The sequence below is a fragment of the Schistocerca nitens genome, chromosome 1 (genome assembly GCF_023898315.1).
Source record: "Schistocerca nitens isolate TAMUIC-IGC-003100 chromosome 1, iqSchNite1.1, whole genome shotgun sequence".
Taxonomy (NCBI): domain Eukaryota; kingdom Metazoa; phylum Arthropoda; class Insecta; order Orthoptera; family Acrididae; genus Schistocerca; species Schistocerca nitens.
The window spans coordinates 448217722-448289810 of record NC_064614.1 but is presented as its reverse complement, the minus strand read 5'-3'; positions in this window follow the sequence as shown (position 1 = coordinate 448289810).

The following is a 72089-nucleotide window of genomic DNA, read 5'->3' as shown; positions in this document are numbered from 1 at the left end:
TTTCTCGTATCTCATGTTCGCGGTCTTTACGCACTGTGTATGTTGGCGGCAGTAGAGCCATTCGGCAGTGAGCTTCAAATGCCGGTTCTCTAAATTTTCTCAAGAGTTTTTCTCAAAAACAACGTTGCCTTCCCTCCCTAGATTCCCATTTGAGTTCCAGAAGCATCTGTGTAACACTTACGTGTTGTTCGATCCTATCGATAACAAATCTAGCAGCCCGCCTCTGATTTGTTTCAATGTCATCCACTAATCCGACCCAGTGCAGATCTCAAAAACTCGAACAGTACCCAGGAAAAGGTCGCGCCAGCCTCCTATATGCGGTCTCCTTTACAGTTGAACCACACTTTCCTAAAGTTCTCTCAATAAACCGTAGTCTAAGATTCGTCTTCCCTACTACAGTTCTCAAATGCTCGTTCCATTTCATATCGCTTTGCTAGGTTGCCATCTTGTTCGAAACCTATTACTACCAGAAGCCAAAACAAATTCACATAAAATGCCACCAAATTAAGAGAGGGAAGAGAAAAAAGGAAAGCGCTCTACAAGCCCATTCAGACTCTACAATCGAAACTTAAACGTACTTGCAACCCTCTTCTGAATGATGTCGTTGAACTGCTGCTGCTGCTGTTGAATCTGGCGTCGTTTCGTTGTGTTTTTCATGTTATCAACGCCATACAGACAAGATAGCCCCTACCAACTCGCCTGACATCAAATGTAACAGTGCGGATTCTTTAGTTGGTAGGCGAGGACAAATAGAGTCACATTCAGCTTGTTAGTAATTCATTTTTTTGTTAGGTTCAATGTACAATGGAGAACCGATGCACACACCCTGCAGTGGCGCGCAGAATCCTCGGTGGCGATGCAATGTCTTAGACTAGAGTCATCTGTAGCCGCCACACCCAGCGCTGCCCTGGAACAGAGCGTAGTAAGCCAGATGGTAGAGCTGTCTTAGGAGCTCGTGCTACAGACAGGCACGGTTATGCCATTAGTAGATCGTGCTGGAGGCCTGCCCCTGCAGTCGCACGTGATGGAAGCGAAGACATATGTAGAGCGACCCGTGACCTCGACATCTGGCTGGCGGTAACTGCGATGGTGGACACACAACGAGTCAGTGGCTAGAAGGGTGTCCGTGCGATGTTCGGTTCTAGGGCCCTGGGCAGGTGGACGTAGGGACTCGATCCGTTTCCCGGCAGAACAGCCAGTATTCACACTGCCACGGTCGAGTGTGTTACAAAGCAGACTCCCCAGGTGCCACATAACATCCTTTTCTAAATGCTGCAGAAGCATCCTGGATTTCGGGAATACTGCTGGTCAGCAACCGAGTTGTCATGGCTGTATATGAGGCGTACATGGTGGCAAAATGCTTTGCCGTCTGCTAAGTATGTGATAACAGGGCGGTTGCTTGTAGTGGCCAATGCCGCTGTACCCCTGTTTCTACCCAAAAGGCTGCTGTTCCTCGGCAGAAACAAAGCAAAAATCTGACCTCTCCACAAATACTCCTCCGATGATCGTCTACAAAATGGTTCAAATGGCTCCGAGCACTATGGGACAACATCTGAGGTCATCAGTCCCCTAGAACTTAGAACTACTTAAACCTAACTAACCTAAGGACATCACACACATCCATGCCCGAGGCAGGATTAGAACCTGCGACCGTAGCGGTCGCGCAGTTCCAGACTAAAGCGCCTAGAACCGTTCGGCCACACCGGCCGGCCGATAGTCTACATTATAGCTATCTGTATCACTGAGGCACCTAAGACACCCAACCACGGCATGGTCTCCGATCGAATACAGAAGATTTATCTCCTTATCTTCTTCGATTAATTTTTTTCCTGGCCTTAATCACATATATACACGGGATCTGCATGTTAAGCTAGTTTTGGCAATGCTAGTGATATAGGCTGACCGAATGCCTTTCCTGTCCACACCGTTTCTCTCGAGGGACGGAATCAGTGTACACCATCTGTCTGCATGTAATGTTATTCCATCTGAAAGTGTGAGAACATTTTCGAAATGTTTGTGAATCATGTAATTTAGGCGATACGTGGGCAATCAGCCCGATATTCACCTAGTCGTATGAGGGAATCGGCCTAAAAACAACATCGTGGCTGGCTGGCTGGCACAATGGCCCTCGGGTGGATTCGATTAGGGGGCCGGCGCGAGTCTTGTAAACCCGGAAGCGGTGTGCTAGCAAGCGCGGTTATCCGAGCCGACATTTGCCTCCTACATGAATCCTGTGCAGATATAAACTGTTTTCAGCGCCCTGTGTAAGGGGCAGCGTCCAAACGTCATTGTTACTGTGGACATTTCTTCTCACGTGGAAGCTCATACATTTAGCAAAAAATAAAAATAACTGAAAAAAAATACTATGATGACGCTACAGGCACTTACAGATGTTGGGCACGATAATATGAACATCTTACTGCAACAAAATTCCTCGTGGATTGGTTTCTAATTTACACATAAGCAGTGGGAGTGCCCGTTGAATTCAATAATGGCTCAAATGGCTCTGAGCACTATGGGACTCAACTGCTGTGGTCACAAGTCCCCTAGAACTTAGAACTACTTAAACCTAACTAACCTAAGGACAGCACACAACACCCAGCCATCACGAGGGAGAGAAAATCCCTGAACCCGCCGGGAATCGATCCCGGGAACCCGGGCGTGGGAAGCGAGAACGCTACCGCAAGACCACGAGATGCGGGCGCCCGTTGAATTCCCTTGCGTCTTATCACTTTTGAGGCGCCAACACATATGGCATAGTTATGGTACTATGCTGGCCCAGCGACACGTCGAAACTTGCACACGTCCAACGAGATAAATTTTTGCCTTAGGTGGTGGATTTGTTAGAACAGCTAAAAACTACCGCAGCTACATAGAAATACTGTACCTAATTTCGTGGCAGAATACAGGCTTCATGCGAAATTTTCGTCTATTAAAAACAATAGCTTAATGCAAACATACAAAACGACACAACAGCAAAGAGAACTATTACCTCTAATAAAATTTCACTTCCACGAAAGCCACTACTCAGCTTAATAAGCTTCTAGTTAATATCTTGTGACTGTAACTGCAAATTCACGGTAGAGCGACTATTGTAAACTTGCTGTAAAACAGATGGATGTAAAGAAGGGACATGAGCGGCGCGAAGACTATAAAGCGTTCGTTAGTGGAATGAGTTCCAGTGCATTAACGTTTCCGCTCTTGTCTACCAAAGAACAAGTTTTCCCATGAAGATAAAAAGGCAGATTTACAATCCAGATTATTTAATGTTTGCTGTGAAGCATGGTGGAAGTTTTGTACATCTTTTGACGATCATCTCGTAGTTTTTGCTGGTCGCTATTTTTCCAATAAACGTAAGATCTACGAAATCATTTTAGACGGCTTATTTGATTTACTGGTGTGATGTTGTAATGTTAATATGATGTGAATTAGGATGATGATACATATTCCTTGACCTTCACACTTTCTAGCTTTCGATATTATCGAGGGTCTGCGCTCGAACGTAGCTCAAAGATTTGGAACAGTTTCTTTGCGAGTGATAAGCTAACCGAATAAAATACAATAGGTTATCAATCAGTAATGCAATACATTTTTTCTCTGCATCTACATCTACATATATACTCCGCTAGCCACCAAGCGGTGTGTGGCGGAGGGCACAATTTGCGCCAAAGTCATATTTCCTCCCCTCTGTTCCACTCGCGGATCGCACGAGGCAAAAACGACTGTCTGAACGCAGTACGAGTTCTAATTTCCCTTATCTTTGAATGGTGATCATTGCACGATTTGAAAGTTGGTGGTAATAATATATGCTCTACATCCTCGACGAAGATCGGATTTCGGAATTTAGTCAGCAGCCCCTTCCGTCTAGCGCGTCGGCTATCTGCAAGTGTGTCCCACTTCAAACTTTCAATGAGATTCGTAACGCTCTCCGATGGCTAAATGTACCAGTCACGAATCTTGCCGCTTTTCTTTAGACATTTTCAATCTCTTGAATGAGACCAAACTGGTAAGAGTCCCAAACAGACGAACGATACTCTAAGATTGGACGAACTAACGTATTGTAAGCATTTTCCTTTGTTGAAGGTCTGCATCGCTTCAGGATTCTACCAATAAACCGCAATCTAGTGTTCGCCTTGCCCGTTACTTGTGTAATCTGATCATTCAGTTTGAGATCACTTAGAATAGTCACACCCAGATACTTGGCGGATGTTACCGCTTCCAAAGACTCGGCATTTATTTTGTACTCGTACATTAATGGGGATTTTCGCCTTGTTATACGCAATAGGTTACACTTACTAATATTGAGAGATAACTGCCAGTCATTACGCCACGCATTTATTTTTTGCAAATCCTCACTGATTTGTTCACAACTTTCGTGTGATACTACTTACATCGGCAAATAGTCTAAGGCCGCTGTCAATACCATCAACCAGATCGTTTACGTAAATCGTAAAAAGCAGCGGACTTATTACGCTGCCCTGGGGCACACCTGAAGTTACGCTTGCTTCTGTTGAAGTCACCCCATTCAGGACGACATACTGCTCTCTGTCTGTTAGAAAACTTTCTATCCAACCGCATATGTCATCGAATAGACCGTAAGTGCGCACTTTTTGAGCAAGCGACATTGCGGAACTGAGTCGAACGTCTTTCGGAAGTTGAGCAATATGGCATCAATCTGGGAGCCGGTATCTATAACCTGTTGTATATCATGCACAAAGACGGCCAGTTGTGTCTCGCATGACCGCTGTTTCCTAAAACCGTGCTGGTTTCTGTAGATGAGCTTCTCAGAGTCTAGAAAGGTCATTATGTCTTAACACAAAATATGTTGCGTGATTATACAACAAATGGATGTCAGTGAAATTGGCCGGTAATTATGTGCACCCGATTTTCTACCCTTTTTATAGATTGCTATGACCTGGGCCTTCTTCCAGTCCCGTGGAACTTTCCGCTGTTCCAGTGATCTCTGATAGATGATGGATGAGAATGCTGTTATATTTGTAGCACAGTCAACATATAATCTTACGGGGATACCGTCTTGCCCACATGCCTTCCTGGCGTCGAAGGATCTTAACTGTTTTACAAACCCATATACACTGAACACTATCTCAGTCATCCTTGCGTTGGTTACCTAATTGAAAGGGGGACTGGTACTGCAGTCCTCTACCATAAATGGGTTTTTGAAAGCTAGGTTTAGAATTTCGGACTCCTCTTTATCACCATCCGTTACATTACCCGTAATGTCAGCAAAAGAAGGTATTGAATTATTTGTAGCGTTCATAGATTTTACGTACGACCAAAATTTTTTAGGGTTATTTTTAGAATCTGCAGATAAAAAATTGCTTTCAAATTCTTAAAAGAATCTCTCATTGACCTTTTGACAGCTGCTTTCATTTCGCGTAATTTCTGTTTGTCAGCGGGGCAGTGACTACTTTTAAAACGACATTGTAAACTCCTCTGCTTTCTCAGCAACTTCTAATATGTTTGTTGTACCAAGGAGGATCCTTTCCCTCCCCTATATTTTTGCTAGGTACATAATTCCCTAGCACGTGGTGGACAATACCTTTAAATTCTAATCAAAGATGCCAATTTCGGTAGAAAACATATGTTGTGGAACATCGTTAAATATTCCCACTTCAGCCTTTATAGTGTCATGAAGTTCCGATAGGTGGCGGCGCAGTACGTAGCCTTCAAAATGGCGTCTGTAACGGAGGTGCTTTCCAAGCAGACAGCTGTCATTGAGTTTGTTTTGGCGGAAAACTTTAGCATCACAGGTATTTATAGGCGCTTGCAGATGCGGAGACGTGGTGGTGAAAAAAAAAAAAAAAAAAAAAAAAGCACGGTGAATCGTTGGGCAAGGCGTCTGTCATTATCGCAACAACGTAGCACAAACCCGCCCTCATCCACCCTAGAAGCCGTATGTCGCACCTTCCGACTTCCATTCGTTTGGCCAATGAATGTTGCACTCAGCGGGAAGCGGTACGCGGGTGATGGGGAGGTTATTGATGCAACACGGCGTTGGCTCCGACATGGACCAGTAGAGTCGTAGCATGCGGGCACACAGGCCCTCTCGGTAAGGTGGCGTAAGGCTGTCGCGCTGAGCGGAGATGATGTTGAAAAATGGGGTTTTGAGCCAAAAGAGTGGGGAATATTATGATGTACTGGAATCTTGAATAAAGCCAACCTAATTTCAGAAAAAAAAAATGTTGCATTGCTTATTGTACGTCCCTCGTATATTCCTTGGCCTTTACAACCTCTGACTTTGGATGTTATCGAGCGATTGCTTACCAGTATGTGACAAGATTTGGAACAGTTTCTTCGTGAGTAGCAAGCTAACCGGACAAAACAGTTGTTAGTGTCTGAAAAGAGGACGCTGGTCGGTTTGGAGCTCTGTAGCAGGCATGAAACTGGTACCAGGCGGTCATATGACCCTGTATCGCTGGCGTAAGTCATGCTTGTAAAATGGTGTGTGTGCCAGTCGCTTGTATGGAATTAGCACAGTAAATGATCTCCTCCGTACCCGAATGGTTAGAGTCACTGCATTCTTTGAAGACTCTGGTTCAATTCCCGGTATATCCTCGGATTTTTCTAATCGAACGATGTGGCGCAGTGAATAGGACACTGGATTCTCATTCGAGAGGATGACGGCTCAGTCTCCGTGCTGCCATCTAGATTTAGATTTAGATTTTTCCTTGACTGTCCTAAATCGTTTAAATAAATGCCACGATCCTTCCTCTGAAAGGGTACGGTCGGTTTTATTCACCAATCCAAGTTTGGGCTCCGTCTCTAATGACCACGTTGTCGACGGCACGTAAACTCTCATCGCCCTTTGTTCAGATTTTTCTGAGGTTTGGAGGTATGGTACGGAGCTCACTCATCCTTCTGAGGGCAAATGAGGAGCTGCTCGAGCAAACAAACAGCGACGTCACCAGGATTCGTGTACCTCTCTCTAGTAATGGCAGGAGGGACTGGCGGAGTGCAGATCACGTGCCCCACTATCAGAGATCGATGGTCGTACTGGCTTGCAGGCAGTCGGAAGAGGCCGAAGTCCTAATCGGTGAGTGGTGTTTGCGTCTACTTTTAAGTTGTAAGCTGACTCGAGGTGGAGACGTGACAGAATTCCAGAAAAAACCCAACGTGTTTGGATGTGCTCGTGACCATTCTCAAGATTTGTTAGTTTTAAGCAGTAAAAGATACAACAATCAGTCGCAAATGATGTTTGTTGCATATCTAGATTTCTGTCACTGTGTGGCATCTTCAGTGCTAAAACACCTGTGAAGAACCAGTTTCAATATGGTAAAATGCATGCATTATTAGATGTACAGTTGCTTAACCTCAGATGTAAGTCAATCTTGAAATATATACCAGTAAATGTAAATTAAAAAAATTGAAAACACTTGTATATGCGCATAGTCTCAACTGAACTTTTCATGCTATGGCCGCTGTTTAAAATTACAAGACAGCTGACTTCATACCAATCTACAGCGCCCTCTCTATATGTATGATGCATTGACAACATGGATTAACTTTATTTTACAATTTGTGTCGTATACAAAACTTCTGGAGACAAATGTTACGCATTTCCCACATTATTACATGATATAGTTGACAGTTTATTAGTTTCAACATCAAACTGTGTGAATTATAAGCGATTTGTATACGAAAATTATAAGACAGGACATTTCAAAGCAGACATACTGCTGATCGTACAAGGACTTATAGCATCACTCTTGCCCCTTCCAATTCCTTTAACTGTACTTAATATGTAACACGGTTTTAATAAGACTTTCATTTTTATTTGAAAACTATGTTTCGTATGTTTTAAACTGTATTCAGTTGCAAAATGTGTAGCAGTAACTGACGCCAATTGTTAGTTCACACAGTTACAGCCATGTATGGTTGTAAAATATTACCCACTGGTTTTAGCTACAGTCACCTTATTTCTATTATGAACAAAAGTTTTAAGAAGTATAAAGTAAGCCGGCCGGAGTGGCCGTGCGGTTCTAGGCGTTACAGTCTGGAACCGAGCGACCGATACGGTCGCAGCTTCGAATCCTGCCTCGGGCATGGATGTGTGTGATGTCCTTAGGTTAGTTAGGTTTAATTAGTTCTAAATTTTAGGCGACTGATGACCTCAGAAGTTCAGTCGCATAGTGCTCAGAGCCCAAAGTATAAAGTAACAAATAGAATGAGAAAACGTACGAATTGTAAAACGAAGTTAATACATGTTGTCAGTGCAACATGCTTGTCAGAAGGGCGCTAAAGGTTGGTAGGACGCGCACTGAAGCTAGCTGTGCTGTAATTGTAAATAGCGACTCAGCGAACTCAAAGTCTGACATGATAGTCCAGTTCGTGCATATACAAGTGTTCTTAACGTTTCAACTCACATTTACTTGTATCTGTTTTATGACATACTTACATTTAAGGCTTATGCAACTGCAAATCTAGTAACGTATGCGTATTACCGTTTGAAACTGGTTCTTCATGTGTTTTTTAGTACGGAGATGGCCGCACAGTGAGCGCAATCTAGATATGCAATAAACATCATTTGCCACTGATTGCTGTACCCTTTACTACTTGAAATGAATGCAGGCGCTAGTACTGGTGCCTACTAGTAATCACGTGACACGCTTACCAACGATGGTCGTAAAGGGATCCAAACGGACAAGGGCTGGGAACAAGTGTTAGGAATAAAAGTATGAGAGGAATTGCTGCTGTCAATGAATGCAGATTAACCTCAATCAACTATCGAGCAAATGCTGCGAAGGGAACTGCACCGCGCGGGATTAGCCGAGCTGTCTGTGGACGCTGCAGTCATGGATTGCGCGGCTGGTCCCGGCGGAGGTTCGAGTCCTCCCTCGGACATGGGTGTGTGTGTGTGTTTGTCCTTAGGATAATTTATGTTAAGTAGTGTGTAAGCTTAGAGACTGATGACCTTAGCATGTAAGTCCGATAAGATTTCACACACATTTGAACATTTTTTTTGAAGGGAACTGCATGCAGTGGTCGTTTTGTATCGGGTACCTCGCAAAAGGTCACAGCTCACAGAGGCACACAGAGTTGTAACTCAACAGTGAGGGAAGCAATGCAAAACATGGGCAGTAACTGACTAGACATGTGTAGTGTGGTTCAATAACAGCGATTTCGCTTCTTTATAAATGATACGAGGTGTCGACTCCGCCGATCACACGATGAGGTGCTTAACTCGCAGTATGCGAAGAGTATAGTTCGGGCTGCAGGTCGCTCTGTAAAATTTTATAGATATTTGTCGCAATATGACTACAGCCGTCCGCAGATGTTTCTCCAACAGGAGGCAAGCTTCCAGATTTGGCAGTTTTGAAATAACCGATTCAGTGACTCTTAAAACGTGTGGTGCCCAAGTACACAAAACCTACAGTATCTCAAAGGATTCATTGTTATCTACTTACTATTTTAAAGGTAGATTACGTTTGCACCTAAACAGTAAGTTCAAAATAGCTCTGAGCACTATGGGACTTAACATCTGAAGTCATCAGTCCCCTAGAACTTAGAACTACTTAAACCTAACTAACCTATGGACATCACATACATCCATGCCCGAGGCGGGATTCGAACCTGCGACCGTAGCGGTCGCTCGGTTCCAGACTGAAGCCCCTAGAACCGCTCGGCCACACCCTAAACAGTGGGTACTTTTCAATAGCACACCCAAAGTACATCTTTTTATGTTACTGATATGAATTATATTTTCATATAATTAAATCCACAGTATCCAACGAATTATGAAATAAATCTAGAAAATATTATGAAAAATAGTTTACTTATGCTCTCATAATGTTAGGTTGAAAGTGAAAAGTAATTTACTGAATAGGGAGAAAGTTAAGAATGACTGAGGACATCATGTTGGGTACCAATAAAAATGCTGCACCAATACTCCTGAATTGGAGAAACTGGGAACGACCTTTTAAAAATGCGATCTATAATACTTTGTTTGCTAATAAAACTTCACATCTGTTCACATAATGGATGTATTGCATTGCTTTTACGATTTCTGTTCTTTAGTGTCGACTGGCATAACTGAAGTTGCACAAAATGTATTTTGAAAGCTAAATTTCTCTAGATTGATTAGGTAAAGTTTACCCAGAGCCAGTACACGTCGAGACGGATATGGGAAAGCCCCCGAAACCATCCTTAAATTGCCCGGTGGAATCAACTTTCAGCGGCGTAGGTCCACACCAAGGTAATTCTCACTTTTTCCCCTCTTTTCCAGTGCAGAGATTGGTATTCTCTTTTTTTGATTGATGTAATTGGAATAAAGAATAGATCTACAAACCTACTCTATAGCATGGCCATGTTCTCCCGAGTGTACTAAAAAAACTCTGCCGTGAAAAACTGAGTGCAGAGTTAGCAACCAATCACAAATTTTCTTTTTACGCAGAAAAATGGTAAACTACTGTTATGTTTCTGTTGTGTATGAAGCGAAGGAGGCGAACTTACTGGAATCAGGGGACGATGATGGGCGCGCATACTGCTGCTGTGATTACATGCTGCGATTCGGCGACAGAAACCACGCGCCTGGGTGTTAGACCGTCTCCTTTCTGAATCTCAGTAAGGACTGTACGAAGAAGCAAAGGAAAAAGATTGAAGACATAACTTCGTCACGATTCCTTGAAGGTTCGTATGCACCTTGACTGCAGCTCAGCGCAAAAACCGCAGCCGCACGAAGGACTCGACGTAATTATCCGTGGAAACTAAGAAACTAAGAAAACCCAATACGTATACTGAGTTTAAGGCTGCAAAATGTCTCGTCGCGGTCGCCAATATTAAATCTACAGTTTATTAAACTCGCAGATAATGATCGCTGGAAATTCGAGAGAATACTGTAGTGAGTGAAAAGGTTATACCGACATTCCAGGAGGGGCAAATGCCCCATCTTGCTTTCTCTTGCGGATGCCTATGACTATGGCTCAGGCGCACGGATTCAGGTTACCATTAACATGAAACTTGAAGTTTACTTCAGCACTCTCACTGATTATGTGTTGCCCTTTTGAGAAATGCCAGTCAAGCCGAACCTGCCCTCTGGATTGGTTTCGTGTTTTGCATCAGATGCGCTGCTGAGAGGCAGCCATGTGCGCCCAGATTTTCTTACAAGACTTCAGCGTGCACAAGTAATAAAGAACTTTCCATGGAGTTAAGCTCTACACACGACACAGGCCATTTGATTAAAATGAAATTAAATGAGAGCAACACTAGTAAATTAGGCAAAGTTACGTGATAGTGTTTCTACCTGGCATCATGTAGAGGCATAGGCGTGTGTGTGTGTATGTGTGTGTGTGTGTGTGTGTGTATGCATGTATATTACTATAGCTTGCCAGAGGATAACTGCGAAAGCTAACAACTCTTCTCTCTGTTGTGTGCACCTATCGACAACTCAACGCTTTTGCTTTTCTTTGAGTGGTCTCCTTTACTATTAAAGTATTTACATCCTACAAAAACTTTCCTACAACAAAATGAATTTACTGTCACAAAGCCGTGGGTAAATGACACTGATTTCACGATTGTAGCAGAAAGAGGAATGAAATTAGCCTTGGTACTGTGCCTTTGCTTCTGGTCATGGGTGAGCTTACTTGAATTTAATAAAATGGCGAAAAACTCCTAACTCTATTCTGTCCTACACAAGATGATGCCACTAGATATGCTCCCCACACTTGCCGAACATGGGCGAGCAGGCTGCATATGATAAAGAAGAATGGCGGCGGAACTTGTCTACCATTAACGCGACCTCTCAAGCTGCAAGAAGTCGCCAGGTGAAGACTGTTTTCTGCTGCCGAAGATGAAAAGCAGAGAGTCTGCACTCCATCACCGTGTCAGTACGATAAAGTGAAGAGAAAGGCTGCCCAAACAGAATTCTAAGTTTGCTCCGCCCTTAATTTTGGGTCTACATCACCCAGCAATAAGAAAAAGATTGTTAGTCCTTAGCAAATGGCGTAATTGTTTTGTTGTTGTCTATCTCCTACCAAAAGCTGGCAAAAAAGCTCAATCTTCAATTGGATGGTCTTCTGCCTTTCTGTTCTGAGAATTCTGCACTCGAGAACTTACGTCACCATTTCGCTTCTTTATTCCACCAATGAGCGGTCCTTTTTAAGAACTACCAACATGGTTCACTCTCGTCTGTGGGAGGACGAAACATTCTTCCATTCTATCAAAGTTTTGGCTTCTGTTTGTCGCACGCTTTCACCAAGCGTCAAAGAAAGATAGTCTGAAAATGTTCCGTTGTTTTCGGAGAAGCAGGGAGATGGTCATCTCTTCAAAATGGCCCTATCTCCACCTTCCTTCTTAGAACTTCCTGGGCGAGATCCAATGCTTTCGGGAAGAAACATTTCGCTGGAATGTTCTAGCTGTAAACTGTATATTTAGATGCTGAGGCCAATCTCCGTGGGACATCGTTTTGTAAGCTTTCTGCTGAATTCTCATACTGTGGCCCGCATCCTAAAAATCATTAGGAAAGGAATTTTGTCACCTACCACCACACTGTCGTCAGAGCTTAAGCAACACAGTCGTCCAACGGACTTCCAGCCCAGTGTTCGGATGGGATCGGTGAGTGTTGCACCTTGCATGGCGCACTTACATATCCCTTGGTCTGACACAGAGGGAATTCTCATCACACACTACAAGGTCTGTCGAAAGCCAGCTCTCCTAGGATCCCCTGTCCAAAGGCGAATCAAAGAAGAACTACGAAGATCGATTAATAAGTAATGTAACACATTTTTCCTCGGGCAATTTCGGCTGGAAAAAGGGAGAATTTGTTGTGTGACATCGTGAAATATCCCAAGTTGAGTCATATAATTTCGTGAAATTCCGGCAGGGGGCGGCGCTGTACTTAGCCTTCAAAACGCCGTCTGTAATGGAGGTGCGTTCAAGCACAGAACTGTCATTGAGTTTCTTCTGTCAGGAAAACAGAGCACCGCAACCATTCATAGGCGCTTGCAGAATGTCTACGGATATCTGGCAGTGAAAAAAAGCACGTTGAGTCGTTGGGCGAGGCGTCTGAGATCATCGCATCAAGTCCGCGCAAATCTGACCGACAACCGCGTCCGGCTGGCCGCACACAGCTGTGACTCCTGCAGTGTTGGAACGTGCAGACACTCTCATTCAAGGTGATCGACGGATCACAATGAAACAGGTCGTTGCACAACTGAGCGTCTCTGTTGGTTGTGCTTACACGCACGTGCACCAGCTTGGGTATTCAAAGGTGTGACGCCGCTGAGTTCCTCGCCACCTGACAGGAGACCATGAAGGGCGACCTGTGTGGAATTGCTCGCGCGTTACGAGGCCGATCGTGCCAATGTTTCGTCGAACATCGTTGCAGGCGATGAAACATGGGTTTATCACTTCGAACAGGAAACAAAGCAGCAATCCATAGACCGGCGTCACATTACCTCTCCTTCCTCAAGGTGCAGCGATCAACTCGGAAGTGTATCGTGCTACCCTCAGGTAATTAAAGAAACGACTTAAGCGTGTTCGTTGCCACCTAATTACAAACGAATTTCCTCTTCTCCATGACAACGTAAGGCCTCACCCTAGTCTGAGCTCAAAAAACTTCATTGGACTGTTCCTCCTCATCCACCCTACAGCGCGGTTCTCACACCTTCCGACTGCCATCTGTTTGGCCCAATGGAGGAGGCATCCCACGGGATGCAATACGCGGATGATGGGGAGATCATTGATACAGCAAGACGTCGGCTCAGACGTCGACCAGTAGCGTCGTACCATGCGGGCATATAGGCCCATCCAATAAGGTGGTGTAAGACGGTCAAATTAAACGGAGATTATGTTGAAAAACAGGGTTTTCTAATCAGAAGAGTGGAGAATAATATGGCATACTGGAATCCTGAATACAACCTACCTGCTTTCAGAAAAAAAATGTGTTGCACTATTTATTGAACGGCTCTCGTATCCTTACATGCAGGAGACACAATTAGAAGGAAAAGATGGTTTGACCTCTACGGGCAGTGTTATTGAATTGCAACTCAATTAAAATATAAGCTGATTGGTCCAGATGTTTTAGTCGATGACTGATTAGATCTGCATATCAAAATAATGAGAAATGTCAAGTCGAAAATGACTTGATGCTTTTCGCTTTCTTGTACATCTTCACGATCAAGAATTACGAGTATTCGCATCTTCCAAGGTGACAACAGCTGTATTCCCAACACAGGACTGTACGCATACGTCCCTTGTTTGACGAAAAATCAGGCATCATCTCGCACTTCGGCTGGCGTGCTAAATCAACCAATCGTAGTCCCATAGGATATGGTAGAGGCTATTTGGGACAGCGGATGAAACGGATCAATAAACATCTTCACAGTTTCGTAGCTTTATGAGATCTAATTATCAATGCGTGGCTGCAACTTGATATGACGTGCCGGAAGAAACCTGACGACTCCCTATCATTCTGAACTGAGGCATTACCAAGGTTAGAAGTGGTGTTACATGATGTTAGCCTAATGTCTATTCGGAGGGGCGAGAAACCAATGTTGTGTCTCTTGTGTTTAGTGTGCACTGAGGCGTCTAAAATCATAGGACACCTCCTAATATCGAGTCGTAACTGTTTTTGCCCAGCGTAGTGCAGCAAATAAACGAGACATGGACTCGAAAAGCTGTTAAGCTGTTGCAAGTCCCCTGTAGAAGTGTTGAGCCATGCTGCCTCTACAGTCGTTCATTATTCCGAAAGTGTTGCTGGTACAGGATTTTGTGCACGATCTCACCATTCGAATATATCCCAAAAATATTCTAAGCGATTCATGTTGGGCGATCTGAATGACCAAATCTTTCGCTTAAATTGCCCAAAATGTTCTTCAATCCAATCGTGAACAACTGTGGCCCAGTGACATGGTTGGAAACATGAATGGTTGAAAATTGTCTTGAAGTAGGAACACAACTGTTTCCAGTCAATGACACAGTCAGTTGGACCAGAGGACCCACTCCATTCCATGTACACACAGCCCATACCATTATAGAGGCACCACCAGCTTGTGCAATGTCTTGGTGACAACCTGGGTCCATTTCTCCTTGGCGTCTGCACCACATTCGAGCCCTACCATACGTTCTCACCGACTGAATTCGGCACTCATCTGAACAGGCCACTGTTTTCATATTGTGTAGGGTCCACGAGGCCAGGAGAGGCGCTGCAAGCAATGTCGTGCTGTTGGCAAACGAACTCACATCTATCATCTGCTGCCATATCCGATAGACACCAAATTTCGCCACACTATCTTGACAGATACGTCCGTCGCACATCGATTTCTGCGGTTATTTTACGCAGTATTGCTTGTCTGTTGGCGCTGCCAACTCTATGCAAACGCCGCTGCTATCGGTCGTTAAGGCCGTCGGTCACTGTCTGAAATCTGGTATTCTCGGCACACTATTGACACTGTTTATGACAGAATATTGAGTTCCCTAACGATCTCCGAAATGGTATTTCCCACGCGTCTAGCTCCATCGACGACTCCGTGTTCAACGTCTGTTAATTCCCGTCATGAAGTCATCATAACGTCGGACATATTTTGACACAAATTACCTGAATGCAAATGACAGCTCCGCCAATACATTACCCTGTTATACTATGCGTACGGGATACTGCTACCCTGTGTATACAAGTTGCGTTTCATAAGTAATGCGACCAAATTCATAAAAGATCATTTATTGAATATATTCGTACAAATAATCAAACATTTTCCAAATAGCACCCTCTTGCGTCGATACACTTCTCGAGGAGGTGTTTCCATGCCTGGAAGGTTCAAAAATGGTTCAAATGGCTCTGAGCACTATGGGACTCAACTGCTGAGGTCATAAGTCCCCTAGAACTTAGAACTACTTAAACCTAACTAACCTAAGGACAACACACACATCCATGCCCGAGGCAGGATTCGAACCTGCGATCGTAGCGGTCGCGCGGTTCCAGACTGTAGCGCCAGAACCGCTCGGCCACCAGCGGCCGGCCTGCCTGGAAGGCATCCTGGAATGCCTTTTCCGGAATGTCCTTTAGACCTGATGTAACATGCTCCTGGATGCTTTCAATCGTGTCCCAATGTTTTCCTTTCATGACTCCTTTTAACCGAGGAAACAAAAGAAAGTCAGCGGGAGCCAGGTCAGGACTGTAGGGAGGCTGGGCAACCAATGGGGTCTTGGTCCTGGCCAGGAAGTCGTTGACAATGAAGGTGCTGTGAATCGGCGCGTTGTCGTGGCGAGCTTTCCACGTGTCCTCGATGTCGCTTCGGCAGCGCGAGGCACTCATTTTCAGTCTTTTGAGCACTTCCAAGTAGAAAGCTGAGTTCACTGTAGTCCCGGTAGGTACGAATTCGTGGTGGACAATGCCTCTGACGTCAAAGTAGACAATTAGCATGGTTTTGATCCTGGACTTGTTCATGCGTGCCTTCTTGGGACGGGGCGACGATGGGGTGTGCCGCTCGGAACTCTCCCTTTTCGTCTCAGGGTTGTAGTCAAAAATCCCCAGTGATAACTGAGTTTAAAAAAATGAGGATCATTTTCACATATTTCCAACATTTCTTGGCACCGAAGCACTCGCATATGCTTGTGTTCGTCGGTCAATACTTTTGGGACGAATTTGGCACACACCTTTCTCATGTTCAAATCATCGGTCACAATGCGGAAAATGGTTGTTTTTGAGATGTTTAGAGTTTGTTATATCAATTGAAGGCTAAGCCGTCTGTCAGAGTTCAAACAATCGCGCACACGCGTCACATTTTCGTCGACTCGTGCGGTTGATGGCCGTCCACTGCGAGTTTCGTCGGTGATCTCCTGTCAGCCGTCCATGAACGACTTGTGCCATAGGAAAACTTGTGATTTGGACAAAAAATCAGTCCCAAAGGCATGCTGAAGTAATGGAAACGTTTCTGTGGCTGACTTCCCAAGTTTAACGCAAAATTTGATAGCGTACCTTTGCTCTACAGAATGATCCATTGTGCCGTGTTACATAAACTCAAAACGGGGTTGATGGAAACGTACGTCCTGACCCTCCGGCAGCTCGCAGCCGAATGAGACAAAGAGCGTTTTGTAGCTAACAGCCGGCCGCGGTGGTCTCGCGGTTCTAGGCGCGCAGTCCGGAACCGTGCGACTGCTACGGTCGCAGGTTCGAATCCTGCCTCGGCCATGGATGTGTGTGATGTCCTTAGGTTAGTTAGGTTTAAGTAGTTCTAAGTTCTAGGGGACTGATGACCACAGCAGTTGAGTCCCATAGTGCTCAGAGCCATTTGAACCATTTTTTTTTTTTTTTGGTAGCTAACACCCCCCTCCACTTAGCCCAGCCAGTTACAACAAGCTGTGGTGCACCGTTTCGTCAGAAAAAAATTGGTCGCATTACTTATGGAACGCACTCTGTATGTGCATATCGCTATCCCACGAGTTTTGTCTCCTCAGTGTAAACTCAGATTGTCCAAACTCTCCTGCGTGAATAAGGCTGCTCTTAGGGTCCACACGATATTGCGCTGTTCCTTTTTGCGACGTCTGTTGTGCAGCAGGCACTGTGCGGAAGGGCGCTGGGCAGGTGCGAGTCCTCCCCACCCCCCTCGCCCGTGAAGAAGATCTCCTGTGGTGCGGGGCGCGGCAGGCTAGGCGCGCCGTCAATTTGCAGTAACTCACGCGTTTATCGCGCCCTCTCGTCTGCTGATGCCGTGTGTAAATAACGGCACGCATCGACGTTTACTCTCACAATAAAGCGACCTTATCTGGCCGTGACGAGTGTCGCCTAATGAGCGCATCAGCTGCGCCCATCACCCGCCACTGACCCCTGAAACAAACGTCCGCGGCTCACCTCGCTGCACCCTGCATTGGAATTCGACGCACGTGTGCTGCCAGAATGTGTTATTACTGCTGAAGCCCTCAGACGAACGAAAATTACTAAAGAGGGCAGCCATCGCGATTTCTGGTCGACGACATGAAACGCCATATAGAATGTCTGGGAAGGGGAAATGGGAAATCGTCTCCACTCAACCCTTTTTTTGTAGGTACTTTTCGGTGGTCTCATTTAAGTACTCCGTAAATCATTTCAGTAAGATTATTGTCCCTGCAGTCACAGCGGAAAAATGGTTCAAATGGCTCTGAGCACTATGGGACTTAACTTCTGAGGTCATCAGTCCCCTACACTGAGAACTACTTAAACTTAACTAACCTAAGGACATCACACACATCCATGTCCGAGGCAGGAGTCGAACCAGCGACCGTAGCAGCCTCGCGGTTCCGGACTGAAGCGCCTAGAACCGCTCGGTCACAACGGCCGGCCTGTAGCGCCTAGAACCGCTCGGCCACTCCGGCCGGCAACAACGGAAAAGTCGGTAGTTTTACCATACCACGATAGGATCACACACCGGGAAGCATCTTATGGAAACAGACGCCAGACGCAAGAGCCTATGCTCCTAATATGTTTTTGCGGTCTTGAATCCGAAAACTGGTTTAATACAGCTCTCTACAGCAGTGTATGCAGAGCAAGCCTCTTCATATCTATAAAACTTTTGTTAGCTACAACGTTTGAACCTGTTCACACGCCGGCCGGTGTGGCCGAGCGGTTCTAGGCTCTTCAGTCTGGAACCGCGTGACCGCTACGGTCGCAGGTTCGAATCCTGCCTCGGGCATGGATGTGTGTGATGTACTTAGGTTGGTTAGGTTTAATTAGTTCTAAGTTCTAGGGGACTGATGACCTCAGAAGTTAAGTCCCATAGTGCTCAGAGCCATTTGAACCTGTTGACACCGTCTCGGTGTTCTTCTAAAATTTTTACCCCGCTCCTCACCACACACATACATTTACGTAACTGACAATTCCTTGATGTCTCAGGATGTGTGCTATAAAGCGGTCCATGCCTTTAGTCAATATTGCATTAAGTTAGCTCATAATAGATTATATACTTTTACTATTTAGTAAATCGTTTATGATGAACCGATACTGTGTTCGGGACCGGGTTCGAGGATGGACATCCGCCTTTCGTGGACAGTAACCTAAATGGGCCGTTCAAATGTTTCAGACTGCCACCAGTTCCGTTTCCTACATTTCATCAGACTATTAGGAGCAGTTCTGTGAAATTCTACAAGGAACCTTCTCTTGTTTAATGCCGTGCGTTGTACGTGCCTAATATTAAAACATATTCGTTTTGTTATGTTGTTGTTTATGTAGTTAATGCAAAATTGTTAAATAATGTGCTACAGTAACTTCGTATCGTTCTTAGGCGATAAAAGTTGTTATGCCTCGAGCCAAGTTGCACTTATGTCTCGACCACGCTTTGGGCACCAAAATGCAATGTCTGCAATTACGATTTAATCAAATACAGTCTGTGACTTAAATTTAGAAGATAACTGATCTGTATAGGCTTAGTCTATGCTTAAAGTGTTCTGGGCGCTGGGCTGTACACCATAACTCTATGAAAACAAGCTTCAGTGTGCAAACAATCATCAAAGAGGTGTTTGGAACGTGATACAGAAATATGGCATATCAGACAATGAAAAATTTATGTCATCAAATACTTGTACTGCACCAGTGGAAAATAAAGAGCCTGAAAAAATGCTAACTGTGAAAGACTGACTTAGAAAACCAAGTGTTGAGCGGCTGCTCGTAGGGTAAGATTTTCGTAAATGCGACTGAAATGCTTCAGTGGGACGAGGTTTTTGGATAGCAGAGGATTACCTATTCTGGAGCTCCCTTGCAGATGGTGGTCAGAGCTGGAAAGCACGTGCAGCTACGTGCGGTGAATCACAGATCATCCGGATGTAACGACCTGTGATGCTGTCAGCAACAGTGTGTAGGCTGGGAGGCGATGGCGGACAAGTTGAGGCTGCCGTCTCGAAGCAGCTGTTGCTAGTGGCGCTTCCTGACACCTCAAATACTCCATCAGAACAAAACATCCCGGCCGGCCGCAGTGGCCGAGCGGTTCTAGGCGCTTCAGTCTGGAACCGCGCGACCGCTACGGTCACAGGTTCGAATCCTGCCTCGGGCATGGATGTGTGTGATGTCCTTAGGTTAGTTACGTTTAAGTAGTTCTACGTTCTAGGGGACTGATGACCTCAGATGTTAACTCCCATAGTGCTCAGAGCCATTTGAACCATTTTGAACAAAACTTTCGGAGTTTTCTCCAAGCAAACAAAATTGCACCATACAGTGTTCTCCTGCCATCGCTCTCCTTTTCCATGGTTTACTCTCAGTAGTTCATGCTCTGAACGTTCTCTACCCAAGTGAGTGTGCCATTACTGATTCGTAACTTGAATTGAGTCCTCTTCGCGCTCTTTGTATAAGAGCCTTACAAGTTCCACAGAAACACGTTGCGAGAGGATTTTCCAAGTCTGGCTGCCACGTGAGGTGTTCCTCTCCAAAGTCATCTGCCGAGTAACGTAATGTTCTCAGGAATACGTCTGCTTGATATATACGGAGCGTTCAATAAGTATTGCAATTTTTTTTTCTTGGTGAGTCTCGGTTGAAAAATGAGGAATTTGTTGTGAGATATCGTGGAGTATTTCTGCTTCAGCCCCTGCAGTTTCACGAGGTTCCGAAAGGTGGCGGCACTATACGTAACCTTCAAAATGGTGTCTCTAGCGAAGGTGCGTTCCAAGCACAGAGCTGACATTGTGTTTATTTTGGCGGAAAACCAGAACGTCGCCGATATAGGTGCTTGCAGAATGTCTACGGAGACCTGGCAGTGGACATAAACACGGCGAGTCTCTGGGCCATCGCAACGAGGTCGCCAAAACTGACGGCCGGTCGCACGCAGTTCTCCTCCGAAGAAAAAGTTCAAATCTTCACTTTCAATTGGCCAAGATGTGTCGATGGTATTCTGGAACTCTGAAGGGGTTATTCTGTTTGATGTCCTCCCTCATGGTGCACCGATTAATTTTGAAGTGTACTGTGCTACCCTCAGGAAATGGAAGCGTGTTCGTCGTCACAAACTACTTCTCCTTCTCCATGACAATGCAAGGTCTCAGACAAGCCTGTGCACCCGAGTGGGGCTCACAAACTTCGTGGACTGTACTTCTTCATCAGCCCTGCAGCCCGGATCTCGCACCTTCCGACCTCCAGTTGCTTTGCCCAGTGAAGGATGCAGTCAACGAGAAGCAGTACGGGGCTCCCACGTCAACCTGTAAAGTGGTGCCATGCGGGCGTACAGGCCCTCTCAGTAGGGTGGCGAAGGCCGTCGCAGTGAACCGAGGTTATTTTGGAAAATAGGGTTTTGTAGCCAAAATAGGAGGGAATAATATACTAGAAAGCTAGAATCATTATGAATAGGAGGCGTATCTGACGATTGGGTCCGACTATACATAGTAATTAGGGTACAAAGAGTAGACGTAATACGAATAAAGAAAGCTAAAAGATTAGTGCAACACTTTTCGGAACCAAAATGCATACAAATGCGAGTTCGTCTGGGTAGTATGTTGGGACTAATACTGTTCCTGATAAACGGACTGAATCTAACATCGTTCGTCATGAGAAAGTTTTCTCTTTGATGTTGACAGCAGTCCATTGAGAAAACAAGAAAATTTCTTGTGGAGAAAGCAAATGAAACTCTCAAGTAACTGATCAATATGCAATAAAATTGCATTGAACATAAAGAATAAAAATGCCCTCAATTTTGGTTTGAATAGAGGAAAATGACAGTTATATTAAAATTCAATGATACTTCTATAGATTGCTTAACAAACTCGAAATTCCTAGCAGTGAATATTGATTCAATTCCACGGAAGTGTCGTAAGCAGAGGGCTATATACAAAATAAGTAATCGTCTTCAGTATAAATGATCACAAGTCTGTGCTACATAGAATGTACAAGCGATGTGAATAGAGTTCTCACTGCTATAGAAGTCACTAGTCTTGAAGCTATTATTCCATTGGGGCGTCGCCAGTCGGTCGGGCGCTTATGTCCTTTACACACAGGGGCTGCTGCTGTTGCGTTGTCATCCTAGAGAGGGGTTGGTCAGTGTGCGATTGGCTGACATCTGCTCACAGCCATCTGTTCTCTGTCGTTCCCGACTGGCTTGCCGGCACTAGACTTTACACCCCCTTTCCCCCCTCGCCACACACAAAGCGACGGACCGTCGTCGTATAAGGAGGACGACAACATAAGGGGAGGCAGGAGCGTGGACGCTCGGAGGGACCGGAAAGTATAGGCGCAGGTCGTACCCCGCCATCCGGGCTTCGCTCTGGTGGAAACGTCCCCCAGAAAACGCCCAGAAGGGTACGCGTCCACCTCCTGAGGCACATACGAAATTGTAGAAGGCGTCGGCTGCTGCGGAGTGGGAGCGTCCAGCTCCATTGGTTGGACGAGAGGAGGTGAAGGAAGCGAAAGCTCCGTCTCAAGGGGTTGTCCTGCGGTGTCGTGATGACACCCTCTGGCGGCTGTTGCGGCCGGGCTTTATTCGAGAACCGCGAATCTGGGGGAAGATATGCAGAAGTATCACCGTCGACATGACAGTGGCGAATTTGATTGCGTTGTTGGCGCTGCAATCCTTCTGTGTCTGAAATGAGATACACGCATGCGCAAAGTCACAGAGTATCTAGCCTCGCCCCCACCGCCTGATGTCGAAAACTCTGAAAAACAAAATATCACGCGGCGTGAAGCGACACTGGCGCCCTTCCTTCCGCGCTGGATGCTGAGGAGGGTGGAGCAGGTGGGGCAGTGTCCGGTGGCGGCGGCCGTGAGCGAACGCCGCCGGCGATGGTCCATCTCGTGGGTGCGAACTGTAGGAGGCGAGAAACAGTTACAGTGCTTCATCCCTGGTGTGTGTGGTGCGATGTTTGACCATCTGCTGCTTGAAGATTCTAACAAAACCTTCCTCTTCACCATTGAACTGTGGATGGAACGGTGGAAAAAAAAAAAAAAAAAAAACGGCGGGAAATGTTCAAGGCAATCGTAAAATGCGTTTTAGACAGGTGCGTGCCGAGTAAAACTGTGAGGGACGGGAAAACGCACCGTCATTCAACAACAAAGTTAGGAAACTACTAAGAAAGCAAAGAGAGCTGCACTGCAAATTTAAACGCAGCCAAAACCTCTCAGACAAACAGAAGCTAAACTATGTCAAAGTTAGCTAAAGGAGGGCTATGCGTGAAGCGTTTAGTGAATTCGTAAGTTAAATTCTATGTACTGACTTGACAGAAAATCCTAGGAAGTTCTGGTCTTACGTTAAAGCAGTAAGTGGATCGAAACAGCATATCCAGACACTCTGGGATGATAATGGCATTGAAACAGAGGATGACACGCGTAAAGCTGAAATACTAAACACCTTTTTCCAAAGCTGTTTCACAGAGGAAGACCGCACTTCTCTAAATCCTCGCACAAACGAAAAAATGGCTGACATCGAAATAAGTGTCCAAGGAATAGAAAAGCAACTGAAATCACTCAACAGAGGAAAGTCCACTGGACCTGACGGGATACCAGTTCGATTCTACACAGAGTACGCGAAAGAACTTGCCCCCCTTCTAACAGCCGTGTACCCCAAGTCTCTAGAGGAACGGACGGTTCCAAATGATTGGAAACAGTTATCGTGTGAGACCCAACTCGCTTTATTTGTTCATGAGACCCAGAACATATTAGATACAGGCTCCCAGGTAGATGCCATTTTCCTTGACTTCCGGAAAGCGTTCGATACAGTTCCGCACTGTCGCCTGATAAACAAAGTAAGAGCCTACGGAATATCAGACCAGCTGTGTGGCTGGATTGAAGAGCTTTTAGCAAACAGAACACAGCATGTTGTTCTCAATGGAGAGAGGTCTACAGACGTTAAAGAAACCTCTGGCGTGCCACAGGGGAGTGTTATGGTACCATTGCTTTTCACAATATATATAAATGACCTAGTAGATAGTGTCGGAAATTCCATGCGGCTTTTCGCGGATTATGCTGTAGTATACAGAGAAGTTGCAGCATTAGAAAATTGTAGCGAAATGCAGGAAGATCTGCAGCGGATAGTCACTTGGTGCAGGGAGTGGCAACTGACCCTTAACATAGACAGATGTAATGTATTGTGAATACATAGAAAGAAGGATCCTTTATTGTATGATTATATGATAGCAGAACAAACACTGGTAGCAGTTACTTCTGTAAAATATCTGTGAGTATGCGTACGGAACGATTTAAAGTGGAATGATCATATAAAATTAATTGTTGGTAAGGCGGGTGCCAGGTTGAGATTCATTGGGAGAGTCCTTAGAAAATGTAGTCCATCAACAAAGGAGGTGGCTTACAAAACACTCGTTCGGCCTATACTTGAGTATTGCTCATCAGTGTGGGATCCGTACCAGGTCGGGTTGACAGAGGAGATAGAGAAGATCCAAAGAAGAGTGGCTCGTTGCGTCACAGGGTTATTTGGTAAGCGTGATAGCGTTACGGAGATGTTTAGCAAACTCAAGTGGCAGACTTTGCAAGAGAGGCGCTCTGCATCGCGGTGTAGCTTGCTGTCCAGGTTTCGAGAGGGTGCGTTTCTGGATGAGGTATCGAATGTATTGCTTCCCCTACTTATACCTCCCGAGGAGATCACCAATGTAAAATTAGAGGCTTTCCGGCAGTCGTTCTTCCTGCGAACCATACGCGACTGGAACAGGAAAGGGAGGTAATGACAGTGGCACGTAAAGTTCCCTCCGCCACACACCGTTGGGTGGCTTGTGGAGTACAAATGTAGATGTAGATGTACTAGTTAGATGCCGTATGCCATTGCGTTCACATAATGTTTCAGATTCATTTGACGTGCCCTGAGGCTCGTTGTCCAACACTGCGTCATCAGGCAACCTTCGAGGAAAAAAATAGAGGACAACCCCTGAATTGTGCTACTTGACGTTGTCAATTTCATTGGCACAGCAAACGGAAACTTGCTATAAGAGTCTACCACAATCAGCCAACGAACGTTCCAAAAAGGTCCTGCAAAGTCTATGTGCACACGTTGCCATGGTGATTGTGACTTAGGCCAAGCAGAGAATTTTTTTGGCGGACCGAACTGATTTTCCGCACTTGTTTGACACTGTGACGTCGTCTGTTGTATTTTGGTGTCCATACCCTGCCAAGTACAGTGTCGACGCGTTAACTGTTCCGTACGAACAATCCCACAGTGTCCTTGGTGAAGTAACTGCAACCCTTCTTTTTGCAAAGCTTTGGGGATCAACACACGTGACTGTTCACTCTCATTCTGAACAAGAATCACACCTTTCTGTACAGTGCGGCTATGCCGATGTGCAAAGTATAGGAGCACTGCAGAATTCTTTATGCTATGCAAAGAGCGAGGCCAAGATGTGCGAATGTATTTTAGCAAAACGTTCAAATTTGAATCAGCTTCCGTGGCCTGCTCAGTTTTCCTATAGTTCAGAGGAAAGGATTGAAGCAATTCAGAATTGTGAGCGTCGATGTGGCAACAAAATGCAGCAGAAGCGTCGAAGTCTGTATCAGGGCCAATCGGAAGACGTGAAAGTGCGGCCGTATTAGCGTGTTGCGCTGTCGGACGGTACACCATCTCGTACTGGTATTGAGACACCAACAAAGCCCATCTTTGCAATTTTAGGGCAGTTCGTACAGGAACCGGCTTCATCGGATGGCAGAAGGACTGCAATATTATCCGTTACTAAGCAGAATTTTCTGCCATACAAATAGCGGTGGAATTTTATGAGACCATACACAACAGCCAATGCCTCGTTCTCTATTTAAGAATAGATACACTGAGCTTTGGACAACACTTTTCACGCGAAAGCAATAGGCCTGTCTTTATCACCAAATCTGTGAGAAAACACTGCACCGATTCCGTAAGAGGAAGCGTTAACTTGCAACACAATTGGCTTGTCAGGATCAAAGTGAACCAAACATCGATCACTGAGCAATGTATCTTTAAGTTTTTGAAAAGCTTCTTGGCACTCATCTGTCCAAACAAAGGGAGCGTTGCGATGCAATGGAGCTGCGATTTGTGCAGCATTCGGTATGAACCGAATATAATAGTTCATTTTCCCTAAGACTGACTGCCATTCTACGACACTGCGAGGAACTGGCAGGTCTCGTATGGCTAACAGATGTGACTGAAGAGGATGTACACCTTGACTTTTTACGACATGACCATGATACTCCAACTCAGGTTTAAAAAAATCACATTTGTCCAGTCTACATTTTGGTACTGCATCAGATAACACACGAAACAAAGCACGCAAATTTGCAATGTGTTCTTCAGGTGTGCGACCTGCTACGACAATATCGTCCAAATAGTTTGAACAGTTTGGTACTAGAACAGTCAGCTGTTCCTAATACCGTTGGAAAATGGCGGGTGCGTAATCACTGACAAAAGGCAAACGTAAATATTTAAACAAACCCAAATGAGTGTTTACAACTCACACGTGTGGTATTTGAAGATATGCTTCGCGCAAATCAGTTTTGAAAACGTAGCGACCAGCTCCTAATCTGTCCATTAGATCCTCTGGGCGTGGCAATGGATAAGTATCAATCACAGTTTGTGGGTTGACAGTAGATTTAAAATCAACAAAGAGGCGAATGCGACCTGAAGGTCTGGGGAGCAAAATCAGTGGACTTGCTCACTGACTAGCTCGTATTTGCGCAACAGCTCCTCTATATTGCAATTCTTCAAGTTCAGCAGCCACATTGTCCTGTAACGCAAAGGGAACAGTTCTAGTCCGGCAGAATTTCAGTTGAGCATTGTATTTCATAGCAATATGTGCAACAAAATTGTTAAGCCTTGCCTAAACCTTAAGAAAATAGTTCCGGACATTCTTTCAGCAAGCTAGCTTTTGCATTGAATGCAGTCACTGACAACATATTGTCGTGCATTGTAAATCCAAACAAACCAAGCGAATCGAGGCCAAATATGTTCACACAATCGCGTGACTGTAGCACAGTGAAAGTCACCGTTCGTGTATGCGAGTGATACATGGCAGACAAAGTACATTTTCCGAGAATGGGAATGTGTTGTCCATTATAAGCCGTCAGGTGCGTGCTAGTGTTAGACAGGTGTGGGGAGCCTAACAGTTCATATGCATTAAGATTCAGCAATGTAACACAGGCACCCGTGTCCAAATGAAATTTCACACGTTTTCCACTAATATGCAAACGAACAAAAAGTTTGTTGGACTGGCGTAGCACTAAAGAAACTGTTTGCTTGCTAGTTTTGTTGATGCCTGCAGCGGTCTTTTAATACACTGCATTGATTACACGGGCTTTGTGACGAGATTTTTATGAGTGAGCAAAATTCTTATGTTTGTTTTGTTGCAAACACACGGATTGAACGTGACTTGTCTTGTCACAAGCGTAACACTGCGCTTGTCTGGACGGGAAATCTTCGCATTGGAGCCTCGAACGGCACGACATAATTCTGTTCACCTTTTTAGTACCTGTTTCTGTCTGCTGGGCCGGTCATGAGCAAGGGATGACGCACCCGACAAATTGGTGGCTGCTCAAATTTATCGGCTGCTATGGCACTTGAATCGTACTGATGCAGAGTTTGCACTCCGTGCTGAAATGATGGATCTGACAGTTTCAAAATCTGTTCTTTATGTCAGACATCAATTACATTACATTTAAGTATCAATTACATTGTACACGATCGCTTCACGTAACATAACATCTGAATATAAAGCACCAAAAGCACATTGAATTAGCATTTCCTCGTCATACGCTGCAAATCTGTTACCAACTCGTGATAAGTTTGTTCTGATCGTTTTTTGCAACGAAAGAATTGGTATCTAGTTGTCACCATATTCACTTGTTGGTCATAGTAGTTAGAGAATCTACAACTTGATCATAGGAAAGTTCATTCGGAGTTGCGTTAGGGAACAATTTATAAATGAAGCGAAGAACTGCACTTCCCACCATTGACAAAAAGTAATGTAGTTTGGCAGTACTCGGTACGTTGTGAGCAATTATGTTGGCTTCATACTGTTGCAACCTCTCGAGCCATTCCTCTTTGTTTTCATTAAACTGGCGAAAAGGCGGTACGGCACTGTATAGGTGGCTTGATTTGCGAGTAGCTGCTGTACCGTGTTTAGCAGCGTTGAGATCTGCTGCGTCTGAAACTGAAACATCTGTATTAGCTGCACTGCATTTGACTCTTGCAGCTGTGGCATCTGAGCAGGGGGTGAGAGAGATGGGTTGCTAATTATGGAATACGCAAATGCAATAAAAAGACAAGGCAAGCTAAGAAAATTTCTGCGATGCTCACCTGAAAACACTGATCCGCAAAAACACTACAAGAGACACTGATAATATTGTAAACACACCCCCGCAAAGAAAAGACAAGGTAGAATTAAGGCGCCAGCAAAACAAAAAAGCCGGCGACAAAAGAAAATTTTGTGACAGCCAGGCTCTGGGTTCTTCTTACACCTTATGGCCAAATATTATGCCTCCATGCTCGTCGTCAAATATTTGGTGTATAGGAACGCTGCCATACAAGTCACTAGTCTTGAAGGTACTATTCCACTGGGGCACCGCCAGTCGGTCACGGCGCTTATGTCCTCTTCACATAGGGGCCGCTGCTGACGCGTTGTCGTCCTGGAGAGGGGTCGGTCAGCATGCGATTGGCTGACGTCATCTCACAGCCATCTCTTCTCTATCGTTCCCGAGTGGCTTGCCGGCGCTTGACTTTACGTCGTAACAATGTGCTGTACCCTGTATAAATAATGGTTACTTAGACAACACAAGATAATAACAATGTGGAATATCTCAGTCACTTCACACACCTCCTTGCATGTATTTTATTTTCTGCTCTATCATAATGACAACTTATTCCCTTTCCGGGCTCAGCATCTCACTAATTTTGGAGGTATGCTGACTCAGTTTTTCAGGCAAGCAAATGGTTAGTTGCGGTACCCAGAGTGAAACTCAAACACTGTTGCTACAGTCTTGATGTCAGCTCATTGTGTGTTTAATGTTACATTATGAACTGATGCATGTAGTGTGTGGGGTGACTGGTAATTGGAAATGAATAACAGGTTTGCGCATCACAAAAATACCTTGATAATTTACCTGGACACATGTAATTCCTGTGAAATCCTTCCGATGTAATGTCTGAAGATGTGAACCCCTCTTCATAAGCCACATTCTAAATTATTTCACTTTGTTCATTGACACATTCAAGCAGGAAACATGTCTGTGATGAAGTACATGTGTACCCCTCAGAGATCTGGGAAGAGTTCACACAGAGTTTGCTCAGAGACTTGCCCAGATAATTTTTTTGTGATATAAGGTATCAGGTGACTGGGGTACCTAGAATTCAATGTATCATGCTGGCAGAAAAGCCAGATTTTGGCTATTTATTAGTTGTAGTGTTTTGGGCTCTGGTTACTTCTGTTACTTCCTAAGTAACCGCCACTAAGACGCTACGAAGTCTGTTTTAAACGGAGATACAACTCTGAAAATGCTCACTGGGCAAGATTCTCCATTATACTACAGAAAATTATGAGCATTGCTCCAATTCCTGGTAAGTGCTCAGTTCTGTTGACATCGTCGAAGCTTATTCAAGTTCACATGCGAAGAGGATCCTTTCAGCGAAGAAACATCAGATCTCGCACGAAGCATGCTTCCCTCAATATATTAGGCTGAGATAGATGAGTGGGTTCAGTTAATGGCAGATTGTTACATGAATAAGAGCAGTCAGAAGGCCTGGCGACTATTACTCCGTTCAAAATGGTTCAAATGGCTCTGAGCACTATGGGACTTAACATCTGAGGGCATCAGTCCCCTAGATCTTAGAACTACTTAAACCTAACTAACCTAAGGACATCACACACATCCATGCCCGAGGCAGGATTCGAACCTGCGACCGTAGCAGTCGCGCGGTTCCTGATTGAGCGCCTAGAACCGCTAGACCACCGCGGCCGGCTATTACTCCGTCTCAGTAATGATAACAACCAAGCCAGCATGCATGCTAATATAAATTCAGACCAAATTGCCCATCAATTGCTAGTAAACTGGAAACCAACCCAACGTAGAAAGGCAAATAAGAAATCAATAACACAGCAACATGACCAAGAGAGTAAAATCCTGCCTCCACCGTTTCTTGAAGCTCAACTACAGTTAGCAATCACTAAGTGCAAATTGGTTAAAGCAGATGGATTGGGCGGCATACGAGTAGAACAGGTCAAGAATTTTGGTCCTGTTACAATTCGCTGGCTACTGCATTTAATGAACAACTGCGTCCAGGATTGCAAGATCCCCAAAGTGTGGCGGAAGGCTAGAGTCATTGCTATCCCTAAATCAGGCAAAGTTTGCCTGAATCCCAAAAGCGATATACTTATTTCCTTGTTCTGGCTCCTCTACAAAGTCCTGGAGAGGCTCATTTTCCAGAGACCGACAGGAAAATGGAGCCTTTTCTTACAACACAGCAAGCCGGCTTCAGAGAAGGAAACAAATACTGTACATCACAGAAATTGAAACTGAGTCAGCACATCGTGGATGGCTTCGAGAAACGGTTCGTCACACACGCTGTATTCATTTGTGTCTCTGCGGCTTACGTCACAGACAGTAATCAGGTTCTTTTAACAAAAGTATATGACGTCATCAAAGACCTCAACCTCGTGTGCAACGTCAGAAACCTTCTCCAAGACAGGAGAATCTTTGTGGAATTTCAGGGACAAAGAAGCAGCTGAAGAACACAGAAGAATGTGTTACCGCAAGGCAGTGTGCTCGCACCATTGTTATTCAACATCGACACTAATGATCAGCCATTGTCTGAAGGAAGTCTATGCTGATGACTGTGCAGTCACTGATCAGGTCGACTGTTTTGAGGAGCTGGAAAAAAACCTTACCTAAATCTGGAAGAGTTTACCACCTACTATAAGGAAAATCATCTGAAGCTGATTCCTGATATAACTCAGACCTGCATATTCCACTTCATGAACAAAGAAGCAGCTGAAATCGTCTCGGAAGGAATTGCTCTTGAATACTATCTGACTCTGAGATATCCGGGAGTGACTTTGGACTGTACACTTACATACAAGAAACACTGTCTAAAAATGAAACGGGAAGTATCTGCTAGAAACAACACAGTTACGAAACTGACGGAACCACATTTGAAGCTTATCCATGCACCGTGAGAACTAGGGCATTAATGCTGTGATACTCCAGAGCTGAATACGCATGCTCGGCATAGAAAAAGTCCAGCCATGCCAGAAATATTGTTGTGGCACTTAATGAGACCTGCCGCATTATCACGGATTATTTAAGAACTACACCCGTAAATAAACTCCATTTTCGTACTGGCATAACCCCTCCTGAAATTAGACACGAGATAGCTGCTAGGCGTGAGAAAATTAAGGCGATGACTACAGCAGCCCACCATTTATATGGCTGTTAGCCAGCACATTCTCGGCTGAAATCAAGAAAGAGCTTCTTGGCAACTACTGAAGCTCTTACAGGAACACCACAGCAATCAAGGATCTCAAAGTGGCGGGGGAGAGTCAAGACTTGGAGAAATAGATGGTACCGAAGGAAGAGCTACCCACTGGTCATTCAGAGAAGCGGACCACATGGAAGGCTCTCAACAAACTACGCTATAGTACCACGAGATACATGACCAACCTGCTGAATTGGGACCTTCTTGGAGAGTCAGTTTTTTTGCAAGTGTAGTGCTGCGCAGACAAAAGCATTTATTACAGTGTTCTTCAGCAGCAGCCACATGCACTGTGAGAGAAATGATGAGGGTGACAACGAGTGAACTCGACGTGATCAATTTCTGGCCAACGAGTTTATAAATTGGTGTCAACGATCAGTTTCGATTTGTTGATTTTATACTTTGTGCCGGGTGGTTATAATTACTGTGCAGCTACTCATTGAGGTCCAGTATGGGCTGTAATAAAGTTGCGGCAGCGAAACTCGGTAGATATGCTAATGCGTTAAAGTGGACCGATTTACGCCAAGAAAAATTATTTCCAATTTTGACCATCAGGTGCAAATCTGGTGCTGTGAATGGAATAAAAATGTATAGAAATGTTTCCATAAGTAATGGATTAGGAAATGGACGTGGTCAGAAAATGCCAAACAAGGGAGAATGGCATCTTGGCGGTAATTTATAGCTTATTAATGTTATTGTTTATTTAGTAGTGAAAATCGGGGAAAAATACCTCTTACGTTATCATTATCTGCCGATCACCTCCAGAACACAAAGGAAGTTATTATTCAATTTGTGGGACTTAATCACTAATAAGGCTTTTCAATTAATACTTGGCTTTAATTGCTCTCCTGCTGAATTCTTGCAGCGTCCTTTATGAGACACATGGTATTGCTACCTCTTGAGGCTATCGGGACCTTTTTCAAAGGAACGTTGGAAAGGCTAGCTCCATACTTCTGACAAATATGTTCGCAATATTGCTTCTCGCTGAATATGCGGTAAAAGCTTTTCTCTCCTGCTAGACTGAAGGTCTCTTCATTGTCATGGTCCGGCCAAACATAGATGGAAGGGTAGTGGTTGTAGCATGTAGACAGCTTCACTGTCAGGCAGCTCTAAGAAACCGATTCGGCTATCCGTGCACGAATCACGACCACACTCAGGCTTCCATATATCGTCGTCCATGTGTCACAACCTGCACTGGAATGGTAAGTATATTCCCGTCCAGAAAGGACATATTACTTGAGAGTCAGGGGCTTGGTATTGGCGAACAAAAACGAAATAGCAGTGCCTGTGTTATTAAGCAGTATGATGCAATGTTGCTTTGGACTCGCATGCATGCATGCATGCATGTGTGCTCCGTGAGTATTGCGAGAGGAACAGCCCCTGTGAGGGCAGTTGGGAGCCTGGCTAGCAGTCAGCTTACGTTGGTACTAATGACGTCTGTTGCCTGAAATATCAGACTATTCTTAGATCTTCCGGGAGACTGAAGAAAGTTGTGAAGACAGCTAGTCTCACTCATGGCACCTCTTCACAGCAGTCGATTTGTAGCATCGTTACGAGGACTGATCAAGATCCTCTGGTCTGGGACGTAGTGGAGTACTGTAATGGAATGGAACATGTACATAAGGACATAAGGAGACAACAAGGTTAATGTTAGGTGCATTAGTTACCCTCAAAGATGACACGAAGGCAGACACAAAAGTGGACAACATCGAAAAGACACGCTGGCCAACTATTTCACGAGCCACAATAGCGTTCTGTGAATGGACAGGTGTAATGCAGGTCGGAGGAAGTTGCCAAGGGTTAACGCCAGGCTCAGAAATCCGTCAGTGCCAGTGGGTTTGCGCATTGAAAAATGCCAGAGTGCGCCAAAAAAGTGAGCCAGCAAATCTCAGCCCCGCATTTGAATTGTATCTCCTATTTAACATAATTTTGTTTTCCTAAATTCGAAACATATAGGTGAAGGGAGTGGGTTTTCCACCGCGTTACAGGGGTTGGACAAAAATATGGAAGCATCAAAACGAAAACACATTACCATTTCTAATACGGCGTAGGAAACCAGTTGGCATTGGAAACTGCCTGAGATCGTCTCGGAATGGGTAAATACAGGTGGTGTATAGTTGTCGAGTTAATTTTACTCTATTCTTCCTGCAAAATAGTGGCAGTTCGGATAACTATGATGGAGGTGGATAGCGTTCATGCACTCTTCTACTCAAAGTATACCGCAAAGGCGGAATAATATTGACGTTTGGTGACTAGGGTAGGCAGGGGAGATTCAACAATTCGGCCTTGTGCTCACAAAGCAAGTCCCTGACGATTCGAGCTGTTTGAACAGGGACCCTTTCCTCTTGGAACAGAGCATCACCGATGGGGAACAAACACTGCATCATGGGATGGACCTGATCAAAATGCTTACGTAATGCTTGGCAGTAATGCTGCACTGCAGAGTAAGCATGGGGATACGGCGGTCCAAATCATCACTGAACCACCACCTTTTTTCACTCTTGGGACGTAAACTCGGAGAGAAGCCCGAAATAGTGAGCAACTAAACTTGTTAGAACAAATGTATTTCTGCAATTGCTCCATAACCCAGCTTTTACAGTTTCGGTACCACGTTTTCCTGCTACGGGCATTTGCATTAGTAATGAGTCGTATTCAAATTCCATCTCACCTAGCTGTTTCTTGCTTATGGAGCTCTCTTCGTATTGTTTTGATGCTGACAGGATTCGAGAATGCACCGTTAAATTTTGCAGTGACTCTTGCAGCTACCGTCCTCTTATTTTCCGCCGAAATCCTCTTCAATGAAATGAAATGAAATGACGGCGTGGCATCGATGGCCTGGAGGCCCCATCTGGGGAAGTTCGGCCGCCGGGTGGAAGTCTTATTTCAGGTGACGCAACATTGGGTGGCTTGCGCGTCGTGATGATTAGATTAGGATGATGACAACACAACACGCAGTGCCAGAGCGGAGAAAAACCTCCTACCCGGCTGTGAATCGAAACTGGGTCAGCCGCATGGTAGGAAAACACGTTACCACTCAGCTAATCTGGCGGACTCCTCTTCAATGACCGTCTATCACAATCACTCAACACACACTTTCGTTGGCGTTGTGACTTGGCGGATGATATTCCTGTATGCGATGTACAGGTGTAAATGTTCGATATGGTGCCCCTTGAAACACCAAACACCTCCGCTACCTTGGGTACGGAAGCACACATCATTGGAGCACGAAGAATTTGCCCACGTTTGAAGTCAGTTAGCTCCATTATACTACACTCACAACTACCCAGAACACTATCCAGACCGTGACTGACGTTTGCAACGTGGACTTTGCCCAGTGCCATTCGTGGTCAAATACAACAGGGTAACATGAAGGACTGGATAGCATTTATTACGTGCAAGCATTGTGTTTTATGAATTTTTGCATCTGGGAAGGCTGGTCACTTCTTCTTACTCTAAAATTACTCTAAAAGCTGAAGTAGCGTCGAAGCTATAATAAAAATTCGTTGTGCAAACTGGCCAGCTTGCAACAGCACTTCGTTGTTGGCACTCACTTGTCAGAAGTGGCAGATGCGCACGACTTCTTCCTCGGTGCTCATCAGCTGAGCAATAGGTTTGACAATAGTACTGCACAACATTAGTAGTATACTATGCATCAGTTACCTTGCCTCATCGGCGTCTCTTTTCCCTATACACGAACAATTCATAGCCTAGCAGTTTCAGTGCAAATAACAGAAGATATAAATAGAGTTTTCATAAAATTAACCAAAATGTTTTAAAGGTGGGTTGTGACAATTCTAATAAAAAAAAAACAGTGTTACCCAAATTGAATTTCGTTTATTGTGGGGCGAGAACCTGGTGACGACATTGCCGTTTTTATGATACTTCACATGCTGCATGCAAAGTGTGGCTCTGATCTTTGTACAACGGGACACAGAGGTGAAGGTGTAGGCGGGGGCCATTGTGTTTGCGCAGTATGAAGCAGATCTCGGTTCGTTCGTTTCCGAAGCACAATAACGGCAGTTTACGCCTTACACCACAGCAAGGTCTAAAAGAGGTACATTCTCTCTTTACTGATTGCTGTAGATTCCTATACCTAAACTTCCGTAGTCACTCAGATAGATACAGTCTAATATACATAAACAAATAAGCTTAGGAATGGACATGACGAGGGCTCCCTACAAATTCCAGGACGAGAGTACGAGTAACAAGAAAACCATTGTTAGTCGTGTTCCACATTGCGGTAGGTCGAAAAATTACGGCTACAGTCGGTAAATATTAGCTACAGGATGAACAACCTGTAGTACCTGCTTCATAATCGGCAACAATCTATTCTCATTATAACACAGTTTCTCTTTCTACGACTGACTGAGTTTTTGTTGCTTTTTTGTAGCTGCAGCCTCACAAATCACCGAGGAAACTTCTTAAAACTGTAAATTATTTGTGCTCTATTGCAGTGCACGAAATTCGACAGCTGGACAGAGGTAAAATTCGAAATAGCTGTCACTGTGTTATTAAGAAGTACAGTGGGATGTTCCCTCGGACATGCAAGCACATCTGAAGCAAAAACGCAAAACAGCGACTGCAGCTATAAAAAAATACGAGAAATGTATTCGCAGTTGCAAATGTGAACAACCATATTGGAATGACGACATTGAGAATTTGTACTAGCCCAAGAGTCAAACCCACATCTCCCAGTTTAGACGTACAGTCGCCTTACTGCTTCGGCTATCCGTGCACGAACCATAGCCAGACCCAGACTTCCATTTATCGTCGTCCATGTGTCAAACCTGTATTCGTACGTTACGTAATTTCCCACCCAGAAAGGACATATTTATTGAGAGTTGAGGGCCTGGTATTGGCGAATAAATAGGAAACAGCTGAAGTATATTGTAATGTTCCATCGGACATGCATGCATGTCCGTACGAACAGGCACTGCAGCAGTTACAGCCGTCAATAAACACAGGACGCAGTTGGGTGTATGAACCACCATCGGTTGTGCGTTGGAATGGCGACAATGAAAATTAGTGCTAGACCGGGGCTCTAATCAGGGTTTCCAGCGTGCTTGGATGTCCGAAGGCACATTACATCGTACTTCTTAATTACACAGATTATTATTTATTCGCCAACGCCAGGAAGTCCACTCTCAATAAATACGTTCTTCCTGGGTAGGAATATACCGGGTGATCAGAAAGTCAGTATAAATTTGAAAACTTAATAAACCACGGAATAATGTAGATAGAGAGGTACAAATTGACACACATGCTTGGAATGACATGGGGTTTTATTAGAACAAAAAGAAAAAAAAGGAACAAAGTTTACAAAATGTACGACAGATGGCGCTGGACAACAAAACTGTACCGTGACGGGTGAGAGGTACGCCGATATATTACAGAATCGCATCATCCCCAGCTTGGCTGATAAACACCTGCTGGAACGTATGATGTTTATGCAGGACGGCGCTCCACCCGATATTGCTAGATGCGTGAAAGATCTCTTGCGCGCGTTGTTTGGTGATGATCGTGTACTCAGCCGCCACTTTCGTCATGGCTCAAATGGTTCAAATGGCTCTGAGCACTATGGGACTCAACTGCTGAGGTTATTAGTCCCCTAGAACTTAGAACTAGTTAAACCTAACTAACCTAAGGACATCACAAACATCCATGCCCGAGGCAGGATTCGAACCTGCGACCGTAGCGGTCTTGCGGCTCCAGACTGCAGCGCCTTTAACCGCACGGCCACTTCGGCCGGCCTTTCGTCATGCTTGGCCTCCCAGGTCCCCAGACCTCAGTCTGTGCAATTATTGGCTTTGGGGTTGCCTGAAGTCGCAAGTGTATAGTGATCGACCGACATCTCTAGGGATGCTGAAAGACAACATTCGACGCCAAAGCCTCACCATAACTCCGGACATGCTTTACAGTGCTGTTCACAACATTATTCCTCGACTACAGCTATTGTTGAGGAATGATGGTGGATGTATTGAGCATTTCCTGTAAAGAACATCATCTTTGCTTTGTCTTAGTTTGTTATGCTAATTATTGTTATTCTGATCAGATGAAGCGCCATCTGTTGGACATTTTTTGAACGTTTGTATTTTTTTGGGTCCAATAAAACCCCATGTCATTCCAAGCATGTGTGTCAATTTGTACCTCTCTATCTACATTGTTCCGTGATTTATTCAGTTTTCAAATTTATACTGACTTTTTGATCACCCGGTACTTAACGTCCGAGTGCAGATTGTGACTCATGGACGACGACATACGGAAATTTGGGTCTTGCTGTGTTTCGTGCACGGATAAATGGTTCAAATGGCTCTGAGCACTATGGGACTCAACTGCTGAGGTCATTAGTCCCCTAGAACTTAGAACTAGTTAAACCTAACTAACCTAAGGACATCACACACATCCACGCCCGAGGCAGGATTCGAACCTGCGACCGTAGCGGTCTCGCGGTTCCAGACTGCAGCGCCAGAACCGCGCGGCCACTTCGGCCGGCGTGCACGGATAGCCGAAGCGGTTAAGGCAAGAGCTCATGTAAAGCGGGAAAACTGCTTTCGAGTCCGGGTGCGGCACAAATTTTCACTGTCGTCTCTCCAATATACAGCCGATGGTGGTTGATGTTCATGGAGTTGTCAATTGTGCTGGTGGAAAGTAGGAACTCGGCTTTTAACTATACTTACTCGTTCCCTGCAGATATCACCACTTACTTCAATAAAAGATTTTAATGATGACACCAATGTACTGTAACTAATAAAAAGTGACAAGTTATTTCCTGTAATTTATTTCTCAACATTCTATTAGATGGAGAAACGGATTGCGATGTAATTCACATCGTAATTACGGCACAGAATGTTTATTTAGTTGCACAAGACTTTCGAAAGCACACAGGGAGCCCGCTCACGTACGGCGGGATGATTAAGTGCCGTAAATCAGCTGTCGGTGGTGATTTATAGCGGCCGATTTCCCCCCTCCCCTCCCGACCTTCACCGTCCCGGCCGCTGCCGTTAGTGGAGCGAGCACCGCGCCGCCGCGACAGGGGAACATCGCCCGCCGGTTGGCCTGCTGGCTGCGGCTGTCGCAAACGGGCGCGTTCCGCACGCCCGCCCCGCTGTCACAGAGGGACTTTCTCCGCCGTTTCGCAGCCACAGCTGATCACTCGGTAACCAAGTTTCGGCGTGGCTCATTTTGTGGTCCAGAGCGAAACCGGCGGTAATACGGCATTTGTGCTAGGTCCAAAACGAAATTAACGACCACTAGTTTCTAATGTGCAACATCACGCTTTCAAAATAACGAGTACGTTTCAAAAGCTCTACGTAACGAGCCAGTGTCATATAAAAGAATGGGGAAAATATGCATGCTGTACATGAATGTGAGATGGCGGGAATTATTTATTTCGTTCAGTCCGCAGCTCTTGGTCTCGTGGTAGCGTTCTCGCTTCCCGAGCACGGGATCCCGGGTTCGATTCCCGGCGGGCCGGCCGGAGTGACCGAGCGGTTCTAGGCGCTACAGTCTGGAACCGCGCGACCGCTACGGCCGCAGGTTCGAATCCTGCCTCGGGGATGGATCTGTGTGATGTCCTTAGGTTAGTTAGGTTTAAGTAGTTCTAAGTTCTAAGGGACTGATGACCTCAGACGTTAAGTCCCATAGTGCTAAGAAGCATTTGAACCATTTTTGATTCCCGGCGGGGTCAGAGATCTTTACCTGCCTCGAGATGACTGGGTGTTGATGTGTCGTCTTAATCCTCATCATTCATCACCATTACGGTCGGGGGATGGCACTGGCAAACCATCTCCACCAGGACCTTGCCTAGTACGGCGGTGCGGGTCTCCCGCATCGTTCACCTACGCTCTGTCACGGAGTATGGGACTTCATCATCATCTTTTCGTTCATTCATGGTCCTCCGTTGATTCCGTCAAGATGGGGAAACTTCAAAGATAAGCAACGAGTCAAGATTTTCACAGTCCATTCACAACTATGTGGCCACCACCTATGTTCCACGTGAAGGTGCAGTAACCACTCACGGACGGAGAATGGCAGTACTACCAGTGGTGCGGTGTATAACTTGTGTGTGTGGGGTGTCGTAATGAGGAAACAGAGCGATTTCTTTGATGTCCAAAAGCGCGTGATCATTGGCTTTCAGACCAAAATGGAAGCATTTCCGAAACGGCTAAATTTGTAAACTGTTCGCTTGCCACCGTGGATAAAGTATACCATGCATGGGAAAATGGCGCTAGCGAAAACCGGCGTTGAGGCAAGCGTGGTGCACGAAGGGCCATAGATGATGGTGCTAAAAGACGGTTGCGGATATGTGTAAGGACGGATGGACGTGCAACAGTTGAGCAACACAAGCTTTTATAAGACCCTTGGAATTCTTACAAGGGAACCTCCCCATCGCACCCCCCTCAGATTTAGTTATAAGTTGGCACAGTGGATAGGCCTTGAAAAAGTGAATACAGATCGATCGAGAAAACAGGAAGAAGTTGTATCGAACTATGAGAAAAATAAGCAAAATATACAAACTGAGTAGTACATGTGAAAGATAGGCAACATTAAGGAGAGTACCTGCTCAGTAGCGCTGTGGTCCTGTGGTTAGCGTGAGCAGTCGTGGAACGAGAGGTCCTTGGTTGAAGTCTTCCCTCGAGTGAAAATTTTAATTTTTTATTTTCAGACAATTATCACAGTTCAGGCATACACACACAATCAGCTTCGCTCTCCAAAGTTCCAGGACATGTTCAGATTTGCTTGGACATATGCAGGATTTTACGGTGTACACACGGAAAAATTTGAAAACGTTAAAACATCTGTTTTGAGAGAGCACAGGGAAAACTGTGCGACTCTCAAACTGTTGCATTCATTTGTTGTAGTTTATGAGACAAACTCTTGTGATTTCATCACTTTTTTGGGAGTGATTATCACATCCACAAGAAAACCTAAATCGGGCAAGGTAGAAGAATCTTTTTACCCATTCGCCAAGTTTACAAGTTAGGTGGGTCGACAACATATTCCTGTCATGTGTCGTACAGAATATATCAGACGTGTTTTCCTGTGGAGGAATCGGTTGACCTATGATCTTGCGATCAAATGTTTTCGGTTCCCATTGGAGAGGCACGTCCTTTCGTCTACTAATCGCACGGTTTTGCGGTGCGGTCGCAAAACATAGACACTAAACTTATTACAGTGAACAGAGACGTCAATAAACGAACGGACAGATCATAACTTTGCGAAAATAAAGAAAGTAAACTTTTCACTCGAAGGAAGATTTGAACCAAGGACCTCTCATTCCACAGCTGCTCACGCTAACCACGAGACCACGGCGCTCCTGAGCTCAGACTATCCTTGATGTTGCATATCTTTGGCATGGACTACTCAGTTTGCATATTTTACTTATTTTTTTCATAGTTCCACACAACTTCTTCCTGTTTTCTCGATTGATCTGTGTTCAGCTTTTCAAGGCCTATCCACTTTGTCAACTTATAACTAAATCTGAGGGGGGGGGGGGGGTGCGATGGGGAGGTTCCCTTGTTAGTTTCACTTCGGAACAAGTTTGCTCCTTAAAGGTTTATTTGCTGATAACAAAAATCAGTTTTCGGTCAAATTACCTTAGTATATAGAGTCAGCGACTGAGAAGTTCTACATCTACATGGATACCCTGCAAATCACACTTAAGTGCCTCGCAGAGGGTTCATCGACCGACCTTCACAATAATTCTCTATTATTTCACTCTCGAACAGCGCGCGGAAAAAACGAACATCTATGTTTTTCCGTGCGAGATCTGATTTTCCTTATTTTATAATGATAATCGTTTCTCCCTATGTAGGTCGATGTCAACAAAATACATTCACATTCAGAGGAGAAAGTTGGTGATTGAAATTTCTTGAGAAGATTCAGCCGCGACGAGAAAGGCCTTTGTTTTAATGATGTCCACCCCAAATCCTGTATCACGTCCGTGATACTCTAACCTCTGTTTCTCGATAATACAAAATACCGCCCAGGTGAACAAAGAGGAAACTGAACGTCTACTGAGAGGCGACAGGTGGCTTTTTCAGATGAATCACTTTTTATGCTCCATCGGACAGACGGTCGCTGGCGTGTAAGACGTGAAACGTCTGAAGGCAAGTGTGCTGTGACAACCGTCGAAAGTTTCTAGCCCAGAGCAGGGAGCGTTATGTTCTGAGGAGGGTTTTCATGACATTCCTTGGATGATCTCGTCTTTGTGGAAGGTACAGTGGATCAACACAAATATGCATCTATCCTTGGGGACCATGTCCATCGCTGCCTGCTGTTTCTTTATCCTCGACACGATGGCATCTACCAGCAGGACAATGCAACGTGTCACACTGATCACGGTCTATATGCGTGATTGGAAGAGAACTAGGATGAGTTTACGACACTCCCCTGGCCACAAACTCCCAGAAACCCAATCGAGAATCTGTGAGACCACCTCGATCAGGCTATTCGCGCTATGGATCCTCAAAAAATGGTTCAAATGGCTCTGAGCACTGTAACCTCCCCACAAAAATAAAAGAAAAATATTTAAATGCGAATAGACATCGTGCTAAGTGTAACCTCCCCGCAAAAATGTGAAAATGAAAAGAATTGAATAAGAATTGCAAATAGACCCAAATATTAGCTTCCCACAGTAGTAAAACTCAATGATAATAACAATGTGCAAAAATATTAAGTCCCCACAAAATTAACGTTAAGATCAACCTGATAAATTGATTCTGGGAGGAAAAGCAAAGGAAATATTGTTTCAATTGTAATGATTATTTTCTTAAAAAATTGCTTTCAGAACAAAATTATTATTGGGGCAATTCTTGAACAAATTAATTACAGTTAATATACATTACATTATCACATGTGCGCAATGCTGCTTCTTTACCTTATTTAAAAATATACCTCGTCCCGAATCTTGACCAGAGGCCCATGTCGACGCCCGCCGACTCCTCACACACAACTCCGACTGTCTCTCGCGCGCTACTGGCACGAACGAACTACATGCTCTCGCGACTCGCTACGTATAACAACTGCCTCGCAACTGAACTGAACTCTCGCGCGGTCAAGCGCAGACTAGCAACGATAAATAACTCTCTGGTCAGAGATTCTGTCATGCCTCGCCATCGCTGCTACTGAATACATACTTGTTTCATAACCCTCCACTGGGGGGGGGGGGGGGGGGGGGGGGCAAAAATTTGGCAGCGATGGTGAGTCATTTGGACTTGCCATGAGGAACAAATTTTTTCTTGACTAATAAACTTTACAATCACAGAATATACAGATGTAGAACATGACGTAAATATGGTGCACATGCATCAAGTACAAAACATATTAGACAATGACAAAATGTGAGTACAAAACAAAAGACATCAGTGCACACGCACTGAAAAACTCTTTAGCATTTTCACAACAAATAAACATAATGGCAAAAAATCATGTTGATAAGTGACATAAGTACACATGTACTACAGTTCAGCAAATCGAAAAAAAATGTATAGGCCATGAATATAAATGATGTTAGCAAAAAAAAAATGATTTTCATTATGTTACAAGAATTAGAATAGGAAAGGGAAGGATTGCATCATGGTTGTAGCACTTTAGGTTGCACGCAGCTGCACTGAAAGTCCATATCTTTCCACAGAAGTACAACACCAAGTGAGACAATTTGAAGTTCTTTTCCCAGAAGTATTTATCAGCGTAGCCAAGACACTGAAATGTCGTAGTAATATTCCATGTTTTCACTTTGGCAGTACATTAGGTACACCAAACAGTGGGACCATAATAACGTCTCCATCGCTCACGGCGGTGGACAGCATGTCGTGTCAACACCACGCTCTTACAAGGGACACCAACGTAGAATTAGTGCAAAAAACCAAATATAGTGCTCCATGATCAGGAGGATGTACAGGACAAATGGATATTGCAGTAATTCAGGGTAGCGAGGTCAGAAGGTGAAGGACATTAAGTCACATACTAGTCTTCATTAGGAATTACATTAGTAGTTTGCGGCATTCATAGCCCCGTTATTGAACATTTCTGTACCAAGTATGTAGTATTACAGAAAAATGTTCATTAATTGTTTTACATAGAATATTTGCACCCATTCTCTAATTACAAATCATCAGAAGTCATTACTTAAAACAGGAGGTAGTCAATAATAATGTTGATACTCTATCACTGGTAACCCCAATACAGTCATCATTTCTCAGTTACAAAGCATTATTAATTAGTAGCATTCATTTTCCAGTTACAAAACATTATTAATTAATCATTTGTCATTTCAATACAGTAATAATCAGTAGCCTTCTTTTCCTAGTTACAAAGCATTATTAAATAATCGCATTCTTTTCCCAGTTACAAAGCATAATGAATAGCATTCATTTTCTAGTTACAAAGCATAATAATCAGTAGCCTTTTTTTCATAATTACAAAGCATTCTTAAATAATAGCATTCTTTTCCCAGTTACAAAGCATAACTAGCAGCATTCTTTTCGTAGTTACAAAGCATTATTAGTAGCATTCATTTCCTAGTTACAAAGCATTGGTCATCTCTATACAGTAATTAGTAGTATTCATTTTTCAAGTGACATATTATTTATAGCTGATCAGTATTATTCAGAATTCTCTTAAGCCAGTAGCATTATTTGGGACTGGTAATACATTTTTTTTGTTAGCAATGCATTGCTTTGGGTAATTATAGGGGAAAGCAAGAGGGAAAAATTTGCTTGTGGGTTGTTGGTGTAAATGAAAATGTGTAACGTCATTCGTCATAAGTCAGCTGTGGCAAGATTATGAAACAACTAGAGTATATGTAATCACATTCATAGATGACATAGATTTAATGAACCACTGCTTATAGCACATTAATTTCATAAATAATTTCTCCTGCGAAAATATAAAAAAATGGATTATTAAGCTGAAAGAAGAAGTGCATTATATGCTGAAAAGTAGTGAATTTCGAATTAACAGGTAGTGAAATGTGTATAAAAATGTGTTCCATAGCTGTCCTTTCCAAAACCTTCCGTCATTATACTATGCAATATAACACCTGCTGTCAAAGCAAACTGCAACAAATACTTAAATAACTATATAGCATAAATGCATAACTTCAACAATATCCTCATCTGTAAAGAAAAAACTTCATTATCCATCACTTCATTACTTATATTATCATAACTCCATTATTATCATCACCTGTAAAGAAAAACTTCATTATCCATAGTAGCATATTCTTCATCATTATTCATCAGCATTCATTATCATCTGCAAAAAATCAATTCATTACTCATTACATAATTATTCCTTATCTCTAGCAAATTTCATCACTAAAACTAAGATGTGTAGTTCTGTCTGACAGCCTGCATCAATCGCTTCGTATTCTGAAAGAAAAAATTAGTTAAGACTGCTATTCTACGATGTGTATAGTATATTCTTGTTAATGCTTGTTAATTCTGATCCATTTACTCGTCCTCATAAGGTTTTTGCATCTTCTTTCGTTTATTCCGTAGGTGAAATTCCCATTTCTGTTTAATTTATTTCCTTTACACGTTATTCGTTTCTGAAAATGATGAACAAAGATTAATGTCTTGCATTTAAATCATATACCCATTAAATAATGACTGGTTTATAGTAACATAATTTGAGCATACAGCAGACCATGACAGAAAACGTAATATGTCAAAGACATTGACAGTGTTCAGATGCAAAAATGTACACAGAATATCACAATGCAGCAGCAAAAAAAAAAAAAAAAATAAAAAAAATAAAAAATAATAAATAAATAAATGTAAAACAGTCACGATGTTGAGATATCATAGGGCAAAAAATGTCAAAGTCAACTGGTGTTTGCTATATCTTAACCATTTCATAGTGCATACAAACAAAACATGAAACACTCATAAGAAGGACAAAATGTGACGTTCGTTGTGTTCAGCTTGTACGTTGTGTGGTTAATAAAGGCGAGAATTAAAGACTTTAATGGAGAGAAAATTTAATAAAAATTGATATGTCACTACATAACATTGCATAATTATTCATAAGATACGTAAGTTTCTCTAAAAAAAATGTGCACAGTCTGATATGTAACGACAAGAAGAGCGACCTACTAACCTTACCTTGCCGGGCACTTGCCGAGAAAAAATACGATAATCATCAATAAGTAGTCACATAAATATAATTGCATAAGTGGTCATAAAATGTGTAAGTTCATCTGGAAAAATGTGCACGGACTGACGTGTAACGACAAGAAGAGCGACCTGCTAACCTTACCTTGCCGGGCACTTGCCAAGAAAAAATACGATAATCATCAATAAGTGTTCATGTGAATATAATTGCAGAAATAGTCATAAAATGTGTAAATGGCATAAAGTGTCTTCATTCAATAAAGGGTTTAATGTTAGAGACATGGTGGTTGCCTTTACTTTTTCTGGTTCTCAGGGTTTCGACATGTACTACATTGGGGTGAGGAATGCTGCGAATCCGATATGGACCTGCGTATAGAAGTTCAAATTTACTGCACTTACCTTTTATTCTGCTGGATAAATTGTGTGTACGTACTAATATCTTCTGTCCAATGTGAAAGTCTCGGCGTGTACAAACCTGTTTTTGCTGTCTTCTCCGGCGCTCTGCGGCACGTTTGATGTTGTTCAGCGCAATGTCAATCATTTCGTGGTGTCGTAATCGACGAGATGTAGGAAAATTTACTAATTCTGTAATTTTGTTTGGTGGTTCAACGTTTTTCAGCATAACAGACGGAGATAGCATAGTGGATTCATTTGGAATGGAATTAATTACATCTTGGAATGAGAGTATGTGTGTGTCCCAATGAATATGTCTTTTGTGGCAGTATATTCTACACAGTTTACCAATTTCTTTCATTAATCGTTCACAGGGGTTCGAAGAAGCATGGTACTTGGATATATAGATCGGAGAAATATTTCTAGCTCGTAACATGCGAGTACATATAGCAGAACGAAATTGTGATCCATTGTCAGAAATTACTTTCATCACATGCCCTACATGAAATAGAAAATGTTTTACAAATGCTTTCGAAACAGTTTTAGCAGTAGCTTTGCGTAACGGAGTGAAAGTAACAAATTTTGAAGTGAGTTCAACAGCGACAAAGATGTAGCAAAAACCTCTATTGGTTCTGGGAATTGGACCAAAAATGTCTACAGCGGCCAAGTGTCTTAATTTAACAGGTACAGTGGGATATAATGGAGGAATATGTGAAGTTGTGTCTGACTTAGCTTTCTGGCAAATTTTACATGACGCTAAAATTCGTCGTATACGTTTCTCCATGTTGGCAAAATAACAGTTCTGTCTCAGTATAAGAAAACATTTTCTGGCTCCGTAATGTGCGTAACTTAAATGAGTGTACCAGATTAATTTGTTAACCAGTTCGTCAGGAATGCATAATAACCAATTGTTGCTGTCAGGATGAGAGCGGTGAAATAGAATGTCATTGCGTACAGTGTAATGGTTTCTAATCGTAACATTATTCTTATTTTGTCAAAGGTGTTTAATTTCTTTCCATACGTTGTCTTTATTTTGCTCTTGTGATATGTCCTGCAATGACGACGAAATAAAATTTTCAAATGCAACTTGCTGAATGTACATGACGCTGAAATTTGCTTTGCAGAAGTTGGTTGCGATGTCTTGCTGATTGTTGCTGAGAGAACGGGATAGTGCGTCTGCTATAATATTTTGTGTACCGGGAATGTGAACAATTGTAAAATTAAATTCCTGTAAATAAAGCTTCTATCTGCTTAATCTGTCGTGTGTAAATTTAGCCGAAAGTAAAAATTGTATTGCTCTATGGTCTGTGTAAACGGTGGTGTGTCTTCCATAAAGAAAATGCCTTAATCTCGTAAAAGCCCAAACAACACATAATGTTTCCAATTCTGTAACGGAATAATTTCGTTCAGCAGGTGACAAAATGCGACTTGCAAATGCGATGTTTTTAATTACTGCAGAGCCATCTTCTTCAATTTCCTGGAAAATATGTACTCCTAAAGCGGTGTTAGAACTGTCGGTGGCAATGGAAAACTTTCTGGTAAGATCTGGGTGCGATAAAAGTGGTGCATTCAACAAGGCGTGTTTCAAATAACATTCTCGTGAATAAGATTCTGCGTGTCAAAATTATTTCTTACGTTACTGGAATATGCAATCTGTGCTGTATCTGGTTAAATTCTATCGTACGTGTTATTATTTTCGGGACGATGCTGTGGCATTTCAACTATTTGAACAGTTCTGTTATTACTTCCTGACGTCTTACGCTATGGATGACACCTATTGTCTGGTTCATTCATGATAATATGTTGTTGCTGATGTTCTTGCTGCTGAAAAGATCGACTGTTATTAAATGTACACTGAAAAATTGTGCTCATTATTTTTACGTTTGTCATGATAGTCACTTCTATACGGCGCAGTGCGATAGGAATTGAAATACTGTGTTTCCTGTACGTAGTTATTTCCTTGCTGCCGTGCGTTAGTATTTGTTGTAGCTGGGACTATACGTGCACGCGGCGAAACATTAAAGCTTGGTTGATCTTGTAGACTACATTGTTGGTTAGGTATGCTAACCGGTTGGCTTTGATGCTGTTGCGGAGAAAAACCTCTATTGTTACCAAAATGCGGTTCCTGTCGCTAAAAATTTTACACATACTGATAATTAAAATTTTGTCTGCTATTAAAGTTCTGGTGGTTGTCATTCCTAAAGTGTCTGTTACTTTTACTATTGAAATTACGTGGTTGATCGTAATTACTGTAAGTTTGCTGGCCTTGGTTATTATATGAAAAATTTTTGTTTATAAAGGAATAATCCAATTGCTGTACTTCCAGAAGCTGTAACAGATCTCTGAATGCCGAAATGTTTTCCTTTTGCTGACCTGTTAGAAGTGACACTCTTAATGATCGTGGTAATTTAGAGATACATAATTGAATAAGTGCAGATTCACTATAAGGTTCACTTAAATACTGATTTTGCTGGACCATGTGCTCAAAAAATTGCGTGACAGTGGAAAAATTTGAGTTCTCATAATTTGGTAAACTAATTAATTGATCCTTAATTCCGCGCTGTGTCGTCTTCGACCAATACGCTGACAGAAAAGCATTCTGAAACTCTTCTACTGAATAGCATTGCCTCGCGATCGGTCTCATACGAGTTGCTGGTTCGCCTTCCAAAAAACTGCAAATAAATTCAAGTTTATGCGTAACGGGCCAAGTCGGTGGAAAAGCAAAGCTAAATTGTTGTATCCAATCCAGTGGGTGAATCTGTGTTCTGTCATTTTTAAACACTTTAAATTTTCTCACTGACAGAAAATGTTTGTAATCAAAATTATCGTCTCTGTGTGATGGAACAGGTTCAGGATTGTAAGAGAATCTGTTGAACTGTGGTTGTTAGGAATCTAAGTCCCGTACTCTCTGTAGATTACCCAAATTATACGCGCTGCGTGAGACTGACAAATGTTCGCAAAGTGGTGTCTGCTGTGATGTGTTATTAACTGAAATACTTTTCATCTCTGTTACTTCCTGCTGTAAACTTGACAATTTTCTACGCAACGTGTTATTAGACGAATCGATCTCATTAATTGTCTGCTGTAAATTTTGGAATTCAGGTGTTTGGATAAATGAAACCGGTGAGGTATCGTCTGATTTGCTGTCATTATTACTTTCAATAACATCAATACGACTGGCCAATTCATCATATTTTTCAGTCAGTATTTTCGCTTGATCATCGTTTTTACTGTCAGAAGCATTAATCTGTTTATGTAATTTATGTGTGGTTTCGTTCAATTTTTTAACGTCAGCTTTCACGACATCGGAATTCTGTGTTAGTTCTAATTGTTCGAATCTGTCTGTCACTGTCTGAATATCTGCTGTGTGTATATCTGTTTTTGATTTAAGATCAGAAATTTCATCACGTAATTCTATGTTCAACTGTTTGATGGTATTAATTTCGTCGGACACTGTAGCAATATTGTTGTCTACGTATGTTTTTGCCTTCGCAAACAATTTACGTTTGTCTTCTTGTCTCTGTGCTGTGATTGTTTCCATTACTTGACGTTTTACTTTATTTTGATCCTGTATAAATTTACGGAAACGCGTATCACTGTTTTGTATGTGGTGATTAAAGCGCTCGTCAATTTGAGTGTTCTGTTGTTCGAATTTCGCGTCTATCTTTGCGTCCATTGTGCGCAAAAGTTCTGCTGTCATTAATTTAAACTCGTCGCGTAATTGTGTAGCTTTTTCAGAGCATTGTTTACCGACTGTACTAATTTCCTCTCTAAGTGTTTCTGTTGTAGCTGTTTGCATATCCCTTAATTCTTGAGCAACCGATCTAATTTCTTCGCTACTTTTTCTTGAACAAGCCTCAATTTCCTCGCGTAACTCTTCCTTAGTATCATGACACTGCGCGGCAACGGCTGTAATCTGCTCGCTAAGCTGTCTGGAATTGTTGTCTAATTTTTCATTAAGGCTGTCATGTTTTTCATTAAGCTGTTTGATCTGTTCACTAAGCTGTCTGGAATTGTTGTCTAATTTTTCATTAAGGTGTTTGTTCTGTTCACTAAGTTGTTTGAAATCTTCTTTGAATTGTTTGTTATCTTCATTAAGGTTGTCTAATTTTTCACTCTGTTGTTTGAAATCTTCCTTAAGTTGTTTGAAATTTTCACTAAATTGTTGTTGTAGCAATATTGCCATAATTTGTTCAAAGTCAATATTACCGCCTCTATTCTCTGTACTGTTTGTTGGTGTATCTGCAATTGTCGCGTTTTGTATGACCATTTGGTCATTCTGTAATTCACAAAAAGGTTTACCAATCGGATGTACACTGTCAGTCACTATTTCGGAATTAAATAAATCCGTCCTACTTTGTGTATCCTGTTCATTTTCATTAGACAAATTTGTGTGTTCGTCACGTGAATTTAGTAAACCGGTTGTGTTAACCTGGGCAGCGCTCATTACAACAGAGCGCCCCGCGTCATCAATTGTCGTCAAATTAACAGAGGAGACAATTGAGTTCGTTTGTTCATCAGCAAGATAAAAATCATCATTAGTGGTTGGAACGCATTGATTGTCAGTGAACGCAGGATTGTCATCACTACACTGCGTGTCACAAGTACTATCAGTGAAGTTGTTTAAGTCGGTAATTTCATTCATAATACCTCGCGATACACTATTCACGGTCTTTCGCGGCATTTTTACTATAGTCACAATTATTCACACATGAAATAAGCACAATGCAAAAAGCAACAAACACAAATACAACAGAGCAACGAATTGCCGATGATCTGAGGAAAGAAAGTCATAAAATTAGTATTAGCGTTGCGCCAAATGCTAATTATATTAAGTAAATAAGAGCAGATATCTGACTACTTCTCAAAAGATTCTCAAAGAAATACGATCCTGGTCCGGATGTCGCCAAGTGTAACCTCCCCACAAAAATAAAAGAAAAATATTTAAATGCGAATAGACATCGTGCTAAGTGTAACCTCCCCGCAAAAATGTGAAAATGAAAAGAATTGAATAAGAATTGCAAATAGACCCAAATATTAGCTTCCCACAGTAGTAAAACTCAATGATAATAACAATGTGCAAAAATATTAAGTCCCCACAAAATTAACGTTAAGATCAACCTGATAAATTGATTCTGGGAGGAAAAGCAAAGGAAATATTGTTTCAATTGTAATGATTATTTTCTTAAAAAATTGCTTTCAGAACAAAATTATTATTGGGGCAATTCTTGAACAAATTAATTACAGTTAATATACATTACATTATCACATGTGCGCAATGCTGCTTCATTACCTTATTTAAAAATATACCTCGTCCCGAATCTTGACCAGAGGCCCATGTCGACGCCCGCCGACTCCTCACACACAACTCCGACTGTCTCTCGCGCGCTACTGGCACGAACGAACTACATGCTCTCGCGACTCGCTACGTACAACAACTGCCTCGCAACTGAACTGAACTCTCGCGCGGTCAAGCGCAGACTAGCAACGATAAATAACTCTCTGGTCAGAGATTCTGTCATAGTGTTTCAGCATTATGGGACTTAACATCTGAGGTCATCAGTCCCCTAGAACTTAGAACTACTTAAACCTAACTAACCTAAGGACATCACACACATCTATGCCCGAAGCAGGATTCGAACCTGCGACCGTAGAGGTCACGCGGTTCAAGACTGAAGCGCCTAGAACCGCTCGACCACACCGGCCGGCATGGATCCTCAACCTGGAACATAATGCGGCTGGCCACTGCACTGGAATCGGGATTGTTCCACATCCCTGCCGGTACCTTCTAGGACATCATCTACTATTCCTGCACGTCTCACAGCGGTTCATGTTGTATAAGGTTGTTATTCACGCTGCTGACATGTAGTCACATTAATATGACTGGATAATGTATAAGGGGCGATGAAAAAGTTTCAGTTCGAATGTCGTACAGTCCAGCCTCAATATGTCAATCAAGCAAATTCGCCGTGAGCATTGGGGCAATCATCCCACCGATGATCAAGGTTGCAGATACCAGTTTGCACCGTGCCCTGCTGCGCGAAGAAGTCCGCCACTGCCGGCTTCACAACCTCGTCCGACAGCAACCGTCGACTATGCAAGGCCCTTTTTGAAGGGACCAAAGGTGTGATAATTGCGTGAGGAAACAATATGACAATAGGCCAGGTGCACGAACGTCTTGCACTTGAACTGGAGTAACTTCTGTGCTACGACCTTTGAGATATAGAATGAAATAATAATTAAATCAAGACCCTACCTACGCTGCCGACAGGCGTTGATATTCATCATCGGGACAGTTGACAATGTGTACCCCGACCGGGACTCGAACCCAGGATCTCTTGCTTACATGGCAGACGCTCTATCCATCTGAGCCACCGAGGATAGGGCGACTACAGGGACTTATCCCTTGCACGCTCCCCGTGAGACCCACATTCCCAGCTTAATGTCCACACACCACATTCATCGTGCCCCTGCCCATTACACTCATTACTCGCGGCAGACAATCTCACCGAGTCCCGTAAGAGTTCGAGCAATACGTGTGCATCCGCACAGAAGAAGAAGGTCAATGGCCGATTGGCCTGAACTACATATGAAGATGGTATCTGTTCTTTCGGACATGTCGTAAAGAACGGATAACATCTTCATATATATTTTCGATATAGGGACGTGCGCTGTCGTGAAGCAGCGTAATCCATTCCACAACTGTGGTTTTCGACAGTAATGCTGCCCCGTACACATTCTTGGTTCTCCGATAGATGTTTACCGGTGTTTGTCGTTTAGCAGTCAAGAAAAGAACAACACACGTTGACTTTATCTGGACATATTTGGTAATAATATCACCATATTTTTTATTTTCCCACGTTTGCTGAATCCACGTCGGAATATCACAAATGCCACTCTCATCCCCTGCCTTCGTGTCGGTGCTGCTATATCCACATCGGAGTCTCGCTACTTAATATACACAGTGCAGCAACGCCCTCAAACGAAAACATCTTGATCGCCTCTTATACGTTAACGAAACACTAAACATTCACAGTAACTCTATCTATATCCTATATTGACGATAAATCATCCCTACACCGCTTAATGCTTATGCTAGCTAAGTTTAATCAAGTAAATTAGTGAAAAAGCTGCTGCTATAGAAAGAATCTCCGCCTCCTCAGTTTACTAGGTAGCTGCTGTTTTATCTGCTGTTGACAGCTTAAAATTTAGTAGATTGACCGGTATTTTCAAAAGAAAATGTTCGCATACGTAACTGTCTCCGTTGCCGACGTCCCTAACGCACGGCGTACGTTGGAGTTCGACTCGGAGGTAAGTCGGTTCGAGACTTGGTGGTGGAAAATTTTAACTGCCAGTATTTGGCCGCAAAGGGAAAGAGGGGTGGTGGCGAAAAGTTCCTGACCACCAGTCGTTGCGCCAATGTCCTCGAGTAATTCCAGTCAGCTCCGCAATACTTATCAAGCGACAGTGATGCGTCGGTTCGAATGGAGCCTTTAAGTTCAGCATCTCGCTTGTTGCTATTTAGGAGGAGCAAACTACGTGTCGGCACCGGGTTTCACCCTTTCCCTTCGCTTCATACATAAGAACACAAATAGAAAAAAAAATACTGTATAACCACTCATCACAGTCATCCACAAGAAACAGATACACACTTGACACTCCTTAATAGGTCAAAAGAAGGTATCGGAAAATCTACTCCACTATGACTTAGCCTAGAACAACGACGCACGATTCCTTAATCTGTCTCCTACGGTTATTTCATGAGTATGGGACTAATTTGACTTTGATGTAAATACTGAATCCTATATACAGTATTTACAGTACATTAATACATATCGTCCAGCTTTACAATGAACTTGCTACTTGCCATAAAACTATCAGATCAAATCTAAAGGCCGTAGCCGCGCGGTCTGGGGCGTCTTGTCACGGTCCGCACGGCTTCCACCGTCGGAGGTTCGAGTCCTCCTCGGGCATGGGTGTGTATGTCGTCCTTAGCATAAGTTGGTTTAAGTTAGATTAAGTAGTGTGTAAGCTTAGGGACCGATGACCTCAACAGTTTGGTCCCATAAAACCTTACCACAAATTTCCAATTTTTAAAGGCCGTAAATTCAGTAACAGCTCTGAATTACAATTACGAACAACTGATATTGAAACGAACACAGAGAAAATTTTGTGATGGAGGCCAATGAAACACTGCGATTTATTGGCAGATCCCCTAAAGAGACTGCCAGCACGAAGCTTGTCCGTACTCTGTTGGAGTACTGCTGGGCGGTTGGGGATCCTAACCAGATAGGATTACCGGAGTGCATCGAGAAAGTTCAGAAAAGAGCAGCACGTTTTGTATTATCGAGAAACAGAGGTTAGAGTATCACGGACGTGGACATCATTAAAACAAAGGCCTTTCTCGTCGCGGCTGAATCTTTTCACGAAATTTCAATCACCAACTTTGAACGCGAAAGTATTTTATTGACACCGACCTACGTAGGGAGAAACGATCATCATAATAAAATAAGGGAAATCAGAGCTCGCACTGAAAGATATAGATGTTCGTTTTTTCCGCGCGCTGTTCGAGAGTGAAATAATAGAGAATTATTGTGAAGGTCCTTTGATGAACCCTCTGCGAGGCACTCAAGTGTTATTTGAACGATATTCATTTAGATGTAGAACTTCTCAATCGATAAGGCTGGATACTAAGGTAATCTGACCGGAAACTGATTTTTGTTGTCAGCAAATAAACCTTTAAGGAGCAAACTTATTCCGAAGTGAAAATAAGAAGTCCAAGGGTGTTGCAAAAACTTCTGTAACACGTACAGTTATCTGTTTAACACAATATTCTTATTGCCGACTTCTTCTGAATGGACACTTTATCTACCCGTACCTTAAAGGTCCATTCTCCTAAGTCAACCTATATAATAAGCAATTTTTATGATTTCTTTATGCAAAAACTATTGAAGCAGTCAACGTAAATACCTTTGCACAGCAATTATCGACTCCTGGACTACTTTTTCTGATAATATGAAGTTTTCTCGGGTTATCAGTCGAGTCATGGCGGCAACGTTTCGACAAGTTTCCTACTTATTGTCAAGTAAACTAGACGAGTAGGAAACTTGTAGAAACGTTGCCGCAGAACGACGCCTTGACCCGACTGATGATCCGAGAAAACTTCATCATTGCCATTTACTGAGAAAGCCTCCATTCCCAGATATGTTTTCTGATTTTTTAAGTAATTGTCATCGTTCACCTCCCACCCACCCCCACCCCATCCGAGGAGTTAATGGTCATCCGTCCAAAATTATGTATGTACATAGTGGAAGTCCTGCAGTTTGAAAATATTATCTGAAATTAAAAAAATAAACAATTTTCTTAATGTATAAGACATAAATCATGGAGTAATAAACGGTATTGTGAAATTAAAAAAAGAGAGAATGAAGAACGTTTAAAACAAAGATGTAGTTTTGTCGTGTGTTATTGATCACTGTTTTCCAATAACTAATGAGTAAATTAAAATAAAAAATAGCCTTTTACTCTTTGTGGAAATACCCGAGGAGTAATTCAGCCAAATTTCAGAAAGAAATCTTAACTAGTATGCCTGCAATCCTTTTCGTCAGATTGAAATACACTGTATCTGAAGCTGACGGAATTAATTACACTGCCTCAGAAGATAATTCTGTGACAACATGGAGTGAAAATATGCTAAATAAGCGAAAGATTTTGCCCATAGGTGAACACAGTGAGAGACGATTTGAGGACAAAACGTGCTGAACTGGGCTTACTGATTAGTTTCTCCAAGTGCTGACTCTATTTTCTTATCCTATTATATCCTAAGGAATTTTACACGCTTTTTTCCACTCAGAGTATGAGCATTAATGCCTATTTCTAGTGATAACAGGTGATTATTTATTGCTTTACACTGGATAGTGAAAGCCTTTCTGATGGAAACGACCAAGATTGGAGTTAAACGTTTACTCGACGACGAGGTCATTAGAAGCGGAGAACAAGGTCGCATTGAGGAAGGTTGCTGTGGATACCGGCCGTGACCTTTATCTTGCGCAAACAACGCAGATGGCAGCAGTAAACCGCCTAAATATGTCTTAGTTCAGGGAAAGGACAAAGTAACGGGAATATTCGTACATGCGAAGAGAAACAAAATGGTTATTAGTAGATTTCTGGGCGCCCTTCTGCTTGAATTACGCCTTATATTCGGTGCGAGATGAACAAATGCGCACAACAACAAAAGTTTTGCATCACCTCGGTTTCGAGAGTTCTGGAACCTTTACAGAAAATTCGAAGAGAGATTAACATAAACATCATTTCCGCACTTTTTAATGCTCATGAAAACCACACATTGCATGTTGTACCACCACACAGCGAGACCTTCAGAAGTGGTGGTCCAGATTGATGTACACACCAGTACCTCTAATACCCAGTAGCACGTCCTCTTGCATTGATGCATGCCTGTATTCGTCGTGGTATACTATTCACGAGTTCATCAAGGTACTGTTGGTCCAGATTGCCCCACTCCTCAAAGGCGATTCGGCGTAGATCCCTCAGAGTGGTTGGTGGGCCACGTCGTCCATAAACAGACCTTTTCAATCTATCCCAGGCGTGTTCCATAGAGTTCACGTCTGGAGAACATGCTGGCCACTCTAGTCAAGCTATATCGTTATTCTGAAGGAAGTCATTCACAAGATGTGTACGATGGTGGAGCGCATTGTCGTCCATGAAGATGAATGCCTCGCCAATGTGCTACCGATATGGTTGCACTATCGGTCGAAAGTATCTTACAGCCGTCACGGCGCCTTCCATTACCATCAGCGACGTACGTCGGCCCCACACAATGCCACCCCAAAACAGCAGGGAACTTCCACCTTGCTACACTCACTGGACAGTGTGTCTAAGGTGTTCAGCCTGACCGGGTTGCCTCAAACACGTCTCCGACGATTGTCTGTTTGAAGGCATATGCGACACTCATCGGTGAAAAGAACGTGATGCCAATCCTGGGAGGTCCATTCGGAATGTTGCTGAGCCCATCTATACCGCGCTGCATGGTCCCTTGGTTGCAAAGATGGACCTCGCCATGGGCGTCGGGAGTGGAGTTGCGCATTATGCAGCCCATTGCGCACAGTTTGAGTCGTAACACGACGTCCTGTGGTTCCAAGAAAAGCATTATTCAAAATGGGGGCGTTGCTGTCAGGATTCCTCCGAGTCATAATCCACAGGTAGGGATCATCTACTGCAGTAGTAATAAAGATTAACATAAACATCATTTCCGCCCTTTTTATTGCTCATGAAAACCACACATTGCATGTTGTACCACCACACAGCGAGACTTTCAGAAGTGGTGGTCCAGATTGCTGTACACACCAGTACCTCTAATACCCTGAATGCCTGAACCAGGCATGTGATCGACAGTTCCTGTCTCTCTGTATCTCCTCCATCTCCGAACAACATCGCTTTGGCTCACCCCGAGACGACTGGACACTTCCTTTGTTGAGAGCCCTTCCTGGCACAAAGTAACAATGCGGACGCTATCAAACTGCGGTATTGACCGTTTAGGCATGGTTGAACTGCAGACAACAAGAGCCGTGTACCTTCTTCCTGGTGGAATGAGTGGAACTGATCGACTGTCGGACCCCCTCCGTCTTATATGTACTGCTCGTGCATGGTTGTTTACATTTTTGGGCGGGTTTAGTGACATCTCTGAACAGTCAAAGGGACTGTGTCTGCGATACAGTATTCGCAGTCAAATTCTATCTTTAGGAGTTCTGGGAACCAAGGTCATGCAAAACTTTTTCTGATGTATATAAGTCGTGCATAACAGTCACCTCCGGCAAAACTGTGGCTAATTCAGGAAGTTTCTGTAGCGGAGGAAATTGACTATGCAGCTTTTTATCGAAAATATCCGACAAAAACTCAGTCAGATGCGGATGAGGGAACTGCGGAAGTAGCATGAGATAATTTGCTTCATCGTCTCCTTCATTAAAACAGTCTTTGGTAATTTCGGAAGCGTGAATGACACCATTATCTTCTACGTAGAGAGGTCTTTGGAGAGGGAACATAGTTTGCAGCATTGTGTTAACACGGTTCAAAAATGGTTCAAATGGCTCTGAGCACTATGGGACTAAACTGCTGAGGTCATCAGTCCCCTAGAACTTAGAACTACTTAAACCTAACTAACCTAAGGACAACACAAACATCCATGCCCGAGGCAGGATTCGAACCTGCGACCGTAGCGCTCGCGCGGTTCCAGACTGTAGCGCCTAGAAACGCTCGGCCACCAGCGGCCGGCGGCAACACGGTAACCCAGAATACTCACACAACACCCATTTCGCCTCCTCCCCCCGCAAAACCCACCAACCTATCGTTGAATCCCTTCCATGCTTCATGGCGGTACGGAGACAGCATGATAGGCTTCCGTAAGCGTTCCCCCAACATAAACACGTCCACTTGTAACCTCGACTGGGAGCTACAGTTCGTCGGAGCAGGACACATTCTCAATTTTTCGTGGTGTCCAGTTAAATTGCTCGCCATACCAATTTTGTCGTTTCGAGGCATTTTGTGGTGTAATCAAAAGTTTTAAAATAGTATTTCTGCCTCGTGAATGTTTGCCTCATATTGTTTAGATCGCCTAGTTTCTGATGCTACGGTTCCTGCAATTGTATAATTATCGTCAATGTTGTTTACTTCGGCTTTTGGACACTGTTCTGCTTGGTTAGTTAATTAGTTTCATGTTCCAAGGGTCATTTGTACACTAAATGGTAATCATGTCGACGATCCATATGACGTCCACATTAGAAATTAATTAATAAATATGGCTATAGGCTGAACATTTAGGGGCACTTTTTTAAACATACAGATGTGATTACTACTAGCTACCTTTTACACACTATAATAATAGAAATTCCTATACGGATTATAAGGAGTTGTCAAGAAGAGAGTTTCTCAGTTTATTTTCAAATTTAACTTTGCTGTCTGTCACACATTTTATATCACTGCGTAACTGATCAAAAATTTCAGCTGCAGCATTGTGCACCCCTTTTCTTGCTAAATACCACCTTAATATGCAATAATGAGTTTCATTTTTTCTTGTGCTATTGCAGTTGTGTAAATCACTGTTCCTTTTGAACTGTAGTGAATTATTTACAATAACTTCATGATTGAATAAATATACTGTGAAGCAGTGGTCGAAATGCCCAACACGCTGAACAGATGTCTACAAAATGGTCGTGGGTGGGCACCATGTATTGTTCTTACAGCACGTTTTTGAGGAATGGACACTTTTTGCTTAAAGATGAGTTACCACAGAACGTTGCTCTGTATGATATTATTGAGTGTAAATATACAAAATATGTCAACTTACAGATTTATCTCTTCCCAAGATTTACAATGATTCCAAATGGAAATGTGACTGAACTAAGTTTTTGGGAGTTTCAAAAATGTGCTTTTTACAATATAAATTCTCATCATTTGGAAGCCTAAAAATTTTGTCCTTTCGGCCTTATATATTATTTCCTCACCATGTGTTGCGCTTATGATTACTGTAGTAGCTCCAAATGTCCGGAACTGAATATCTTGTGTCGGTTTAAAATTCAGAGTGCGATCATTCACAGAAAGCTGGTCAATGACAGTTTGTTCTGTCGCTATATGTTTACTTGGATCAATTACAATACTATTGTCATGTGCAAAATGAAAACTGGTATAGGTATACGTAATCAAATACAGAGATTTGTAAACAGGCAGAATACGGCGCTGCGATCGGCATCGCATATATAAGACAAGAGTCTGGCGCAGCTCTTAGATCGATTACTGCTGCTACAATGGTAGGTTATCAAGATTTAATTGAGCTTGAACGTGGTGTTGTAGTCGGCACACGAGCGATGGGACACAGCATCTCCGAGGTAGCGCTGAAGTGGGGATTTTCCCCTACGGCCATTTCACGACATTACCGTGAATATCAGGAATCCGGTAAAACGTCAAATCCTCGACATCGCTGCGGCCGGAGAAAAGATCCTGCAAGAACGGGACCAACGACAACTAAAGAGAATAGTTCAACGTGACAGAAATGGAACCATTCCGCAAATTGCTGCAGATTTCAGTGCTGGGCCATCAAGAAGTGTCATCGTGCGAACCATTCAACGAAACGTCAACGATAGGGGCTTTCGGAGGCGAAGGCCCACCCGTGTACCCTTGACGACTACACGAGGCAAAGCTTTCGTATCGCCTGGGCCCGTCATCACCGCCGTAGGACTGTTGATGACTGGAAACACGTTGCCTGGTCGGAAGAATCTTGTTTCAAATTGTATCGAGCGAAAGGACGTGTAGTGGTATGGAGACAACCTCATGCATCCATGGACCCTGCATATCATCAGGGGACTGTTCATGCTGGTGGAGGCTCTGAAAGGTGTGAGACATGTGCAGTTGGAGTGATATGCGGAGTGATATACGTCTAGATACGACCCTGACAGGTGACGGTTATGTAAGCAACCTGTCTGATCACCTGCATCCATTTATGGCCATTCTGCATCACGACGGACTTGAGGAATTCCAGCAGGCCAATGCGACTCCCCACACGCCCAGAATTGCTACAGAGTGGCTCCAGGAACACTCTTCCGAGTTTAAACACTTCCGCTGGCCACCACACTCTCTAGACATGAACATTATTGAGCATATCTGGGATGCCTTACAACGTTCTGTTCAAAGAGATCTCCATCCCCTCGTATGGACATCCCTGCATGAGTCATGGTGTCAGTTCCCTTCTGCACTACTTCAGACTTTCGTCGAGTCCATGCCACGTCGCAATTCGGAGTGGCCGAGCGGTTCTAGGCGCTACAGTATGGAACCGCGCGACCGCTACGGTCGCAGGTTCGAATCCTGCCTCGGGCATGGATGTGTGTGATGTCCTTAGGTTAGTTAGGTTTAAGTAGTTCTAAGTTCTAGGGGACTGATGACCTCAGTAGTTGACTCCCATAGTGCTCAGAGCCATTTGAACCATTTTTGAACCATGCCACGTCGTGCTGCCGCACTTCTGCGTGCTCGCTGGGACCCTACACGATATTACGCAGGTGTACCAGTTTCTTTGGCTCTTCAGTGTTTAAGATGGAATATGGTTTACCTATATGAGGATCAATAGCGGACCTAAGATGGAACCTTGAGAATTCCATACTTGATTCCTCACAGTCAGAAGAATCTCTCCTGCTTACATTGATTGAATTACTAAGCTTAATTTTCTGCATTCTTTTGACTACATATGACGTTTTCCATTGATTGGCTATCCTTTTTATCTAGGAAGATATTGTGGTTCACACAGTCAAAGGCCTTTGACAGATCACAGGAAATAGCAACCGGAGCAATTTTGTTAGCTGATGCTCGTAAAAGTCGGTGAGTGAATGAATAAATGGCATCCTCAGTAGACCAACTGGTCTGAAATCCAAACTGTGATTTCCTAAGGATATTATAGTTTCCCAGGTGGGATACTGTTCTAGAATACATAATCTTCTCAAAACTTTGGGAATATGGTGTTTTTTTCCTCCTTCATGTCTACTATCTTTACAGTGGATGCAGTTTCCAGATACATATAAGAGCAGTTGTTTCCATTTGGTTATAGTGGGACGGCTGACAACAGTCATGCCATACCGATATTTTAACACAAGAATACAATTCGCATCCGTCTTCTGTCATCGTTAGTAACAGACTAATGTGTATAAATTCTTGCCAGCTAGGTGGCAGGCTGCAACACAGCGTCGTAATCGCCAGCGGGAGAAGATATCGTTGCCGAGATTGTTCCGCTGTTGCCGCTCTCGTCCTCATCTTGTTGTCTCCTTATTCGTTTTCATTACTAAGTAAACTTGCGCAGTCAGTATTATCAGAATTTAATGCAAATTGCCCAAAAGGTAATCTCCGTTTTCTCACGTCAATAATATATTAATTTCGTGTAACATATTTTTGTTGCCAAACTAGCTAATTCTGTCCAGATTTCAGTACTCTCTATTTAGTGTGACAGATAATTGGAGAACGAAACTTCTCATTTATGTGGTCATTTATCGTTTATGTTGCACCGGCCCTTCGAGATACTTTTGAGGTATTCGAAAGAAGGACAGAAGTGATTAATGACCCGTTGACGACTAAGTCATAAAAGGCACGACGCAAGCTCGTCACGAACCCAGAATTTTGCTTAAGCGATTTAGGAAAACCTACACTTCCTAAATTCGTGTCTGTTCCTTCACCATTGTGCCACCTCGCACGTTGAAGCCCCTTGGCAGATCGACCGTATATCTATTATGCTCCACGAGACACAAATGCACTCTTCCTCTGATACTAGTCAACAGCTGCACGTGGTCACGCTTGGGCCCTAGTACCGTGAGAGGTATTTTTTTTTCTCCAATTTGTTGGCCTTTGGGAGGTGCCCATTCAGCCAACTCAACAGTGGAATGTTCCTTATGACGAAAAGGACGTAAGAACAACAAACACCCAGCGGTGCTAGAAAATCTCCACCCCAGCCGCGAATTAAACCCGGTCCCTTTGCTTGGCAATCCTCCACGCTGACCGTGATGATGATGTTGATTTGTGTGGCGCTCAACATCTTGGTCATCAGCGTCCGTACAAATTCCAATCCTTCAATTTCCAGTCTCGCCACTACCCGAATGATGATGAGATGATGAGGACAACACAAACACCCAGACCCCGCGCGGAGAAAATCCCCGTCCCTGCTGGGTATCGAATCCGGCACCCCGTGATCCAGGGGCAGCAACGCTAGCCACTAGACCGCGAGTTGCGAAATGCGCTATCCGTGCAGCTACCAAGGTGGACACCGAGCGACTGCTGAAACGATTGTGGATCTGAACTCGTATTCGAGAGGAGCGGGCCGTCCGGTTGTAGGTTGTCCATAGATTCCCCGAATCGGTTGGAACGAATGCCGGGATTGTTCCTTGTAAAAGGACCCGACGTCATTTACAACTCTTTTCTGCACCATCTATAATGACCTCGGTGGCCGTTGTGTCCGAGCGGTTCTAGGCGTTTCAGTCCGGAACCGCGCTGCTGTTACGGTCGCAGATTCGAATCCTGCTTCGGGCATAGACATGTGTGATGTCCTTGGGATGGTTAGGTTTAAGTAGTTCTAAGTCTAGGGGACTGATGACCTCAGATGTTAAGTTCCATAGTGCTTAGAGCCATTTGGGCCATTTTTTTATAATGACCTCGTCGACGGGATGTTGAATCCCAAGATTACTTCCCTCCTTCGACTCCTATTTCTGATTTATCTAAACTCAGTTAACTCGTTTTGATAGCAAACAATTTCCCCGTACCCTTTTTTTATAAAAAATTAGTACAGTATTCTGTTTATTAAGCTATAAATCACAACAAAATCCATAATAACTCACTAGGTAGTGCCTAATATGGAGTGGTTTGCGAGGGCTCACTTGCGGGCGGGAGTAAATCTCTGCTGACGCCTGCGGATACTTCTGTAACGCACGTAATGCAGCTGGTGTGAGTACACTGGTTGCAAACACAACAGTCACTACGCGGAACCACATGTGAGACGTTCTGTCGCAGAACGAAATTAGCAGTGACACGACAAACGACATGTGCATGATTTTTATTGCTTTCTATTTTCAAGTCTGCCGCACCCAAAAACATTGTAAATACTAAAGTTCCCGTGACATTTTATGGAGTTTTGTTAAAATATTGGCGTAGATTTCCTATTAAGATATAGTTTTCCTCTTAAACCAAAAAATGTTCGTTACTAAAGCCGCAAAAATTTAGTATCTCGCTCTTCAAATATCCAGAACAGTTGTTCTCACAATACGGAACTGATATTGAATCTACAGATCGAATATGCATGTTGTCGAAATAGTATCAGTTTAAACGTTTCGTCAGGAACTGAATCAGACGAGACCTTTTTAACTGTTATTGTCAAGTCATACACCCAGCAGCGTGACGGTGAAAAAATGAAAAAAAAATACTGTGGATAGAGAAAAAAAGTTTGTTCTGTTTACAAGCGACACACTAGAAAGGAATTATCCGAATGGGACGGATGGAATCCGGTGGACGTGACGTGTATGGACAAACAAATGATTACAGTTTCAGAGAAATTTGATGATTTATTCAAGAGAAAAAGCTTGACAAATTAAGCAAGTAAATAGCGCGTTGGTCCACATGTAGCCCTTAAGCAAGCAGTTATTCGGCTTGGCAACGACTGACAGCGTTGTTGGATGTCCTCCTGAGGGAAATCGTGCCAAATTCGGTGCAACTGGCACGTTAGATCGTCAAAATCCCGATTTAGTTGGAGTCCACTGCCCACGACACTCCATATTTTCTCAATTAGCGAGAGTTCCGCTGATCATGAAGCAATAGAAACTCTCGCCTTGTGCGGGCAGGTGTTATATTAGAATGAAATTTTCACTCTACAGCGGAATGTGTGCTGATATGAAACTTCCTGGCAGATAAGGAGACGAGGTACTGGCGGAATTAAAGCTGTGAGGACGGGGCGTGAGTCGTGCTTGGGTAGCTCAGTCGGTAGAGCACTTGCCCGCGAAAGGCAAAGGTCCCGAGTTCGAGTCTTGGTCCGGCACACAGTTTTAATCTGACAGGAAGTTTTAGGCATTATGTTCCTGAAACGTAAGCCCTGGATGGCTTGTCACGCAGGGTAACAAAACGGGGCGTACAGTATCGTCGACGTACCGCCAGGCTGTAAGGCTGCCGCGGATGCCAACCAAAGGGGTTCCGCTATGAAATAAAATGGCACCTCAGACCATTACTTCTGGTTGTCGGTCCGTATTGCGGCCGAAAACCAGTTTAGTATCCCACCGCTGAGTGGGACGTCACCAGACACGTCTTCACTGGTCATTGGGGCTCATTTCGGAGCAGGACTCATTGCTGAAGACAATCCTACTCCAGTCAGGGAGATTCCAGACCGAACGTGCCTAGGACTGCTGGAAACGAACTTGTTGGTGTACTGAGGTCAATGGTAGAGAGGCACAAGGGGGGCCGTGAGCTCAGCCCCCTTTTTGTGAGCCTCCTATTAATGGTCCTTGTGGTCACTGGACCACCAGTTGCGCATGGGATCGATGATAATAATGAATACGGGGTTCCGAGTGCCTCTGACTATTGCTCGGTCCTCACGTTGCGTCGTCTGTCTAGGCCCTGTTCGGCAATGGTTCACCCGTTCCTGCCAACATCGTTGAGTAGTGGCATCGCTCTCATTCAAATGTCGAGTAATTCGCCGATTAATCCAACTGGCTAGACGTCCTCTTTAAAATGACGACAATTGCGTACATCGTTCACGCGCCTGTCTGCAAGGCTTAATTACTGTCCTTGTATCGACAAGTTCCCTGTTTACTATGCTTGCGAACTGCGCGTTTAAATTGCGTTGCAGTGTCACACATTCATCGGCGGCCAAAGTTTACAATTTCGCATTTCCCGTCAATACTTGTATGAATATCAAGTTGTGACTGATTTGCATAACTAATTCCTTCTTTTTTGTGTTAAAGAGTATGTTTGTAAAATTGTTTCTGACTGTCTAGAGGATGACTTTTTCACATTATCTAATCTCGCATCGTCAGTTATTATTAATAATAATAGCTGCTCTGCAATACCAATGTAAATTGATGGAAAACTTCAGGAGAAACAAGTTAAGTTTCGGTCACGATACTTGTACCAGTCACGCAATGGGATGGGATCGATCGAAGGCCTCTTTCCATCATATCGGAAATTTCCTTCGACTTACCACACAAGGCTTCGTTCTGTTATTGGTGCAGCGTGACAGCTTTAGTATACAGAAAACAATCGGCTACACATCGTGCGAAGCCTTAGGTGGGTTGCGATTAAATGCAGAATTAAGTGTCTAAGAAGAGACGAGTTCAAATTGTGTTAGGGTAATGCACGTCTGTAGCTACGGTCTTTCCTGAATTCTCCAAAAGAAAAATACAACCGAATTTTTCGCCAACATTTCGCTAAGCGAACAAATACTTGTGTTCAAACAATCACTGTTAACTTGAACTCTGCCGTTGGTCCGTGTCTGTGTAAAGCAATATAGGATTGCTGGTCCGCTTTGATGCAAACACCTATTATTTATTTACTTCCTGAAACTGATTTCAGCGCAATACCACCATCATCTGTGGCTTTCTTTATTCTAAAACAGGAAAAATTGGCATCGTTACGTATATTCCGAAAAAGCGTTATAACGTGTCTATTGTTTGTTTCGAGATACTTTGCAAATAATTTTAAATTACCTTTTTTTTAAATTCAAAGCCATTGCATATTTTATATGTTTGTTGCCGTTCGGTCGCCTACAGCTTGTGATATGAAAAGGTATAAAAGCAGCTGTCACTAGCAAATATGAAATTGTGAACTCACAAACTTCAGTGTTCTTACAATTCGAATTTGCGTGGTATTGTGATACAATTTTGGTGGTCAACGGGTTGTAACGCAATCTATCATGTAGTCACGTTCATTTGTGGCTTTTACGTGCTCTGAAAACACAGAATAGCGTAACTTTTCACCTTAGCAGTAACTCATACATTACGCCATATTATTGTTGACATATATCACGAGATGTATCGTGTATCGCGAGGAAATATTTTAAAAGCTGTAGCGGGAATTCTGACGACATCTGTTTCTTACTTAGGTCTCCGTGTTGGATGGGGGTGGGTAGCGCAGCAGTCATGCGTGTCTGTCTGTGTGTGTGTGTGTGTGTGTGTGTGTGTGTGTGTGTGTGTTATTTCTGTTCTGTCTTCTGTGTCAGCTCTCTTAAAGCAGTAAAGAGTGTGACACAGGATACAGGACAGAAATAAAACACACACACACACACACACACACACACACACACACACACACACGCATGATCACTCCCCCATCCCACAAAGAGACCAAAGTAAGGAACAGAGGTCGTCAGAATTCCTGCTACAGGTTTCAAAAACGTTTCTCACAATACGCGATAAATATAGCGACACGCGTCAACAGTAAGATGGCGTAATGTACAGCATGAGTTACTGACAAAGTGAAAAGTTAAGCTGCTCTGGGTTTTCAGAGCAAGTAAAAGCCACCAATAAACGTGAGTACATGATAGATTACCTTATAACTCAGTGACTACCAAAATTGTATCACTCTACCATGCAAATTCGAATTGTAATAACACTGAAGTTTGTGAGTTCACAATTTCATATTCATTAATAACAGCCACTCGTACCTTTGATGATGACACGCTGTTTGCCGAAGAAACGGAAACGAACATAAAAATTATTCAACGACTTTAATGCAAACGATTAAGTACTATAAAACTACACACACAATATCTGGATCCAAACAGTACACATGTAATAACGCTCTTTTGTAATGTATTGTAATGATGCCAAGTTTGCCTGTTTTAGAATAAAGACCCACTGATAACAGTGACATTCCGCTGAAAACAGAGTGGGGAAATAAACAGTAAGTGTTTACATCAAGGCGCACACGCTATCCTATATTTGAGTTCAAATTCATGGTTGTGAATCTTGACAGAAAGGGACGCTTCCCGCCTGTCGAAACAAGCAATATTCTTAGTAAAACAATACAAAGTTCTACAAACTTGAAAACAGGAAATATAGCCTCAATTCCGACAGATATTAAAGCGGCTATGGAGAGGTTCGACAAGGAAACGGTAGGAAACTATGACTAATGGGTAAGACAATCTGAATACGAGGGTTGTTCAATAAGTGATGCTCCACATTTTTTTCCTCAGAGTATATTTATTGTCAAGAGTCAGAATTTGGTGACAATATACACCAACATGTCTTGTCCGTGTTCTATTTTTCTGCGAAATCTCCATGGCGTTCTATAGCCGTACGCCAACGTTGTGCAAGGGCTTGTATTCCCTGTTGGCAAAAGCTCTTGTCCTTTAGGCGTAGCCATGTTTTCACTCCTTGACTAACACCCTCATCATCTTCAAAATGTGTTTCCCGCAGACAATTTTAAGGCTCCAACAATTCAGATGAAATGACCTATCTTTGAATCTTGTGGTCCGCTGTGAGCATTCGTTGAACTCATCGTGAGCACCTCTTTAAATATCCGAGAGTCTCGATCATTGCAGACGCACGTCCAATGCTGACCGACAACCGTATAGCCAATTGTCGAGTCGTGATGTGCTGGTCGGCACGAGTAATGACATACGCACGATTCAGCATGTCTGGAGCAGTGGCTGTGACAGGACGTCTCGAGCGTGGCTGTACCCCTATCAACTGTAGCATCGCCATACACTGCACACAAACTTTTATAGATGTTCACCACGGTTTCTTTTTCTGCACGTAAGAATTCAATAAACACCACACTGCTTGTAACGTGAGTCGTATGTAGACGCCATTTGGACACTGTACTCCGGCACTACCACCTGCCAAAACGGTGCCAAACTTCACCGGTGCACAGAACAAACATCAAATGTGAAGCACCAACAAGGATGTTTTTCTATGTATATTAATGTCTTTTTTTTTTTGAAAAAAAAAATGTGGGGCATTATTTACTGAACGACCCTCGTACATTACAGCGCAAGGCAACTAAGGCAATCATTCAAAATACGCTGCCGGAAAAAAATGCCCCTCAAGTAAAAGATCATTGTATTGAGAAGTGAGGAGTACATGAAAACAACTTCAGACCAAATGAATCACACATATCATACTAAAGAGTGTTTAAACAGCTGCATCAATACTTAGTGTACTCCCCTCTGGCAGCAGCACAGGCGCGTATTCTCGCATGCAAACGATCATAATGATGCCGAATGGCATTCTGCGATACATTTTCCCAAGCATTATACGCCTTTTTTTGCCCTTCAGCAGTAGTTCTTGCAGGCCCTGGAGGACGAGTAAGTTCTTGTTTCATCATGTCTCATCAGTCGGGAGATATTTGGTGATCTTGCTGGCCATGGCGGTTGTTGTGCATCACAACGAGCTGGTTGCGTTGCAGCAGCCGTATGTGAACGTGCATTGTCCCCCTGGAAAAGGACACCACCTTTCTGTCGAAGGAATGGCAGTAGCACGGGGATAACAGCCTGTGCAACGTAGCCGTCACTGGTAACTTTATCCTGCAGAAACAGCAAATGTGACCGCTAGTTGTAACTGATGGTGCACCACACCATGAAACCTGGGATGCCACCTGTGTGTCGCGGGATAATTCACTTTCGAACAGCCATTTCATCAGACATACGCCGTATGGTAATATGAATAATGAAGTTTTTCTTTGCAGATGATGATAATGATGACGTTTATATATTTACTGTTAGTTAAGAAATGCCATGTAGTTATTTAAGTATTTGTTGCAGTTCCTTTTGACAGAATGTCTTATGTTGCATAGTATAATGACTGAATGTTTTGGGAAAGACAGCTAGAGTACATACATATTGAGTACACGTTTCATTACCTGTTAATTCGAAGTTCACTACTTTTCAGCATAATATGCGTTTCTTCTTTCAGCTCAATAATCCATTTTGTATTTTTTCCAGGAGATGCTTTTCATGATATTAATATGCTATAAACACTTAGTTATGAAACTTGTTCTAGTACTTGCATTTTCTTTACCCAGTTGTGTATCATTCATGAATGTGATCACATATACTGTACTTCTTTCATAACCTTGCTACAGCTGACTCATGACGAATGACGTTATTAATCCTTATTTCCAGCAATAAGTCAAAAGCAAATATTTTCATGCTCCAGCAATTAAATATCGATCCCAACGCAATGCATTGCTAGCAAAAAAAAAAATTATTACCAGTCCCAGTTATTACTGGTATACAACTAAATAATGCTACCAGTTGAAGATATATTTCTAGTCCTAAATATAATGCAAATTTTTCTGATGTATTGATTCCATTATGTCTATGTATTAGTCGACTACCGACCTTGAGTAATAGTTAAAATGTCTTACATTTTAAATATGTCTTATGTCACTTACATGATATCATATATAAACACCAGTAGCTGGATGCTACACTCGATAACTCCTGTTTTGAATGATGGCTTGAGAATAATACTGAATAATGTTTTGTAAAACTATATGAATACTTTGTAACTGGCAAATGAGTGACAATAATTACCGCAATCAGATGAGTTATGAATAGTGTTTTGTAATATTCAATACTTGCTACATGTTTAGTAACTGGCAGCCGTATGTGAACGTGCATTGTCCCCCTGGAAGAGGACACCACCTTTCTGTCGAAGAAACGGCAGTAGCACGGGGATAACAGCCTGTGCAACGTAGCCGTCACTGGTAACTTTATCCTGCAGAAACAGCAAATGTGACCGCTAGTTGTAACTGATGGTGCACCACACCATGAAACCTGGGATGGGACCTGTGTGTCGCGGGCGAATTCACTTTCGAACAGCCATTTCACCAGACATACGCCGTACACGCGCACGTTCATCACTCGCTTACAGAGAGAGCCTACTCTCAACCACTGAAGACGACAGAGCGCCATTCCTCTCTCCAGGCAACTCTTTCGTGACATCAGAGTAGTTTGGCAGTGTCGTGGTGTCAGCGGTTGCCTGGCCAGGGGCACACATGATCTTAATCTTGCTACGAGCAGACGGTTTCCAATGATCTCTGACGGCACAGCGGCCGCAACACGTCCCTGGATTTCGTCACTGAATGATGTTCGGTTAGTCTCTGCTACTCTCGAAATGCATCGACTTTGACGTACGCCTGTACTATGCGGATGTCTAGAACCTGGTCTACGGATTTGGGAATGTTCCACAGACCACCCTAGAAAGCAGCGGCACACCGCCGATACATGGTGCCCGCAGACCCGAAATGCGACTCGGTTCAAACGGCTGAAGCTGTTCAACAGGAGCATGTACTCGTCGTGGTTGCACGGTTGTACCTTAGAATGCAGTTATCGCACACTGTTCACTTCTAAAATCAGCACAGTTGCTGCCTTGAAAGTCAAAAGAGATGATGCACAGACAGGCCTTGCGCCACCTTATCACCGCCGACAGTGTGAAATGAATCACTAACACCACAAACCCGCAATATGCACATAATACACCCATGTGTCGCATTTTTTTTATAGGCACTGTATGTAGCCACATCGAGTAATTACAGAGAGGCGCGTTTTCATTTAACTATAGCGGACAAAGTTGTGAATTTTTCTTAAGTGCGCTAGTTGACAAATTATGACATAGACTTCGTTTCTTCATTTTTTTAATGGATCAACATACGTTCTGTGTATGTTAGTGCAGTGTCTGTATTAGACGGTGTCCGTACAGTTCGACGCAATGTTCTTTCGGACGTACATGTTCCGTTGGAAGTGCTCGCGTGTCCGAAGGAACGATGCATCGAATTATTCAGATACCGATAAATACAGATATTGCACTAGTGTATTGCATGTCAAAGGCAAGATAACCTGACGAGAAAAATGATAAATTTCTTCCTGTGCGGGGATTACATAAATGTGCGAGCACTGTGGGAGGCAGGCACTGGGACTTATGGGGTTCTGAAACTGTTCTGGAGGCATGCTGGGTTAGCCGAAGTCATTAAGGGCACCGCTCGCGAGAAATGAGAGATCCGCATTCGAGTGCCGGTCCGGCACGAATTTTCATATGTTTCTAGTACATTTTGTAACTGTTTCGCAGTTTGCGAATACATTTCATGATTCTTTCTATGGGCGTTCGAGGAGGACTTCAGAGACAACCAATGCGCAAAATTTGATCAATTAGTGACATCGGCACATAGCCACAAACCGCCGTCTAACCATCAGAAGAAGAGGACCCACAACAACTGCCCTGCTGCATCAAATGTAAGCAGAGAAGTAACTTACGTACGGTTCATTTGTTTACTAATGCGCTTGAAGCAAATGGTTCAAATGGCTCTGAGCACTATGGGACTTAACTTCTGAGGTCATCAGTCCCCTAGAACTTAGAACTACTTAAACCTAACTAACCTAAGGACATCACACATATCCATGTCCGAGGCAGGATTCGAACCTGCGACCGTAGCGGTCGCACGGTTCCAGACTGAAGCGCCTAGAACCGCTCAGCCACTCCGGCCGGCAACTGGATTGTGATAGGCTCTCTGGTATGGGTGCTCTGCTTGATTCAGGCCATTTCATCAGACAATTTGTTTACGAAAATTCTTGGCAGCTTAAAACTGGCAAATGAATCAGGGCGCAGAACCACGCATTTAAGTTGTATCACGTGAACAATCGATACGCGTCTCATGGGCGAAATGAAAACCGGTAGCTCTCTTTGGCTCTTCCAAATTTTACATATGCTCTACAAAAACGAAAGAACTCACC